The following is a 72,089-nucleotide window of genomic DNA, read 5'->3' on the forward strand; positions in this document are numbered from 1 at the left end:
CATTCTCGCTCTCTGTAGTATGTTGCATGTTGAACTGTAGGTTTGGACCACTCGGATTGTCCCCCAGAGAAATCTTGTATCATAGGGACTAGTTTACCAATGAACGCATCCACTTCAATGATATGGATCTTATAGAAGAGCAGCATTGTAGGCATAAGGCCAACTATGTTTACAGTGAGTGGTCTAAAGCTCCCAACTGCTCACATAGGCCTTATATAGATGTGAATGCCAGAGACATTATGTATCTTCACAATGACCTATCAAAAAATAAAGGACATGAGCAATACTTAGTTTCATCCAAGCAAGATGAGTGGATGTACATTTGAAAGTTTGCCGGCTCCCAGTTAAGTGTTTGTACATACAAGGTCCACAAAGATGATTGCTTCAAGGTCCCTTCTCATCCAGGTAACGGCCCGAGGATTAGTCTTGAACATCCAGATGACAGTGATGAGGAAGATAGCGACTTGCCCTTGTATACCAAGCCTGCCATCCCTGAGACGATTAGCAGTGTAGCCAGCAACAATGGATTACTACTAAGCAGTCAACTAACCAACCAACCCTCTATTGTGACTGAGGAGAAGATTCCAGTCAATTCCTCCCACGAAACAAACACAACACACCCCATCTCATTGACGGTCAATAGCTAAAGACATGCTCATCTCCCCAGACATAGGTCGAAACGATCTTACCTGAAAGACTATGTTACTAACCATTTGTGACAGGCTCTGTGAGCTCTTATCTCGACATAAGGGAAAAGAAGAAGAAAAAAAAGGCGTCAGGCCAGTATTGAATTATGATCGCATATCGGTCAAGGGAGATAACTCAGCAGGACAGTATTATTTGAGTTGTCACCTGCCCCTTCCATTTTGTGTTTACGTTTTCAGTTTTCTTTTGATTTACGTTCTATACGCTTGAGAATAAAGTCTCTTCGTCTCTTCAAACGGTTTCATATGATATAACTTTATTTACTGGTGTTTACATCAGCGTTTTACATAATAACAGCAATGTGTGTTTATTATTTCCTGTCAAGGCTCTGACAAACTGCAAGCACTCATACCCCTAGACGTAAATACCCCTGACAAACCCGACAAGCAGCTAAATCTCACCCCTTCACAGTAGAGATCCCTAGATGTAAGAGAGTCTTCTACTCCAGTAGTTTCTTCCCCAGAACCGCTAGACTTTGGAATTCTCTTCCGGGTTCCTGCTTCCCCAACTGTACTGACATGCAGAAGTTCAAGTGTAACCTGAAGCGACATCTTGCTTCCCAACTCCCCACATATTACCCCTGTAGATTATGTCCCTGATAAGGATTCTGCTAACGTCAGAAATACCAGAATTAAATTGGATAGCTTTTGAAAGAAATAACCTAAAAGCTAAAATTGTAGATATTATCTTCAATATGGTTGAAGTTCTGTGACTTGCTTCTTTGGTAATTTCTTTAACTGGATAATTTTTTGAACAAGTCCCCATTGGTAAATTGTTAAGGTAGGAATCTTATAGTATCCCAAATTATCGTATGAAAAAAATGAACGAATCTCTTATTAAAAAATTCCAGTTTGTGCGAATCATTCATTTTTAGATCAAGCCTGCAGATTTGACAATGACAATACCAGCCTACAGATGACAAGGAAAGGGCAGCTTCTGGGTGGCCGGGGAATGGGGGCGACTTCAGATACCAATGCAGAGGAGACACTTGACAACTAGATGCCCTTCGTGGCAGATAGGAGTTGATTGCGACAACGGTTTTTAGAGTTGAGTGCGAAACAAATAGAGACAGACGAACGGAACATCGATAGAACGGGAAGAAGACACACACACTAGTCCAACCATCAAATATCGATGTGAAACATTGGCGTTTGTGTTTTTCGTGTTTGTTTTATTTTAATATTTCTACTTTGTGAAAAACCATGTGTCTTCCCATCGACAGTCGCCAGCGAGAAATTACGATCCAGCTATAAGAAGAATAGTTGAACGAAAAATCCACAACACACGACATTGAGAGTCGGTGATCTGTCGGGGGCCACACATGTCATCATTCGTTGACATCTATGCTGATGACACGACCATCTATGGCAACACATCAAAGGCCGTAAATGACAAAGTTCTCTCTGATTCTCTCTCCTCTGATCTTGAGCGCATGGTACAGTCGGGGAAGAGGTGGCTGGTTACTTTTAATGCATCCAAAACCAAGCTTCTATCTTTACATCATCAATTGAAATGGATGGCTCTCGTTTAGGGGAGGCTCCATGTTTTGACAAGCTTCTAGGTTTGACCTTTACTCCTGATCTGAAATGGAACACGTACATCAAATCTGTTGCCAGGGACGCTGGGAAAATGGTGGGATCCTTCTACCACTCCAAAAGATATCTCACTACTGATGCAATTCTCTATCTGTATAAAAGCTAAGTACGTCCAAGGATGGAGTACTGCTGCCACATCTGGACAGGAGCTGCTAAAAACAGCCTATCCTGCCTTGACAGAGTACAAAATAGACTTTGTGGTTCAGTGGGGGATGCCCTTTTCTCTTCCCTGCAACCTCTCTCCCACAGAAGAGACGTTGCGAGCCTGTCTTTGTTTTATTGTTATTTCTATGGAAAGTGCTTGTCTGAGCTCCAACCTCGCCAATCTTTCACGATAAACACCCGTCTAGCTGAAACTACTCTCAATAATTTTCCCCACTCTTTATCTGTGCCTAAATCCAAATGTAGATTCCATGAGCAGAGCTTCTTTCTTAGAAGTGCACCAGTGCACCACTGTGGAACTCTGTTCCGTTTGCCTGTTTGCTACCTGACTACAACTTGGATGTCTTCAAGTCCAACATAAACAAATTCCTGACAAAGCACTCAAGACACCCTATCAAACCTCCAATACTAATGATTACTACGATTCTATCTCATAGATTACTGTACATGCAATAACCCTTATCCCCAAGTGGCTTCTGGGCCTTGATAAGTGGTGACCTTCATGTAAAAAAAAAAAAAAAAAAGAAAAAGTCTGGTCACAGAATGCTGTCATTTGAACAAACTTTTGCAATAAGCCTATTAAATAATTAATTAATAATATTAAATAATTAATTAATAATATTAAATAATTAATTAATAATATTAAATCCAATGTTAGATGTTACAGAATGTCTCAGATAATGGATCTCTTGTTACCTGTGATCATTAGTATTCCAAACTTTCTTTTTGGCAATATTGATTCTATAGTAGTTTGGGGTTTCACTAAATGCTCGTAGTTGCTGCCACTTGTTCCTGGAATGTCTGTCTCTAAATATTCACTGTGTTTCTATTTATCTGCAACTTTTGAACGAACATTTCTAAGATGGTTTAACATATTAATCATTGTAAAAGTGTTTGCTGATTTGCCACCTTTTCATGTGATGATTTGACAAAACTTGCAAGCAGCTGTATTCTTATTCTTGGGATTGACATCCAAATATTTCCAGCAGAAACTGGTTGCCATAATGGTTGAAGATTGTTGTTTTTAATATTTAGTTCATTTTTTACATATTGAAATTACATATGTCTGATATCTAATTAGTAATTTATCTCAATACACATTATCTAAACCAGAAAAATAAAAATAAAAATATGCAATGGTAGCAATAATCTGAAAATGAGGAACAAGAGTATGACTGATGAAGAATACTTTATTTCCGGTTTGCACATCGTCTCAATTTACTGTACAATTCCTCAACATTAAAACTGAAAATAATTTTCTTTGATAAATTTTCACTGGCAAGCAAAACTTGTCTTTGTAAAAAAAAAAAAAAAATAGCACAGTAACTTCTCTGTATAAGTACCTTCAGTCAACGTCAAGATTCTTTCCAACTCCAAAAAATCTTTACAATGACGATTTTTAAAGGTTTTCAGAAGTGCTGAAAACGAATATAACATTTAAAAGTGGCGCTGAGAAATAATTTGCATGATATGAATTTTTACAGAAAGTGGGGATCACTTTTCTGTATTAATTTAACGTAAAATGAGCACCCACTTCCTGACCACTTAGTGAAAAATTTGTTTTTTAGGCTGCCTAAAAGCTTTTTTAATAAATTTTTACTTTACATCTTAACAAATCACCTTTAAAGTATATTTTTGACACATGTACAGAAATGGCTACCACTGATAACATAAGGAATTAGATGGCTTAATACCTGGAAAAACAACTGGTTTGTGGCAAATTTAAATGTCATCATTTTAAAGATGATTGTTAAGATGAAAAGTAAGTAAAAATTTACCAAAAAAGCTTTCAGGCAGCCCAAAAAACAAAAAAAATCACTAAGTGGCCAGAAAGTGGGTGCTCATTTTACATTAAATGTATATAGAAAAGTGATCTCCACTTTTTGAAAACGTCAGTTATTCATATCATAAACACTATTTCTCTGCACCACTTTTAAATGTTATATTTGTTTTCAGCACTTCCGAAAACTTATAAAAGTTGTCATCTTAAGGGTGTTTTGGAGTTGGAAAGACATTAACCGCACCGTCTTTTGTTCCACAAAAGGTGAGATACAACCCCCCCCCCCCAATGATTTTCTGGGATACCTAACCTATATATATCGACCTGCCACTACCCCCCCCTCCTTAAAAAAAAAAAAAAACTTAAGGCAACCAGGATTTATTTAATTTTCTATTTTTTTTAGCAATTATCTAAGCTTTAAAGATCTGACCTTATGTCGACTATGTTTTTCGTATAGATAAACGCTTTAAAATAAGTTAAAAAACCAAAAACTTATCCAACTAGGTAGAAAAGTAACTTTTCTTGTATTTGATAACATTTATTTTTTGACAACTTTTTCATTCTGTTGAGTATTTTAATTTTCTAATTTTTTGTCAATTATCTTCGCTTAAAATGTAGAAATATTTGAGATGAAACTATAAAGCATTTTAAACTGCTTAAAAACATCAAATCAAAGCTGCCAATAGTTCACAAAGTAACTTTTATTGGTAACATTTGTTGTTGCATTCGCAAATCACTATTTTTTTGTTATTGGAAACAACACGTGCTCGTCAGCAGAAACAGATACAAAACCCAACACGCCTGGAAATATGCCATGATCATGTATGCGAGAAATAACAATGACCATTTTCAAACAAGAAAGAAAACAAAAAATTCATCTTTCATAAACCAAACAAAAAGAAAGGACTATTTTGAATCTAAATTAAAATACAGTTAATAAGCATCAAAGACATTTTTAACTGTAAGTAATATGGTGAGAATTTAGTTATCGTAATTCGTTCTTTAGCCACACCATCACTGTCAGTGGAGGATGTGTCACCAACAGCTCTCGCTAAAGCTAGTGGCTTTCACAGAAAACTTTCAGTTCAACTCAGGAACTAGGAGTACCTCCATCTCTATTTGACTCTCGTCAAATCAGCATTGTTGCCATACTGACCAGAGGTGGGAGTATGCGAGGCACACTCCATTCTAGTGCTCCCTGCCTCTCTCCTTCCCAGTCTGCCACTCCAGTTTCTGAATTCCTGAACCTGCTTCAACTCCTGCAGCTCCCGACTCCAGCTTACTCCTGCGTTGCCTATTGCACACTCTAGTGGCTCCCCGGATGTCCAGCTACCAGTTCCTACCTAAAAGACCGTGAATCTCAACCTTGTAAATCACCCGTTCTCACTCGGGCTTATCCTAAATCCATAGCTGTACATTTTACCTATTTTTTTTTTGTAAAAATAAAACAATACACATCGTTTTTAACCAATCTTCTTTCTTTGCTATTACCGTGACTGTTTTGTCTTGTGTTGTCAGAAATTGCATGACTTGAAACGCAAACTTTCATTGGTTGATCAGAATTTGATGTCGTGTTTTATTGCAGCCTTTTGATTGGTTAAATCAAATTTAAATCAACCAGCTTGTACGGGATGTTCAAACTGAAAAACTGTAGTTCGTGCATATGTTTCCTAGAGTATGGACCGGGTTTTGGGTCTCTCCTTCAAGTATTCATGGACTCATTAATTTAAGGGCGAATGGAGCCCTCTCTCTCCTCTCTTCAATGAAACTCTTCTACCCAACTAATTAGGTTTTATTCCTTGACGTGATATTGTCTTTATATCAGCTAAAAATGTTGATATTGAAATTAACTATTCAGCAGAACTATCCGCCTCCTTACTATTGGAATCATAAGTGGATCCATTTATCAAGAACATTCAAACTCTACTCAGTAGTGATTCAACTAACATTGCTTACAAAGCAACACCTACCAGACTTAGCCGAGATACAAAATGATGTAATGATTTTGCAACCCAGAAAAAGACGACAACTGGTTTTCCTCATACTGGATAAGCTTGCATTTCATTATTCGTGTCAATTTCTGTCTGCCAGTAGTTCTAAACTATGTGAGATTTAAATTTTTCACATTATTAATTGTACGTTTGATTGGGACTTTTCACACCATATTTCACCTCTCTACAACAGTATATTTGATTTAGACCACGTTTTTTGAATCATTGGATTGTAAAACAAACCTCTCCCTTCACTTAAAAATTCACTAATATTCAGGAAATCAACAAATTTCAATGAAATTTTCAGTATTTATTAAGAATAAAAAGGAATACATTAATTTTAAGTCTTAGTAAAAATGTATTTTCTGGAAACAAAAACACCTTTGCTAAAATTATAATTTTAAGTACTAAGGAAAAAAAAAAAAAATGCATTAATTTTTTTTTTAATGAAAATAAAACCTAGATGTTAACAAACAATTAAAAAAAAAATTTCAGGAAACTTATGAATAAAACCCTAAAATCAGTGTTAATGAAATCAATAAAACTCCAAGAAAAATTAATTTCTTGAATTAAGCATGATTTATTCACTATTTTCAACAAAATAATTGCAAAAAATATTTCAGGCGATTTCAATAACAATTCTCACGAAAATTGAAAATGTAATATATTTTTCTTGAACGCAAGATATAAACATCAGTGTAAGAAATTTTTCCTTTAATCTTGAAAATAAAAAAGATTGCGATCCAGGATTACTAAGAAAAAAAATAGATTATTTCTACTCACCATTAATTTTGAGATTTGAAGAGGGGCAACATTGTGCAAGAAAAAAAACAAACAAAAAAACAAACAGGATGTACATCCCATCAAGCACATTCTATTTAATTATTAATAAATAATTGTTTTAACTTATTTTTTCAATGACTAAATTGTCAGTGTAAATCAATGATTTTAATTTACTCCCCCCCTCCCTCCCCACACTAAAACGGTTCACTTCTTGTAAAAACAAAAACAAAAAAAAAAAATACTCGATCAAATTAAGTGAAATTTATTTTCGGAGATCTTCAATCCAAAATGGATCCGTACAATATAACCTTTTTCGATATTTTCATTTTTTTAATGTCTTGATTAAACTGTACAAGTACATTGTTTTTAATTAAAAATCTACTTCATAATTTTCCATATACATATTTAATGTAACGCAAATGTATCAAGATTTTATTCATTTATTTTTTTTTTTAACTGCTATAACAGAATATTAAAATCAGAAAAGTTTGCAACTAAAGTTATCTCAACTTTTGCCTACTCAAGCATTTTATTTTTCAATATTTATTTTCTCGCACAGCATTCTTTGAAAATAAAGAAAAGTAAATTCATAAAAACTTTCTTTGCCAAGAAAAAAAAAAAAGAAAAAAAAAGGACATTTCTTTCCATGGATTAACATTTATTTCAAAATAATTTATTAAAACAAATGAATTTTAGAACAAATTTTAATTGCAAATAAGGATTTATTCAAAAATAATTTTATTTCAAAATTAAAAAAAACAAAGGAAAAACCAAAAAAAAAAGTGATGAATTTTGTCTAAAAATATCTACAGCAATTCTGTCCAATTTGTAGTCATTCTTTATTTGTAAAAAAACAAAAACAAAAAAAAAAAAAAAACAATAAGATTAATCATAAGTGTTTTTCTTCATTCTTAGGCACAAGTGATGAGAACAGTTCCAAATTCCAGGAAGGTTTCATTCTTTGATCATTTAAGAAATGTAAAAAAAAAGAAAATCTTATTCACAACCTTTGTTTACACTTAGAAAGTTAGCTAAGCAAAATAAAAAAATAAAAAAAAAAGTATTTTATCACGAGCATGTCCGAGAAAAAAAAAAAAAAAGTTTAGAAAGACCATCTGCAAAAGAGAAGTCGATTTTTTGCTCGTTTTACAATAAGCTAGTATTACAAAGAAAACGTAAAAATCCAGTGGAAGCACGATTAAGTGGTCATCAATAAAGAACATCTTAATATTTTATCATAAATAAATTATAACAATCTTCGCAACCATTAAAAAGAAAAAAAAAAAAAAAAAAAAAAAAAAATCAACTTGAAATACTTTTCCAGTTATTTACAAACTATTAGTAAATTTTGTAAATTGATCAACACAATATTTAAATTTTTATTAATATTCATAATTTATATTTAGTTTTCAGCAAGGAACTCAGAAATTATATTCGGGTTATATTTTCATGTCATGGATGCAATGAGGATCAATAATAACAACAACAACAAAAAAAAAAATCTACATTTCTTAAATCAAACAATCATGCCTTCCTTCATTAATTCTGAAAATTTATTTTTCAATATATAGGGATGATCCGTAAAGTCTAGACACATTAGTTAAGAAAAAAAAAGAAAAAATCAATTGAGATTTATTTACAAAATGTGACTAGGTGCAAAAATAGGAAAGAATGGACCTGTCAACATTCCTGTAGCACTACCCCTGTACCTGTATCTAGTTGGCTTCCTTGGCACTAATTTCTAGGAAACGTTAAATTCATGATCCCTAGCAATCAAACCAACCTCAACTTCCAAAGTAGCAAGTAATTAGTAGTAGTAGTAATAGTAGTAGTAGAAAGTAAGTAAGTAGTAAGTCGAGCTAAGTCATATTTAATTCCAACAAAAATGGGGAGGGTGTCTGGTGGTTCAAGCCGGATCAAAGGTTTCCAAAATTGTTCCAAGGCTGATAAGCAAACTGGCAAATATCCAGTTATTTTATATTTATGTGTGTTCAGACTTTACGGTCAGACTATATATAGATTTTTGTCCTCCATGGACTTTTCCATATGAATACAAAGCAAATGCTGTTTTAGAACAGATAAACAAAAAAAATGTAAGCTTTTTTTTTTTCTTCAAGAGAAAGAAAATCAGGGTTAAAATTTCACCCATGATCACCGATAATCAATTTCATCTTCATTAAACCAAAAAGATTTTTTTCTTTTTTTCACTTTTAATTTGGACCCTTTGAAAACAATCGTTTTAAATTAGTTTTCAAAATTAGAATTTTCTTCCCACCCATTTTTCTTTTGATAAAAAAAAAAAAAAAATCTGTCAATGTTTGAAAATGGATCATAAAAAAATGTGTCTTCCATGTAAAGATTTCTCAAGGCATATATTGTCGTCTCGTTGCTAATGGACGTCAATCACTTGAAATAAAAGCTGATCTATGAACTATGCGGATAAAGATTTAACAGCTTTTTGGGCAGCGTCATCCAAATCCACAGCAGACACAATAGGTAAATTACTTTCTTTCAGAATCCGTTTTGCTTCCTCAACATTTGTACCTAGAAATAAATGAAAAGTAAACCATAAAATAAATTCTTTTAATTTTGTGAGCAGTTTTCTTATTTCTTTTGTGTATATAAAGTTAAAAACATTTTTATTAAGGGGAAGTAACTCGTCTGATAAAAGTACTGTGGAATGAAGTATTTGGTAAATGGTCTTTTGGCAGAAATCAAAGCATTTTTCAGTGAAATTTTTAGAAGGATAACCTAAGGCAAATGTGGTATTATGGTGATTGATGATTATAGTTAAAAGTAGCAGACATTTTTTAGTTCCCAGATGACCAACGACACTCATTTTTGCACAATTTTGAATGGCCTTGTGCCAAATTTGTTGTTAATGTGAATTTCTTTATATTTATGCAAATATTTAATTGCTGGTGGCCTTGAGGTAGAACACTAACCTCCGAAGTTAAAGGTACCTTTGTGACTAGGTTCAAATCTCTCGACCAGCAGTAATTATCATTTCCTACACTGATGATTGCATAAGCATGAAACACTAGTGTCTGAAAGTATAGAAATATTTTTTTAAAATTATTTTATATAAAACAATATTATAATACATTCCAATGACCAAAATTTTCATCCTACAAATGATTAAAAAAAAAAAAAAAAAAAAAAAAAGAAAAATAGAATATCGTTTATTTATATTTATTTTTTTCTGTTATATGTTAACAATTATCAATATAAAGAATAGAAATATATATAAAAATATTTTATATATATATTTGTAGTCATCGACATACAGTACCGTTTCATTGTATCACAACTTATTAGTGCCTCGAGACTAGTACCTCTCCCGAGTCTAGGATTGAACCTAGAACCATCGCGTTGACAGTTCTACCCATTGACCCACGGGAGTGGTGACTGCAAATAACCTCAACAAATGTCCATTTTTAGACAAATATTCATCCACCACTTTTATAGTGCTCAAACCACTTATTCATAAACAAACACCAAGCCGCCTCGCATTTCTCAGCCAATTAAGTAGCAGGTGAGATTATTTATGTCAATGCTCAACCCAAAGAGGGGGGGGGGCTTAAAATATATTTGTAGTCATTGACATACAGTACTGTTTTGTTGTATAACAACTCATCAGTGCTGCTTACACACACACATTTTATTTGTTTTTACATAAGTAATACGTTGCTACACAGTCATAAGCATGTTTCGGTCAGCTAGTTACCAGTAAATAGAGACCTCTTTAGGCAATATAGCTTACGAAAGCAAAGTCTGCTTTCGTATAAGCTGAAGAGATCTCTAGTAACTGGTAACTAGCTGACCGAAATATGCTCATGACTGTGTAGCAACATATTACTGCTGATGTAAAAACAAATAAAGAGTATACCCAGCTCTGCTTCAGAATTGAGCACTCTTATTAACCTCGTTAAACTTTATTGGTTACTTGACCTCTGGAAAACAACCTCAGATTATATATATATATATATATATATATAACATACAAGGTTCTTATAGTTGAGCACTGTCTGGGAAATAAAGGTCGGTTAGCCTTGTGTGATTTTTGGTTGTTAACATTGTGTCTGTATTTGGCATTTAGAGTTCTTAAAATCCCTTGATTCTCGTGGTGGTTGATGGTGGCCTAAAGGTAAGGTTTTTTGCAGATGCAGTCAAAAATGGCTGTGCAGCTGGGTTTGAATCTCCCAACCGGTAACACTTGTCATTTCCTGCACTGATGATTGAGAAAGTATGAAACAATGTGTCTGTAGACATAATAATTATTTATAAATATATATGTCTATATACGAGGTGCTTTCAATAAGTTTCCAGACTTTTTTCATATGGGCAATTTTATTGATACATGAAACTTCAGTCCCCTTCGAAATGGGCATATTTGCCGATGACACCACCCTCTATAACAGGCATGAGGGAAAAACAAATGAACACATATCTAAGGAAATGGCAGAATCACTAGAGGATGACCTCCAATCTGTAGTGGAATGGGGACAAAAATGGATGGTCACGTTCAACGCTTCCTTCAATAATTACAAGAAACCTTTTCTACCACCAATAGCAATGGTTAAGAATACACTGCCTGAAAGTACTTCCTTTAAACTCCTCGGCCTAACATTTACAGGGAACATGAACTGGAATTTATACATTGAGAGCATTGCCAAGGCTGCTGCAAAGAAGGTGGGCTCTCTACCATGCTAGAAAATTACTTACGCCTGAAAGTATTCTGTACCTCTATAAGGCCACCATTCGCCCATGTATGGAGTATTGCTGCCACATTTGGGCTGATGCATCTGCTGCTTGTCTCTCACTCCTGGACAAGGTTCAAAAGAGAGTCGCCAACCTGATAGGTCCTGAACTGTCATCTAAGATTCAGCCTCTGTCCCATTGACGAAATGTTGCATCCCTCTGCCTGTTCTACAAATACTTTAATGGTGGCTGCTCTGACGAACTGCAAGCACTTGTACCTCCTCGATGTGACTACCCCCAACACACCCGACAAGCAACTAAGTCCCACCCCTTTACAGTAGAGATCCCTAGGTGTAAGAAAGCCTTTTACTCCAATAGTTTCTTCCCCAGAACTGCAAGTCTTTGGAACTCCCTTCCGGGATACTGCTTTCCCAACTGTACTGATATGCAGAAGTTCAAGTGTAATGTGAACAAACATCTTTCTACTCATCTCCCTTCATAATGCCCCTGCAAATTGTCCCCGATAGTAGCTCCCTACTTCAAAGTGGCACTGTGCCTTGTTTGGGATGAAGATTGAATTAAAAAAAAAAAAAAAAAAATCTCTGGCTGCAATGCACTTGTACTGTTCCAACAACATCTTGTGTGTGTCACAGTCTCTTTCATCGCCTCAATCACAACATCCTTTCTAAGGTTTTCCTTGAACTTAGGGAATACCCAAAAAGTCACAGGGAGAGAAGTCTGGACTATAGGGAGGGTGAGGAACGGTCTTGGTCAAATAGGATGAAGTTGTGAACTGGTGCATTGTCCCCATGGAAATGTCACTGACCCAATTTTAAGAATGCTGGCCTCTTCTGACAGAATCTCTTCCTGAACTCCCTTAATGCCTCAACATGCCTTGTTGACTGTCTATCCAGTATGAATCCAGTGCATGTAGATCATGTCTGTGCTATAAAAAAAAGGATCATCATAAGTCTCTGGGTGGATTTGCTGTCTGGCTTCTTGGATCTGGGAAAACTAGCATGCTTCCACTGGGGACCGTCTTTTGGTCTCGGGGTCAAAGCAGTAGATTCAGCTTTCATCGCAGGTCACCAACGGATTCCCAAATTGCACAACAAGGTAAAAGATTATTTCATATTCCGAGTGAGGTCAGCTCATTTTAGAGTCAAAACTCGGGTGATCGGCGGTCATGCATGTTTGACATGTGGTTAAAAAAGTTCAGGTCTCTTCAGATTGTGTATATCAGGAAGAAAAAGTTAATCTCAATAAAATGCAGTTGACAATGATGACAAATGTCTGGCTAGCGACCATAGAAAATCTCTAAAATGAGTCGCATGTCTTATGCTAAAAAAAAATTTAACAAAGGTTGTCATTTCAGTAGCAAAAGAATTGTGAATGCATGCCAGTGTCAAAATCACACAGGAAGTTTTTGACATAAGAAACAACTTGGATGACGTTGTGGTGGGGGTGGAGTGGAGGTGAGGTGTGTGTAAAAATTGGTTTAATTGATAACACGATTTTCCTTGTTAAGAAAAAGCAATAAAAAAAAAAAAAAAGAATAGAGGAGGAAATGCTAATCTCAGAGAGGTGGGGGGCAGAATTAGAGTTTTCATAAAACAATTGTTTTAGCAGATAGAAAAACTTTGCTTGCTAGCCTCAAACAGAGTGCATGTCAGCTTTTAGGCTGACAATCCCAAAAGAGCAAAGTGGAAAAAAAAAAAAAACCCTTTTCCCCATGACTGACCAAGTAGACCGACCTGCAATGAAAATCAAATTAAGCACCAAAAAATAGAAAATCCGAATTTAACTAATCCTTTTTGTATGAACTATACATGCAATTGTTTTGCATAATAATTATTTTTGTTTATAAGAAAATGATCTCAAGAGTTATCATTAGGGCTATGTCAATAGCATATTCTTTTCATTGTTGACTCGAGTATATATCCGACACAGACAACCAAGAACCACATCACGCTATATAAAAGTATATAAGATATCAACAAATACACACTCAAGAGTCAAAACAATGAAAAGAATATGCTGTTGTCCTAACCCTAATTATCACTGATTATTGATTGCCTGCTGATTTAAGAGTGACACAGTTGATTTCAGATCTACTCTGAACCCGACACCAAGCAGCAGTGGAGAGAAGCAACATACCAGTCATTCATCATAGCATTGATGAACGAAGAACTACCACATCATCTGACAACGAACAACCAACGAATTAAAAGTTACGCAGATTTAGGGTCATGCACATTTTGTGTGCTCAGAGCAATATTTTCCATTAATCAGTGAGTGTCTCGTTACGTTTTGAAAATCCATAACTAGACAAAGTAAAAGCATAGCCACTGGGACTTAAGGTCTTAATCAAGGATTAATATATTGATTGAAAAGTTGTGAGAATAACATCCAAGATGAGAATGTTAGTTGAAATAATCCAAACCAATGTTAGTACAATCATGTGCAATGGATAAACTGTTGCAGAGGTATGGATGATCTTGAATTGCTAAGAAAACTTGGAAGTGATTCGGCAAAACCAGCTGAGAGTTTTCTCTCGGCTCCAAAACCACCAGACTCTCAGCAATTGTTGAGGTGGCCTTTTATCTATTAGCCAAGATTTGGAATTGTGCAGTTTTAGGAGGACCACCCGCACAGGCTTTGCTTTCTCACTTTTTAAGTAGAGGTCAGCCTACTGCTAATTGCCTGAGGCATCCTACCACGAAATACTGACAGTTGTTCAGGTATTTTTTTGTTACTGATCAGAAAGTTGTTCCTCTAGGGCGTTGACTTTTCAAATCCCACTTTCTCGACCTTGTATCACATCTTCCGCCGTGGGAAGATGATAAGCTGAACTGTGTAAACAAGAGCAAAATATAAAAAAATGTCTGAATGCTAAACAAAAAAATATAAAAAAATGTCTGAATGCTAAACAAAAAAATATAAAAAAATGTCTGAATGCTAAACAAAAAAATATAAAAAAATGTCTGAATGCTAAACAAAAAAATATAAAAAAATGTCTGAATGCTAAACAAAAAAATATAAAAAAATGTCTGAATGCTAAACAAAAAAATATAAAAAAATGTCTGAATGCTAAACAAAAAAATATAAAAAAATGTCTGAATGCTAAACAAAAAAATATAAAAAAATGTCTGAATGCTAAACAAAAAAATATAAAAAAATGTCTGAATGCTAAACAAAAAAATATAAAAAAATGTCTGAATGCTAAACAAAAAAATATAAAAAAATGTCTGAATGCTAAACAAAAAAATATTAAAAAAATGTCTGAATGCTAAACAAAAAAATATAAAAAAAATGTCTGAATGCTAAACAAACAAAAAAATGACATTAATAGATGATAGAGATTTGCTAGTTTTGTAATCAAAGTTTTTGTCTTTTTGACCTACATTTGGTTGTGTTAATTCTACCAGAACTATCTTGGTTTGGTTTGTTGTGCAGCATCTCAACCATCTATGAATTAATGCCAAGTTGTCAAATATAATTCTATAGACAGAATAATTATTTATATTCCTAGAATATGGTGTTCTTAGATAGTAGAATCATCATAGAGCTTGTCTTTGACAAATATTATTTTTGGGTAATTATTACACTAGCTTGAAAGGTGTGCAGATACATCTGATCTTTCTGTTTGAGTATAGCCGAATGTTTAGTTGTTGATTTTAAGCAGACATATTTTGCCCATCTCCGAAAAATTTCTGGGCAGAATTAATAGATTCAGTCTTCATCCAGTTTCATATGATTCTGACAAACTCTTCAAGTGTATCTTCTGTTAACAAGAGTTGACCTACAGGAACTGTGGACATGTTCCGATATTTGAAATTTATCCTTATAAAAGGTGTGATACTATAGTCTCACTCCTCCCAAGTGTGGGAGAAGAGAAAAAGAAATATAACAAAAGGGAAAATAGGTTTATCAAGGATTGTTAACCAAGATGTGGTAGTTAATAAAATGACAAAGGACTGAACAATAGAGATATATTTAGGATTGTCAAGTTTTAGGAATACAATTGATAACAGTACATTTGAAGGCAGATCATGGCTTGGACCAGATTGAGATGAGCTTGAAGTGATAGAGATGAGCTGATGGCAACTAATGGACACGGTCTTGAAAGAACATACATGTTAACGGTTCATGACTTGAACCACTAACATCCCAGAGTGCAACAAATATAGACAGTATAGGAGTCTGTGTTTTACTTTGGAGTTTTGGAGGGTTTTATATTTTATTTTTATACTTGTGAACCCATATGTATCCCTCGATAACCAAACTAAGTACAGACAAAGTGACACAAAGTTTGGGAAATAAATCAGTTCCCATGAAAGATAACAGGAGATGATCTGTAAGGTTAGGTCTGATATTAAATCGGTCAAAGTAAAAACAAAGAGGCGTCAATGGATATGACGCATGACGTGACATATCAAATGTTGACAAAGAAATTGTCAGTTTTTCTATGGAATGTTGTCTGCTGGAATTACTGAAAGGAAAACTTTGATAATAACCAAGAACAAAATGTTCCCTTAAGATCTTTTTTGTTGTGTGTCCACCTGTTTATCGTTAATAACTAATCAGTTAAAACAATACTCCCTCCCCATGTTAAAAATTTCTCTTGAAAATAAATTTAAAACTCCCAACGAATATCAAAGTTGCCTTTTCTGTACACATTTAAAAGTTGCATTTGTTTAGCTCCACTAATGGCGAACTACAGCCATGTAGACGAAGATGAATGAATTAATATACAACCACTGAATGAAACTGACGTTGACAATGAAGAATTGTGCAGCATCATTCAGTAGTGAATGAGGAAAAAAAAAAGTGAAAAAATGTAATTCACACATTATAAATATCAGAGACACTTAAGATTAAAAAAAGGAAATTGAGAACAAAGGAAGTAAAAGACGCGTTTAAAATAAGTGACCAAAGATACGCGTGTATAAAGAATTTCAACTAATGAACATTACAAAACTAGTTTGAGAAAAATTTTGCTCAGAATATTGAAATATTCTTAGATCTAAAAATTTGCAGCAGCTTCCTGCAATATCAAGTTGACAACAATCAATATTTAATCCCTGAGAGATGGAGGAACTGGGAGAGAAAAAGAGAGAAAATAAAATAGTTTTTACCTTCCAAGCGGACAACAAGTGGTAAGTCAAGGTTGATAATTTTGCAAGCCTTTGTTATACCATTTGCGATTGTCGCACAATTTACAATTCCTCCGAAAATATTTACAAGAATTGCTTTCACCTGGAATGAAAAAAAAATTAATTTTCAGAGCAACATTAGATTTGTATTAGGAAAAAAAAGAAGAAAATCTTAATTTACAACACTACCCCACCTTATAAAGACAAAACAAAAAAAAATACACCATTTTTTAACAACACTACTCCTCTCCTGCCTGGAGACAAATACAAAAAAGAGAGAGAAAAAAAAAAAAAAAAAAAAAAAAAAAAAAAAAAAAAAAAAAGCATCCCAATTTTTACATCCCCCTCCCCAAAGACAAACAAAAAAGAGAGAAAAAAAAAAAAGAAAAAAAAGCATCCCAATTTTTACATCCCCCTACCCAAAGACAAACAAAAAAGAGAAAAAAAAAAAAAAAAAAAAAAAAAAAAAAAAGCATCCCAATTTTTACATCCCCCTCCCCAAAGACAAACAAAAAAGAGAGAAAAAAAAAAGAAAAAAAGCATCCCAATTTTTACATCCCCCTCCCCAAAGACAAACAAAAAAGAGAGAGAAAAAAAAAAAAAAAAAAGCATCCCAATTTTTACATCCCCCTCCCCAAAGACAAACAAAAAAGAGAGAGAAAAAAAAAAAAGAAAAAAAGCATCCCAATTTTTACATCCCCCTACCCAAAGACAAACAAAAAAGAGAGAGAAAAAAAAAAAAAAAAAAAAAGAAAGAAAAAAAAAGCATCCCAATTTTTACATCCCCCTCCCCAAAGACAAACAAGAGAAAAAAAAAGAGAGAAAAAAAAAAGAAAGAAAAAAAGCATCCCAATTTTTACATCCCCCTACCCAAAGACAAACAAAAAAGAGAGAGAAAAAAAAAAAAAAAAAAAAAGAACGAAAGAAAAAAAAAGCATCCCAATTTTTACATCCCCCTCCCCAAAGACAAACAAAAAAAGAGAGAGAAAAAAAAAAAAAAAAAAAAAAAAACATCCCAATTTTTACATCCCCCTCCCCAAAGACAAACAAAAAAGAGAAAAAAAAAAAGAAAAAAAAGCATCCCAATTTTTACATCCCCCTACCCAAAGACAAACAAAAAAGAGAGAGAAAAAAAAAAAAAAAAAAAAGCATCCCAATTTTTACATCCCCCTCCCCAAAGACAAACAAAAAAGAGAGAGAAAAAAAAAAAAGAAAAAAAGCATCCCAATTTTTACATCCCCCTACCCAAAGACAAACAAAGAGAAAAAAAAAAAAGAAAAAAAGCATCCCAATTTTTACATCCCCCTACCCAAAGACAAACAAAAAAGAGAGAAAAAAAAAAAAAAAAAAAAAAAGAAAGAAAGAAAAAAAAAGCATCCCAATTTTTACATCCCCCTCCCCAAAGACAAACAAAAAAGAGAGAGAAAAAAAAAAGAAAAAAAAAAAAGCATCCCAATTTTTACACCCCCCTCCCCAAAGACAAACAAAAAAGAGAAAAAAAAAAAAAAGCATCCCAATTTTTACATCCCCCTCCCCAAAGACAAAAAAAAAGAGAAAAAAAAAGAGAGAAAAAAAAAAGAAAAAAAGCATCCCAATTTTTACATCCCCCTACCCAAAGACAAACAAAAAAGAGAGAGAAAAAAAAAAAGAAAAAAAGCATCCCAATTTTTACATCCCCCTCCCCAAAGACAAACAAAAAAGAGAAAAAAAAAAGAAAAAAAAAAAGCATCCCAATTTTTACATCCCCCTCCCCAAAGACAAACAAAAAAGAGAAAAAAAAAAAAAAAGCATCCCAATTTTTACATCCCCCTCCCCAAAGACAAACAAAAAAGAGAGAGAAAAAAAAGAAAAGAAAAAAAGCATCCCAATTTTTACATCCCCCTCCCCAAAGACAAACAAAAAAGAGAGAGAAAAAAAAAAAGAAAAAAAAAAGAAAAAAAAAAAGAAAAAAAAAAAGCATCCCAATTTTTACATCCCCCTCCCCAAAGACAAACAAAAAAGAGAAAAAAAAAAAAAAAGCATCCCAATTTTTACATCCCCCTCCCCAAAGACAAAAAAAAGAGAAAAAAAAAGAGAGAAAAAAAAAAGAAAGAAAAAAAGCATCCCAATTTTTACATCCCCCTACCCAAAGACAAACAAAAAAGAGAGAGAGAAAAAAAAAAAAGAAAAAAAGCATCCCAATTTTTACATCCCCCTACCCAAAGACAAACAAAAAAGAGAGAGAAAAAAAAAAAAAAAAAAAAAAAGAAAGAAAGAAAAAAAAAGCATCCCAATTTTTACATCCCCCTCCCCAAAGACAAACAAAAAAGAGAGAGAAAAAAAAAAAGAAAAAGAAAAAAAAAAAGCATCCCAATTTTTACATCCCCCTCCCCAAAGACAAACAAAAAAGAGAAAAAAAAAAAAAAGCATCCCAATTTTTATATCCCCCTCCCCAAAGACAAAAAAAAAGAGAAAAAAAAAGAGAGAAAAAAAAAAAAAAAGCATCCCAATTTTTACATCCCCCTACCCAAAGACAAACAAAAAAGAGAGAGAAAAAAAAAAAAAGAGAGAGAAAAAAAAAAAAGAAAAAAAGCATCCCAATTTTTACATCCCCCTACCCAAAGACAAACAAAAAAGAGAGAGAAAAAAAAAAAAAAGAAAGAAAGAAAAAAAAAAAGCATCCCAATTTTTACATCCCCCTCCCCAAAGACAAACAAAAAAGAGAAAAAAAAAAAAAAAAGCATCCCAATTTTTACATCCCCCTACCCAAAGACAAACAAAAAAGAGAGAGAAAAAAAAAAAAGAGAGAGAAAAAAAAAAAAGAAAAAAAGCATCCCAATTTTTACATCCCCCTACCCAAAGACAAACAAAAAAGAGAGAGAAAAAAAAAAAAAGAAAGAAAGATAAAAAAAAAGCATCCCAATTTTTACATCCCCCTCCCCAAAGACAAACAAAAAAGAGAAAAAAAAAAAGAAAAAAAAAAAGCATCCCAATTTTTACATCCCCCTCCCCAAAGACAAACAAAAAAGAGAAAAAAAAAAAAAAAAGCATCCCAATTTTTACATCCCCTCCCCAAAGACAAACAAAAAAGAGAAAAAAAAAAAAAAAAGCATCCCAATTTTTACATCCCCCTCCCCAAAGACAAACAAAAAAGAGAGAGAAAAAAAAGAAAAGAAAAAAAGCATCCCAATTTTTACATCCCCCTCCCCAAAGACAAACAAAAAAGAGAGAGAAAAAAAAAAAGAAAAAAAAAAAAGAAAAAAAAAAGCATCCCAATTTTTACATCCCCCTCCCCAAAGACAAACAAAAAAGAGAAAAAAAAAAAAAAGCATCCCAATTTTTACATCCCCCTCCCCAAAGACAAAAAAAAGAGAAAAAAAAAGAGAGAAAAAAAAAGAAAAAAAAAAAGCATCCCAATTTTTACATCCCCCTCCCCAAAGACAAACAAAAAAGAGAAAAAAAAAAAAAAAGCATCCCAATTTTTACATCCCCCTCCCCAAAGACAAACAAAAAAGAGAGAGAAAAAAAAAGAAAAAAAAAAGCATCCCAATTTTTACATCCCCCTCCCCAAAGACAAACAAAAAAGAGAAAAAAAAAAAAAAAGCATCCCAATTTTTACATCCCCCTACCCAAAGACAAACAAAAAAGAGAGAGAAAAAAAAAAAAAGAAAAAAAAAAAGAAAGAAAGAAAAAAAAAGCATCCCAATTTTTACATCCCCCTCCTCAAAGACAAACAAAAAAGAGAGAAAAAAAAAAAAAAAAAGCATCCCAATTTTTACATCCCCCTCCCCAAAGACAAACAAAAAAGAGAGAGAAAAAAAAAAAGAAAAAAAGCATCCCAATTTTTACATCCTCCTCCCCAAAGACAAAAAAAAAGAGAAAAAAAAAGAAAAAAAAAAGAAAAAAAAAAAAAGCATCCCAATTTTTACATCTCCCTTCCCAAAGACAAACAAAAAAGAGAGAGAAAAAAAAAAAAAAAGAAAAAAAAAAAAAAAAAAAAAAAAAAAAGCATCCCAATTTTTACATCCCCCTCCCCAAAGACAAACAAACGTCGTACTTGTGAATCTTCAGTTAAGAGCTTAAAAGCATGAAAGACTTGAGTTTCTGTAACAGTTCCACCACAATCAAGGAAATTTGCTGGTTCACCTCCGTACAATTTGATAATATCCATTGTAGCCATCGCCAAACCAGCACCATTCACTGCAGAAGGAGACAAATATTCAAGTTTCAATCATAAAATTAAGTTAAAAACATTCACATATTTCAGAAATTAGATTTTTATCAAAACTAAGAGATTAGACAAACTTTAGCGATTAAAAAATTTTCAATAAGATTTTTTATTATATATAAGAAAATATATTATGATGAAAAGAACATGTTGTCATAGCCGTAGCTATCAACATTCTTTTCCTCGTTTTGACTCTTTAATATGTATCCGGTACAGACACAGTTAACCGACCGAGAACCACATCACTAGATAAAAGCATATGAGATATCAACAGATACGCACTCGAGAGACAAAACAATGAAAAGAATATGCTGTTGTCACAGCCCTAGTGGTAACTGGTAAGGTTGTATATCTAAAAACAAAAATAGGTTTAAGGCTCCCAAAATTCATACTAGAATTGTCTACAAAGACCCATGTCATAACGGATAAAGTGCTTGGTAAAATTCAGCTGTATCTCCTGGAACTTCAGTGCGGACAACACACAAAAATACAATTGCGATTTTTAACCAGTCATGGATGATGGAACAAAAGCATGCTAGATTAAATAAAGGTTTCTGTTCGAAATTCTGCGCAGATTTCAGAGTTTGACAAGATACACCCGAAGAAGGATGGAAGAATAGCCATTGGAGAGTCCTGTCTGTGCAAGGAAAAAAATTTTTTTTTTTTTTTTTTTAGAGAGAGAAAGGGGGAGGGTAATTTTATTTATGGCAGTTGCTATTACTCCTCCACTCTTGAAAAAAAAAAAAAAAAAAAAAAAAAAAAAAAAAAACAATTATAAAATTAAATTATAAATGAGAACAAAAATAGACGATTTCAATCTTTATCATGAAACTACCTGATAAAGGGACATAACTCTTGTATCCACAACAATAATACGATGCAATTTCAGAACAACGTATATCGATTTTATTTGAAAAATATTTTAATGGTATTTTTATTAATACTTAAAAAATAATTTAATGGTATTTTTATTAATACTTAAAAAATAATTTAATGGTATTTTTATTAATACTTAAAAAATAATTTAATAGCATTTCTATTTTATTTTTAATATTTCAACAAATTTTTATTGCACATAAAAAATATAATTTTCAAGGCATTTTTAAGAAATTTTTCAAGGAAATAATTGAAATAAGGCAAAATTCAAAACTTTTCAAGTCTGTACGAACCCTGTAGTCATCTTTACCGATTATTTTATTGCAACACATACAGAGTAACAAAAGTATGCCACCTACCCACTGAATTCTTTCTCCAATCCAACCACATTTGGTAAAAATAAACTTCACTCTATTCCTGACTTATCCTAGGCTTACATTCGCAAACATAAATTGGAACAAATACATTGAGGTAATTACTGCTGCGAGGAAGGTGGAATCTACTGCGTTAGAAGGTTATTCACACCTGGAAGTATCCTGCATCTCTACAAGGCCACTATTCGCCCATGCATAGAATATTGTCGTCATATCTGGGCTGGTGCATCGGCCATTAGTCTCACCCAGATAGGGTTAAAAAAGTTGCCCACCTAATAGGTCCCACACTGTCGCCCAAACTCCAACCTCTATCCTATCACTGAAATGGACCTGTTTTACAAGCAATTTAATGGTAAGTGCTTGGACAAAATCAAAGCACTAGTACCCCCTCAACGTAAATACCCCTAACAAGCCGCAAAATCCCACCCCTTCACTGTTGAGATTCTTAGATGCTGTAAAGCCTTCTACTCAAATAGCTTCTCCCCTTTAACTGCTGCTAGATTTTAGAATTTCCTCTCAGGTACCTACTTTCGTGACTGTACCGACATGCAGAAGTTCAAATGTAATATGAACATACGTCTCATTGTCTAACTCCGTACATAGTATCCCTGCAAATCTGTCCCACATAGTAACCCTTTACGACTTCAGTTCAGAAATCGGATTGTTTTGCAGGTTTAATGTCAGGTGAGCATGACAACTATTCAAGATCACATCTACTGAGAAGACGATCGTCAAAATGACCTCACAACCATTTCAATCAGTTGATTGAAATGGTTGTGAGTTGCCTTATCATATTGAAGCCCCCGTACAACCATGCACACGTGCAGACTTGGAGCATATCATAAACAGACTATTGAACAACTTGGACAAAGACTAAAGTTTATTTGTACCAAATATGGTTGGATTGCATGAACATCATGGATTTTATTAACCCTGTGTTAGTCAACTGGGTGTTCCAAACATGGTTAGTCCCATGAGGTGTTTATACACCCCAATACAAAAACATTATTTTGTAAAATATAATTATCCTGCTGGTTCAAGATATATCTACAGTTCCTGTTGAACAGTTTGAATTATTTGTATTTTGTTAATATTAATATAAAATAATACAATAAAAAAAATTATAAAACTAACAAAAAACGTTTACGGGATGACAAAAAAAAAAAAAAAAAAAAAAAAAAAAAAAAAAAAAAAAAAAAAAAAACTCACCCAAACAAGCAATGTTACCATCCATTCCAATGTAATTCAAATTGAATTTAGCAGCTTCCACTTCTCTTGGATCTTGTTCACTCGTGTCTTCCATAGCAAATATTGACTTTTGGCGAAATTCAGCATTATCATCAAAATTTATTTTTGCATCAAAACAAACAACTGAAATTCAATTAGAAAGAAAATCCTTAAAACTAAAAATAATTTTTAGACAAATTTTGTTAAAAAATTACAATTTATATAAAAACTAGCAGATGCTATTCTCTATCGATTATTATATTGTACCTGCCCCTGTCATCCCGCATTGCCTGGGCATAAAATACGCTTAAATTAAAATATGCTGGATTATTATATTGTACCCAGTATATAGTTGTGATTTCAAAAGTTTAGAAAAAAAATATTTGGGTGTTACCTGCTAAAATCGACAATAAAACATTTAACTGTTTAGATGTATTTGATACCGATGGCAGCTGCCTTCTCCTGGATTCGGTTCAGCACCGTCTGTATGTCTCTGTAGCTCTCCCCGAGAACCGCAATATCGTCCGCGTAGTCCAAATCGGTGAGATGAAAGTTACGCCCTACCACGACGAATCAACGCCAGCAAGACGAAGATTTTATCGGCTGGCATCCCCCAAGCAGAAAGGTCCTCCGTCACTCAACGGGGAAACCCTCGAGGAGACGGATAGCTTCAAATACCTGGGCTGCACGTTCATTGGTACCGGTCAAGGCATGAATGAGATTGAAACGCGCATTAATGCCGCACGAACTGCCTTTTGTCAACTCCAAAGGCGATTATGGTCACGGCCTGAAATACGTCTGAGGACAAAAATACGAATCTACCAGGCCCTCGTCCGCTCAATACTTTTGTATGGATGTGAGACCTGGCCCATACGGAAAGCGGATCTGCGACGCGTAGAAGTTTTCGACCACTACAATCTCCGCCGCATTCTCCATGTCCATCCCCTGGATTTCGTCGCCAACAAAGAAGTCCGGCGTCGCTGCCATCTCCAGGCAATTACTGACCTACTGCGGGCCTGACGCCTTCGATGGTTCGGCCATGCCTCTCGCTGTGATGCAGGGGTCTTTATCCACGAGGCTATCTCCCCACGTCCTCTACCCGGCTGGAAAAAACGTGTCAGTGGCCAGCTAAGAACGTGGCTCGGAACTATCAAAGCCGACGCTGAGCTTATTTCGGGCCCGCTCATCTATGGCCTGTCTCGTTGGAGACGTGACTGGCTGTTGCTCACTCGGGATCTTGCCTCCGATCGCCGGGCTTGGGCCGCAGCGATACGAGATGTGCATCTTCATGAAGCCGACTCAACTCCTCCAGGGTGAATATCGTTTCAAGTACAAGTACGTATTTGATATTTTCTAACCTAAGAAAACTTACACATCAAAACTTTACAAATTAACTCATTGAAACCTAGAAATGTATATTTATGCATGTTTAGTTCCAATTTTCTTTTTTATTTTTGGCCCCATAGTTTTATTTTTGGCTAAAAACCAAATTGAATTCATTCCACAGGTCTGAATATCCCATATATCAAGTTTTAAGTTTGTAGACCAGAAATTGACTAGTTTGGTAGAGACACATATACACACACACACACACACACACGTTTATAATATACATATACATTTCCTCTGTGCATCTGTTGAGAACGGAGACAAAATTTTTATATTTAATTATTTTATTTATTTTTAATTTTTATAAAAACATTGGGTACGCATCCTTGCACTGAGTTGCATTCAAGAAGGGCATTAGCCCTTCTTGAATGCAACTCAGTGCAAGGATGCGTACCCAATGTTTTTATTAGGACACAATCTCTAGGTAATTATTCACTGCTATATAAATCTGACTCCTAACTGTTTGGGGTGAATATGATGTAATAAGAACAGAAAGAAAAAAAAAGAAAAATATGTCAATGGAGAATAAAAATGTGATTTTTTTTTTTAGTAAATCTTATTTAATTTAGTTTTACTTGTACTAAACTAATGCATAAATGTGTAACGTTCCATAATATATTTGACTACTTTATCAAATGGTGGATATTTCGATTCTGAAACTAGGCTTACATCTTCAGCATTTATCTTGTTATCCTGCTTAAGTGAGATCCACACCAGATTTTTCCATCCAATGTTGTTTTATTGCGAGTTTGAAAAATTGTCTATGGTTTTTCGTGGCCTAACGACATTTTAGTCACAAATTATTTTGAGTTGAAAACAAAACACATACTTGGATTGAATTTTTTTTTCTTTCTTTCTCCTACAACGAAACGGTCACTTATTCATTTAAGTAGCACCAGTCATTTTCTCCCCCCCCCCCAACTTACAATAAATTCACTTACGAACAAAGAATCTTGCAAGTTTGAATTATTACTGAGTTACCCCCCACCCAAATGGCAGACAATGCAGTCATTCTTTGATTTTCTTATCTAAAAATATAACTACTTGATCAATTTACATGATTTTTAGAATATCATTTGTTTAATCATGCAGATTTTTCTTGATTTTGTTTTTTTTTAATATAAGGAGAAATTCTGGACAATCACCAATTAAAAGTCACACAGTGTGACCTTTTAAGCTCACGTTTGTAGATATGCTCACCTTTTCCATCTGTTGTTTCTCCAAAAGGATTAACTTCGATTTGTGTGGCATCTACACTTTGAAAGAGTTTGTACAGTTGACAAATTTGGTTGGCAGCCTGGAACAAAAATAGTTATTTTATGAGGTTTCAAAAGTCTTAAAATAAACTATTTGCAACAATTTGTAAAAATAAATCAGTTTCAGTAAATCTGTATAATTTTAATTTACACCAAATCTATATATACCTAACTTCCTCAAATCCAACTTCTATCAGCAAATAATATCTGAAGAAAGCAAAAACAGTGCTTTAAACGGGTTACAAACAGTTAAGATAAGGAATAAAAAAAAAGAAAAAAAAAAAAAAAAAAGAAGAAAATATTAAATAAATATAAAAAAAAAAACAAAAAAAAACAAATGTTGGTGACTTCACTCTTTTGAATATACATTTTTCTCTTCATGGAATCACTCTACTCCTCTCTCTCTATCTATACAAATAAATAAATAAATAAAATAAATAGATGATGAAAAAGATAGTGAAAAGTGAAATGGTTAAAACATCGATTGAGAGAAACTTTTCAATATGAAAATATGATGCAGTTATTCAATTTTGCTAAATCGATATTTTAACTTATTTAGGTTAGCAGATTCATACTTTTTTTTAATCATACATTTTTACTTCGTCCAAAGCAAAATCAAAAAGATTTGTTAGATGCAATATTTCGGGTTTAATTTTGTGAAGATCATGTACATGTATGGTCACGTTGAGTTAACAATAACAATATCATCACATTCAGTTTAACTGAAATTTTACATGTTGACATGTGTGGGATGGCTTTTAGAAATTAACCAATTTCTGTCTTGGTTTTTATCTTTTTATAAAGTTCATCGTTATCACTCCTGACGTCTTTTTTTTGGCCTATGCCTGCCAACGTATCCAGCTACCTCAACTGTTCTATATCTAAAACAAATTATAACTACCCAACAAAAGGAAAGGGGAGATAAATTATAACTACCCAACAAAAGGAAAGGGGAGATAAATTATAACTACCCAACAAAAGGAAAGGGGAGATAAATTATAACTACCCAACAAAAGGAAAGGGGAGATAAATTATAACTACCCAACAAAAGGAAAGGGGAGATAAATTATAACTACCCAACAAAAGGAAAGGGGAGATAAATTATAACGGCATAACGAAAAGGGGAGATAAATTATAACGGCATAACGAAAAGGGGAGATAAATTATAACGGCATAACGAAAAGGGGAGATAAATTATAACGGCATAACGAAAAGGGGAGATAAATTATAACGGCATAAGAAAAATGGGAGACAAATTATAACGGCATAAGAAAAATGGGAGACAAATTATAACGGCATAAGAAAAATGGGAGACAAATTATAACGGCATAAGAAAAATGGCAGACAAATTATAACATTACAATTGGCTAATAAAAAAAATAAAAATGATAACTAATGTATCTCTTCTTACCTCGTCTATTAAATTTCCTTTGAAGCCCAGGAAAGACGCCATCTTTTTTGCTTGCTCTGGGTTAACACCGGTAAAAATGTCGATAGGATCCTGGAAAGTTGAAATGTTACTAAGTTCTTATTTTTAATTTTGGATTTCTAAACACATTTGGAGGAATTTATAGTACAGTAGAACCCCGGGATACGGTGGCCATAGGATACGTTTTTTTTTCAGTTACGATGTGGAATACAATGTTTTTCATGCCCCGGATTACGGTATTATGTTATTTGATTATATACTGTACTGTATTTTGTTACTAAGTTTTAATATCGTATCCCAGGATTGTACTGAATTGAAATTTTTAAAAAAAATTTGTAAAAATTATAAAACTAAAATAAAGAAATCAGTGTTAAAAAAGAAACTTTAATGAATTTTAACATTTAATATTCATTGTTTGTGACAATTTGAGGATATCAAATGTTTTTACAAAAATAACATGGCCACCTTTCTGTGTTGCTTAGTTTGTTTAGATGAACTTGAAATATTATTTATTGTACAGTCAGACTTTAATTTCATAATAAATTGAGGTTCTTATGCAATTTAGTAAAAATATTAAAGATACGAAGATAAAGTAGAAATCTCTATGGTGTATGCGCTCGTTATGGAATGAAGTTCTCATAAAAGAAAAATTGCCGGCAACAATATTTAACATGTTCCACCAATGCTTAATGTAGTACTAATGATTGTTGTTGTAGAGTAAATATCGATGTAAGTGTTAGGACGATTAGTTGGAATCGTGGAGAAAAAAAAAAAAAAAAAAAAAAAAAAAAAAATCGCAATTCTTGGAAGTATCAGAAAAATTTCTGACTATTTTGCAATGGCCAAAATGATTCTATTTATTTTTACTTCTGTTTAAAAACGAAATTTTCCATGGCTTGTATTAATGCTGAAATGAGAAATATTTATATATTTATTGATTTTAGACTGTCAGTAAAACTAAAATCTATAGGTCACACCCATAAATGTATTATTTGCATTTGTGAAAAATATAAGTACACATTACGTGTGATAATCTGACCTTCTCCCGCAACGCACACAAAAATATAAAATAAAACTATATTTAGAAATTTAAAAAGAATGATTTAGTAATTGTAAATCGGTAAATGTAAATTTATTTGAATAGTTTACCGTTTTAGAAAACTATGAAGTTATTTAAAAATTAGTTTATTCAAACCGTATAGATAATGGAAACGGTAAGAGACTTGATAAAAATGAAACTTTAAAATGATGGAATACAAGAAAGTGGATGATGGGTTTATTTTCAGCAGCCTCGTTATCAACTTGCTCTCCTATTTTGTCCTTTAATCCTCACATTCCATAAACAATATTTCTGACAAAAGGGAAAGAAATGTTTTTTTGGTTAAGCTTTTGAGTGGATGGTATGTGCAGATTTTCAATCCTCTGATAGTATTTATCATCATTCAACTGCCAATTAATCCAACTCATTATGTTGTATATCTAGATTTTGTTTGTCGAGAAATAATTTTAACAAAAGCATGCACCTGTTGCTAAATGCAAGAAAATAAAATAATTATCAAATGTACCAAAAGATCATTTGAATAAAAATTATGAACTCCACATGAAGCAACAAACTCAATCATTAAAAAAAAGTTAAGTATGATATTTGAAAGATCATTTTTGGCAAATGATTACACAGGTGTAACCAAAATCAGGTCAATTCAGTAAAACAACAATGGCTGAATAAAACGGCCTTAGGGTGTGGCTAAAGTAACAATGCAGTTCTAAGATGGCATTTCAGGTGGTCACAAATGGTTAAATAATAACCAAAAAGGATATTGTTGTTGTTGTTGTTTGATGATTTTGAGAAATATCAACTGTTGCATTTCTGTGCCCACATTTCCCTAATAACAAACCACCCATAACCATCACCGACAATAAAGATTGTTATATTTTCACATATCCCATTCTTTTAACACAACCCTTATCCTCGAGTGGTTTTTAATCTTAAGTTGTGCCTCATTAAATAAAGATAGAAGTTCAAAATAGTTAAGAGTCGAAAACTCTTAAACAAAAAAGAAAACATACTTTATAGCAAACGGAGCAGAATTATTTTTTTCTACAGAACTATAAACTTTTAGTATATGGAAACTGTTAAGATTTTTTTTATTTTAAAATTTTATTTCAATATTCATATGCCTTTTGACAAACAAAAAACATGTCGGCAAGTTCAAAAGACAGTTAATAAAAAGAATTGTTAGCAACTACTAACCCCTAGGTCTGAACGCCCCATCCCCACAGAACACATTTCAGCACTTAAATTTAGCCAAGTTAAGCCATCACCTCAGTCGCCATGTTTTTTATTTGGGTGATTGTTCAGAATTCCCTTATATTGAAAAAAAAATAAATAAATAAAATAAAAATCTGTATGATGTATGTACCTGTTATGGAATGAAAATATCACCTTCCAAAAATCATGTAAATTGATACAGATTTATTTTTAAATTAGAAAATGAAGTTTTATGAGTAATCGAGAAGTGACTATTTTGCCTGCTTTTTTGAAAATAATCTCAAGAAACGAAGGCAGATAATTCTCATAATAATTCAAACTTGCAAGATTTTTGTTGCAATACCTACGAATTCCCATTAATCGCTTAAAAATAATTTTCTTCATAAAATAAAACTACTTGATCAATTTATGAGATTTTTGGAATATGATATTTTTGTTTCATCATCACAGATACATACATCATACAGATTTTTCTTTATTTTTGTTTTTTAATATAAGGTGTATTCTGGTCTTAACCTTTGTTGATAAGGCATATGAATATTGAAATAAAATTCTGAAATAAATTAAAAAAAATATTTAATTCTCCTGCATTTTCTAGAAATTATTTGTTTTTATTTTTGTTTGAGTTCTCGACTTAACTATTCTGGACTTTTATCACATAATAAAATTACTTTAAATGAAAATATTAAAAAAAAAATTATATATACAAAAAATAAAAAAAAATATATATAAAAAGCTTATAGTATAAAAAAAACGTATATACAAAAAATAAAAAAAATACATATAAAAAGCTTACAGTATAAATGGCTTCTGGATTTGTAGCAGCCACTTCTTCAATGTCCATTCCCCCAGACGCACTGCCTACCATTACAGGGCCATTGTGTAACCGATCCATTAATATAGCAAAGTATGTTTCTCGTGAAATATCCAAGGCTTCAGCAATCATAACCTGAAAAAAATCATATATATTATATATATATTATATACACACACATACACAAATCATTACAATTATATTCATCTCAATTTTTTAAATTTTTATACATTATCATCTTGAGTGTTATTTTCACATTAAACTCAAATCTTTCTGTCAAACTCGAGATTTGCGTGGAATTTCGAACAGAACCCTTTATTTAATCCACAAGGGTAGTATGCTCTCGTTCTGTCAGCCATGATTGGATAGAAGTCCTAAGTAATTTGCAATTGTATTTTTGGATTACCTGCACTGAGGATTGAAACTAACCTCCAAAAAAGTTTAAGTTTTACAAATAAATTTACAAAGTACTTTATGCACTGCACGATAGGTCCATGCAGATTTCAGAGTTTGACAAGATACACCTGAAGAACGTCAGACGTTACACTGACCAAGCCGTTGTGAAAATAACCCTTAAGATGAGAACAGTAGTCTGAAGAATCCAAATAATAAATCCTCACCTAAAAAAATTTAGAAATGTAAAGATTTATTGAAGGAAAAAAAAAAAAAAAAATTTAATATTTAATTTAAACATTATATAAAATAAACAAAATAACTTTAAATTAAAACTGAGTTCTATCTTCAATTAAAAAATGCAAACAAAATTCAATTCGACATTTTTTTTTTTCTAAAAATTTCTTGTAACAAATTCAAATAAAATGAGCATATCTTACCTTGTTGACCGCAACTCCTTCCTTAGGGGTTTGTTTAGTTATAAGACGATTGCCTAACATGTTAGCTACCAATTCTTCCACCTTATTGGAACTAAAAGAGAAAAATAAAACGTTACATAAAAAAAATATCTTTAAGCTCGAGTATTTGATGCAAGTGTTAAATTTGAGAAACATTTTACTTTTATTGGAATGAGAAATCAATATTTAGACAACTTGTTTCATTGTTGGTGCTACGAGGTAAGCTGACACACACACACGTGTGATGGACTTACCCAGAGACTATAAATATAATTATACTAGCAGTTCAGCTCGGCTTTGCTCGGGCCCTATGTACTGTTCATAACTTTATGTGCATATGTATATGTTAAAAAGTGTGAATATGTACGGTAATGCCTTTCTATATAATAGGCTTCCTTAACTACCATAGTGAAAAGTTGGTAAAGCTCGCAGAGGTTGAATTTTTTTAAACTTTGACTCCAATTTTGACTCCTTAACATTTATTGAATTGGGCTCAAATCAAACTAAAATGTTTAACCCATGTCTAAGTAATCTACATCTAAAATTTCAAGTGTTAGACCAAAAATTGGCAGAGGAGTTTGGTAGAGTCTGCAAAGGTCAACTCTTTCAACTGACCTCTTGGCAGCCAAATTTTTACCCAAAACCTAATTAAAAAGCTTGGTGTATGTCTATGTAAAATTTCAAATGTTTAGACCCAAAATTGACTGAATAGTTTGCTAGAGACCGCAAAGGTAAAATCTTTTGAACTTTGACCCCCCTTGGAAACCAAATTTTCAGAAAAAAAAAAAAAATTAAAAAGCTTGCCCTATGTCTGAATACACTTTATGTAAAATTTCAAATGTTTAGACCAAAAATTGGCTGAGTAATTTGGTAGAGACTGCAGAGGTTAATTTAAAAAAAAACTTTGACCCCAATTTCATCCCCTTAACATTTATTGTTTTGGGCTCAAATCAAATTATAAACTTAGATCCATGTCCAAATAACCTATATCTAAAATTTCAAGTGTTTAGACCTAAAATTGGCAGAGGAGTTTGGTAGAGTTTTCAAAAGGTGAAATCGTTAAACTTTGACCCCTTAACAGCTACATTTCTGGCCGAAAACCGATTAAAATTTTTTCCCCAAATCTCAATACCTGTTATGTTAAATCTTGGGCCTGTAGACCGAAAATTGACAGAGTTATTTGGTAGGGAAATGTAGACAGACACACAGAGACATTTTCACTTTTATAGATTTAACACGTTATTAAATAGTGAGACATAGCAGATATGACCTTAGAATCATGATGTATACTTTTGCTGATTCATTTCTTGTTAACTATATCACAGGGTTTGTCTTAATTATTACCTAAGGCTACAACAGCTGGGCAGTGAATAGAATTGTTTTGGAAGAGAAAATATTTGATCTGAAAGGCATAAAACTAATGTAATACAAGACGAGTTTCTTTTTTTGAACGCATAATCACTATCAACTGGATCATTAAGAGGTTGAAAAGTCCCCTTGTTCTTGACCAGTTGAAATGGCAGATCCATGATTAGATAGATCTGGAATGTTAAAGCCTCCTCCCGCTTTTCGCCAAAATATTTGAGTCCTTAGTTAATCAAGCCCTAGTCCAGCACCTAACAGCTGCTAAACTCCTGACTGACAAACAATATGGATTCAGGCAAGCCCGTTCAACAGCAGATATCTTAACTGTAGTTTCTGAACGTATATACCGTTCATTGGATAAAACAGGGGCGGGTAGAGCGGTGGCCCTCGATATATCTAAGGCTTTTGACAGGGTATGGCACGATGGTCTTCTAAGGAAAATTAGATCATATGGAATCACTGGAAGAATTCATAATGTAATTAAATCCTTATTAAGTAATAGAAAAATCAAAGTTGTCCTCGACGGTCGTACATCCAAACAATACGACATAAATGCGGGAGTACCTCAGGGGTCTATCCTTGGACCTCTATTATTCCTGATATTCATAAACGACCTCCCTGATAAAATTGTTTCGGAGATGGGTATATTTGCCGATGACACCACTCTCTATAACAGATATGAGGGGAAAACAAATGAACACATATCCAAGGAAATGGCAGAAACACTAGAGGATGACCTCCAATCCGTAGTGGAATGGGGACAAAATGGTTGGTCACATTCAATGCTGCTAAGACTAGGCTTGTTTCCTTCAATAACTACAAGAAACCTTCTCTACCACCAATAGCAATGGCCAAGAACACATTACCTGAAAGTACTTCTTTTAAACTCCTCAGCCTAACGTTTACAGGGAATATGAACTGGAATAGATAAATTGAGAGCATTGCCAAGGCTGCTGCAAGGAAGGTTGGCTTCCTCTACCGTGCTAGAAAACTACTTACGCCTGACAGTATCCTATACCTCTAGAAGGCAACCATTCGCCCATGTATGGAGTACTGTTGTCACATCTGGGCTGGTGCATCTGCTTCTTGTCTCTCGCTCCTGGACAGGGTTCAAAAGAGAGTCGCCAACCTGATAGGTCCTGAACTGTCATCTAGGCTTCAGCCTCTGTCCCATCGACGAGATGTTGCATCCCTCTGCCTGTTCTACAAATACTTCAATGGTGAATGCTCTGACGAACTGCAAACACTTGTACCTCCCCGACGTAACTACCCCCGACAAACCTGACAAGCTACTAAGTCTCATCCCTTTACAGTAGAGATCCCTAGGTGCAAGAAAACCTTTTACTCCAATAGTTTCTTCCCCAGAACTGCGGGTCTTTGTAATTCCCTTCCGGGATTCTGCTTTTCCAACTGCAACGATATGCAGAAGTTCAAGTGTAATGTCAACAAACATCTTTCTACTAATCTCCCTTCATAATGACCCCGCTAATTAAGTCCCTGATAGTAGCCCCTTGCTTCAAAGTGGCACTGTGCCTTGTTTGGGGTGAAAAAAAAAAAATTTGAGTAAACCCAACATATCAGGTTAGAGGATTTACATTTGCTCAACATGGAGGTCAGCCTAACAATGATTTGGTTTTGCTGTCATTTTGAGCACTTATCCAACTCGATAAACGGTTGCCGTAACATGGAGGTCTTCAATTGCAGGAAGGTTGGCTAAAGAAAACTTGAAGATATGAAAACTTTAAAGAAAACCTGAATTGCAAGAAGGTTTGTTGGTCAAAGAAAACTTGAAGCAATGAAACAGCACAGGGAGGAATTTGGAGATTGAACTGCGAGACGTGGACGGTGAGTTTGCATTATTTTAAGAAACATCTGAACACTAAACGAGGGAAAAATGATACTAAATGAATAGAAAAAAGACTGAGGTATAATAGTAAGTAATGCAAACTAGCTTCAAATTTGCTATTAGCTATTGAGTTACTTTTCATAATATTCTTGAGAAAGGTATGATTCTATCTCTGATCACCTTAGCTTTAGGTGTGTAATAATAATGGAGGCTCAACTCTGAAATGTTGGAAGGGAAATTAATTTAGAAGAACCCCCCCCCAAAAAAAAAACAAAAAAAAACTTTGAAAACACATCAACCTGACTCGCTAAAATTTGTAAAATGATTTTACCCCAAAATTTAAATTTAAAAATAAAGTTGATGTAAGCATTGTTTAAATTTAAACTGAAATTTGTAAGTTTAGAAAGCAAATATAATGCAGATTTTGTCAAAAGTAAACAAACATTTGTTTAAAATGAAATTTTTGGCGATACGATTCCTTCATTAGGATCAGAATCAGTTTGTTCTTTCTTTTTTTTCTGCACAACGTGATTTCACTGGAAAATTTAAAATCTGAAAGCCACACATTCCTCTTGATTTTGAACATTTTAAAATATTAAATGGAGAAAAATCACAAGATTTTTAATTTTTTTAGTGACATCATGCCATGAGGAAAGAAAAAACAAACTGATTCTAATCCTGATGAAGTCGTCATGTTGCTGAAATTTTATTTTCAAACAATTTTTTTTTAAAATCTGTGCTGTACTAGCTTTCTAAACAAATTAAATAAATAAATAAAAAAATAAAAAAAAATGATCCAAATATTTTAAATATAACAATATCCAAATGATTTCATGGTTATCAAGAACACAGAACATCATTTGTTAAAAAAAAAAAAAAAAAAATTCTGCTAGAATAAGGTTATTTTTGATTTTAGAAAAGTATTGCATCATATGTTGCATTTTTTAAAATATTTTCTGAAATTAGTGACCACTTGATAAAAAAATAAAATAATAAGCCATAAAAATTAGTGTTGAGACGATTCCTAATTTTTATACGATTCCGATTCCAGGAAAATATTGATTAACGATTCCGATACCAAGTACGATTCCGATTCCTAGGGAATTTATTGTTTTGAAATATACCAGGTAGTTTTATACTTATGGTCGGTAGTTCCCAAATATGTTCCCTAACTTTGGAAGAGATATTTTATGTCTACACCGTCGTGTTTTGGTTTAAATAAAATTATTATATAGTAAACTAAACGGAAAAATTAGCAAAATTTATTTTAGAAAATTTATTTTACTTAATTGGAATACAGAAAAGAAACTCAAAGAAAATAGAATTTATCCTTCAGAGAAAAAACAAATAAAATAGAATTTATATAACAGAACAAAAACAAGAAAATTTGAGAATAAATACACACGATTCATTATTTTGGTCCTCATAATTAACAGATTTAATGAATTAAATAAAAAAAATATAGCGGAAGAGAAAGAAAATATATACTAATTAAATATAAAAAAGATAAATATTTGATTTAATTTATAAATGAACGTGCGTAATGAAAAAAAAAAAAAAACAATATACCACGTGACATGGCGCCGTAGATACAAAATAACCTTTCCAAAGTTAACGACCATATATGAGAAATACCATTAATCGAAAGTTTTTGTGTTTTATACCAAAAGGTAGGTATAGCGAAAAGTTACAATTAAAGGAATTTCAAAAACGATTTTTTGTTTAGCTATTGATAGTTGTATTTATGACGGCAGTTCTTCAGACCTCCATAATTCATAAGGAGTAGTTAACACCTATTATTTTTTCTTACTTTTTCATTGCTTTTACACGTTGTTTCTAACGTGAAGAATAAGTTTAGCCAAACTAATTTTGAAATAGGGTATATCAAAGAACACATATAAAAATGATACCACTATAAAAAACAAATGAAATACTAGATAAAATTGAGCAAACATAATTGCCAAAATTACAGAAAAAGATTTTAAAAAAAAAAATGGTGAAGTTTGTTGAGTGAAATGAATTATTGAAAGAAAATTAATTGAACTAATAGAAATGTTAAATAAAAAAATGTCAAATTTCAATATTTTTTTAATAATTAAATTCTCAGGGTTGTCGAAATTAAAAATTAAGTGATTTTTTTTTTTATTAGACTTCTTTCGAAGCTTGTTACCTTGAAAAATACATTTAAAACCCTGTTTTTTTAAAATAAATTGAAAAATAAATGCAATTAAAAAAATTTAATTGATAATTGAAACTTTAAAAACATATTAAACATTGAAAAATCACTTATCTCATAAATTAACGTCCAATAAAGTAGATCCAGTCTTCATACAGGAATTTGGTTATAATAAATATATCTTTCCCAAACTTAAAAATTAAATCTTTTTTTTTTTTTTTTTTTGAGAGAGAGAGAGAGAGAGAGAGAGAGAGAGAGAGAGAGCTTTAAAATCGCCGGGGAGTGCCGCCTAAAATTTTAAAGAAGTAAATTTTAGGAGTTTAGTGCCTTTCAAAGACGGTTATCATAATTTATTATCATCATTTAATTTCCTTTTTTTTCCTCCCCCCCACACCTTTCCACGTGGTTCAGTAGTTAACCAGTGCTCCTGTTGCTGTCAGTCAGCTATCTTTACCTAAGTTTTAATTTCTAGTTAAAAGAATTTTTCATGAATGGAATCAGCATTTTTAAAAATTATTTTTTTAGTTGTATATATTGTATTTACTCTTTGAAGTTAAGGAGGGTTTAAAAAAATGGTGACACCTAGATGGTGACGTAGGCAAAAAAAAAAAAAAAAAAAGAAAAAAAAAAAGACACTGCGATTTCGACCCTCGCTAATAAAACTGCTCTGAGTGACTAGTTGGTAATTTTTTGTTCCTTTTCTTTTTTATTTTGCTCCTCCAATTTATTTGAATGCTTCATAGTTAAATGTTTTAACATGTTGGTTGTGGTCATGTTAGATGGTTTTATTCCTCGTGATATTTTAATTTGACAGACTTTGCAAATGGCTTTCAACTCATCATCTTCAAAAAGACTTTTTTTGGACTTTGGGCCATATTAGAAAATTCAGTTTATCTGTAAACAAATAATTTACTATTAAATTTTGGGGTTTGTATTACTGTACACATAGATTCGAAAAAGTTGTCAAAAAACAAATATATAACAAACAAATATTATCAAAGGCAAGATAAGTTACTTTTCTACCAAACTGGGTAATTTATTTTGTTTTTATTCAATGTAACATGTTTATTCAGCTCGAAAAACATGCAGTGTTTACCGATGTATTGGAAAATTCAAAATGGCGCCTGACACTCTTTAACATGGTAAGTTTGGGAAAAGGTGTTATAAATAATAAACTAGACAAAATACTATTAAAAAAACACCGAATATATGTCAAAATATGTCACGGTAACATATATTGAGCGAGTTTCTAGCAATATTTTGTATAGTTTATTATTTATAACATCTTTTCCTGAACTTACCGTGTTAAAGAGAGTGTCGGGCGCCATTTTGAATTTTCCAATACATCGGTAAACACTGTATGCTTTTCGAGCTGAATAAACATGTTACATTGAATAAAAACCCGAAAAATATATCCAGTTAGGTAGAAAAATAACTTATCTTGCCTTTGATAACATTTATTTGTTATATATTTGTTTTTTGACAACTTTTTCGAATCTATGTGTACAGTAATACAAACCCGCATTTTCTTTTGAATTTTTTTTTTGGTTGACTGTGTTCAATTCACACATGGTTGATGCGGTTCAATATTGCTAAACTATAAGTCCTTAGTAAAATTCTATTTATAAATACTTTTTAAAATGAAATTATTTAATTAATCGTAAATATTATTTAGACATAAAAATTGATTACAAAACCTTTTAAAAATATATATATTAATTTCTTTTTCGTTCGGCAAAAAACTGCGCAAAACACTTTTAATTTTCAATTTAAAATTCTAGAAAAAAGATTATATTATTCTGCTTTTAATATAATCAAATTCAGGGTTTTATCTTTCTGGAGAAAAAAAAAAATTATGGATTTTATTTCAATTAAATTAAAAAAAAAAAACTTGACTGAATTGAATTAATTACCCTTAAATTAACGAAGGGGTTATTTAATAACTTTAGGTTTGGAAGAGATAGGTATGGGGTCGATTTTTTTGAAACTTCAAAAGAAACCGACTACTGTCAAAACTTTGCGAAATAATACGTGATCAATTTCATTTTAGAGATATTTCTTTCAAAAGCCTTTTAAAAAAAAAAAAAAAAGTATATTGTTCTATCAAACCTTTTACTGTTTAAATAATTTGACTTTGCTCGTTTTATTTTAAGAAAATATGTTGAAAAAGCATTTTCATTCACTATTAGAAGATTTGTCAGTTTTTTTTTATTTTTACTCGCAATGCAGAGCCCTGCATACTTCTTTTCAAGTTAACTCTTTTGTAGTTTTGATTACAATAGATTTGAATGAATGAACCTTGTAAGGGAGGGGCACTAAGCATTGCCCTGTTAATAATGAATTTCTTTGGTTTCTTTTTATTTCTCTCTTGCGGTTAGAAATATCAGGAATTTTTTTTCTTTTTTTCAACATCACACTAAAAGAATCGTAATGAAGGAATCGGAAAATTAAGGTATTTTTGAACGATGCGATTCCGATACCTCCCAAAATACACGATTCTTACGATTAACGATTCCGATTAATCGTCCCACCACTAATAAAAATACTAAGTGATATTAATGAACTTCATTGGAAACAATCTACACAATACGAATCAAACAGTTTTCTTTTGAAATTTTTACCATAACCTAACCTTAAAGTAACTTTTTTTTGTTTAGTTTGTTTTTTTTTGTGTAGAAGCATTAGAACTTAATTCATCTTTCTTTGGAAATTTCTGGATACATATTTCCAAAAATCATACAAAAAAAAAAAAAAAAAAAAAAAAAAATCCACACAAACAAAATAAAAAATAAAAATAAAAAAAATGAGTAAAGGACAGAAAAAAAAAAATTAATTCTAAAACATTTCATTTCATTGTGAACCCCTTCCTCCCACAAAAATATAAACTTAGTTAACACACAAACCCCTCATCTCATTTTATGTTAAATTTATATAGAGTATTAATCTCCCCACTATGAAAGCTAAAATATTTCATTCATTTTTTTTTTTTTAATTACTCTTTTGCAAATATTTATTTTATAGTTAAATCATTTTATATTCTCCAGGGCAACACCGGGACATAGGTCTTGCTAATATATAGATATATACGTATAGTAGTTAAAGTTTAGAATGCATTTGTAGGATAAAAATTCAGAGAATTTCTACCAGAATTATAAAATAGTGCTCAATATTAATATTTATTCATAAAAGACATGGAACAGGCAAAAAAAAAAAAAAAAAAAAAAAAGCCGATCTTTTCATATTGAAATAAACTAATAATCTTCTTACTCTTTAGTTAAATGAACGCCTCCTTTAAACCCATTTGGTTGAAAAACTCCTTTGCCACGACCACCGGCTAAAATCTGTGCTTTTACAACATATTCTTCACAATCTGCCAAAACAAAACAAGAATGTTAATTAAAACCCGAGTAATAAAAAAATAAAAAAAAAATACTAAGACTGCATAATTATTTTTATTTCTTTTAAAACCAAAATCAAACTAAAAAAGGGTAGAATGACCTGGAAATAAGTGGGGAGAACATTTTACATTAAATCTTATTATTTAGGGAAGTTCTTGCGGAATTTTAATTTCAAATAAGTTTTTTTTTGTATTACCTTTACTTCATATACCATTTTAAAGAGCGTTTTTTGCTCTATCTAATCATTTTAATTACAATCGTTTTATAAAACAATTATGTCTTCTTTTCAGAACATTGAATACAAGATGGGGGGAAAAAAAAAAAAAAAAAAAAAGCAAATTTGCACAATTTTCTTATTTCAATTCAAGCTAGGTTGAAAAGCTACTGAAACAGCTTGCGTTATCAATGATTTGGGCCCAGGAACCATTACTGAACGCACAGCACAATGGTGGTTTAAGAAATTTTGTGGCAACAACAATAGTCTTGAAGATGAGGAGTGTAATGGTCAGCCATCAGATGTTGACAATGATTGATTAAGAGCTTTAGTTGAAGCCAATCCATGCACAACTGTTCGAGAACTTGCTTCTGAATTAGACGTAATGTATACAACAATTTCCAACCACTTGAGAGAGATTGGAAAGACAAAAAATTGATAAATGGGTGCCTCACAAATTGAACGACAACAAAAAAAAAAAACGCCATTATGAAGTGCCATCTTCCCTTCTTTTACGCAACAAGAGCAACCCGTTTCTTGACCGGGTTGTGATTTGTGCTGAAAAGTGGGTTCTTTATGATAACCGGTGACACTCAATTAAATTGTTAGACGCTGACAAAGTTCCACGACACTTCCAAAAGCCAGAGTTCCGCCCACTGTTTGGTGGTCTGCAACTGGTCTCATCCATTAGTTTTTTGAATGCAGGTGAAATTAATATGAGAGAAAAGTACTATCAACAAATGGATGAAATGCATCAGAAACTTCGACAACAACACCCAGCATTAGTCAACAGAAAAGGCCCAATTCTCCTTCCTGATATTACCCAAGAGCACATTATTGAACTGACCCTGCAGAATTGAATGAATTGGGCTATGAAACTGCCTCATCCGCCATACTTTCCAGACCTTTCACCTACTGACTTTCACCTTTTCAAATATCTCGACAACTTTCTGAATGGGAAATGTTTGGAGGTGTAGAGTTTTTAAAAAAAATTTTTTTGAGACAATTATGTGTAGCTTTAAGACAGTTTGTACAATGGAGGTTTGCCACTTGAACAGTGGTAGAGTTATGAAAAGTTTTTTATTTTGAAATGAGTGCCATTCAGACTTAGAGTTAGGGGTAGGGTTAAAAGAGATTTTTTTATTTGAGGTGGGACTTGTTCAAATTTAAGGCTAATGGTATAACAGCTTCAAGGGAAGCACTTTTAAGAAGTGCGTTTATCACGTGGATCTAGATTCAGTGGTAGTGTAAATATATATAACTCTTCAAAATGAAAAAATATTAAGAAGACTGCTCTAAAAAGCAAGAATAGCTGGGAAATGAGGGTTCATTTTACATTAAATTTATATGCAAAACTGATCCCACTCTAATCTAAATATTTTTTGTAGTTTTTTTTCCACTGAAGATTGGAGGTTACATTGATCGAAACTTTATGCAAATAACATTCAAAATGAGAACAATAGCTGAGAGAATCCGAATATACATTGGCCTTCATTATAGTGGAGCATTATTTCTTTTTAAAGATTTGTTGTAAAAAACAGTGGCATGTGTTGGTTACATAGATGATATTGGATGAATCAAACTAGCATGGTTATCTCTGGAGGATATGTGCAACATCTTTCTTTTAAGAATTACATTTATTTATCCTTCTTTTTATCTCTAACCTCCCTCGCCGCAAATGGATAAAATCACTGACAAATTACTACATAAAAAAAAAAAAAGGAAACTGTCCATATTGTGTCCAATGCAATGCTGAAAAAGGATATCTCAACTTTGTGGGTGTGTCTTGTATAGTTTTCGACTTAATCGGAAAGACAACTTTTCTTTAAATAAAGAAGACTGAAAATGATGTTTGCACAAGTTTTTACTTTTGTTACTTTTATTTCACACTAAACAAAACGCACATAAGAACGTTCTCTTCGATCAGAAAATATAAATCATAAGTTTTAAATGTCACATATATGAAATGTTACACGAAACTGGTATCATTTGATTATTTAACCTTCATTCAGACAACTTCTATGGCATCCGAGATAATATTGAAAAAAATTTTTGCTTTCATATTTTTTTTTTTTTTTTTTTTAATAGTGAACTATGTTCACTACCGAGATATCACATACAAAGAACGGAGTTTATATACTTTGTTTAAAAAAAAAAAAAAGAAAAAAAATGATTCACTATATATATATATATATATATATATATATATATATATATATATATATACACACACCTTTTAATAGTATAGAACATATACTTTTAATGTATATATGCAACTAATTGGCAGCCCGACATTGTCCGGTCATACAATACACATATTTTAATTTATGCAGATTGCATATGCTTTTTTTTTTATTTTTTTTTTTTTTAAATCAATCATCTATTGATTATTATATATCATGAGGAATAATTTGCCCGGTGAACTAATTAGCAAAAAAAAAAAAAATAAAATAAATAATAATGATAATCTCATTCATCAAATTCCGTCTGTGTTTGTTTACAATATCACATCAGCTGATATTTGGGCTTGACGTTGAATGCCCTGGAAAAGCCACTTCTGATTAATGTTTAATTTTAAAACATGTAAACGAAATAATTTGCAGAGATTTTACAGGGTATCTTTTTTTATTATAAATTGAACTTATTAATAAGAAAAAAATGAAAATAAAATGGTGAGTTACACCCAGGCTTGAACAGGGGATCATTCGATCTGTAGTCGAATGCTCTACCATATTGTTCTCTGATACATATTATTATACAGGTTGCATTGTTTCAACCCCTGCTCTATAGCACCAAACACCCACACACCATCTCTTATTCGGCCTCTAAAAAATTCTTTTAACTGGAGAGCTAATTAACGTTTTTTAATTTTAAATAAAAGTAAAATAGTTCACTATAAGTCAGCGATCGAATTGTTACTTAAATGACTTTAACTCTTTTAAAAATGCTTCCACATTATTTCGATCCTATTATTAAATACTTATTAAATTCTTTTACAATAATTTAAATTCTTAAATTCTATCTTAACTTAAAATTTTTTTAAAAAATTCTAAAAAATACTATTAATTATTAAATACTTAGTTATTAAATTCTTTTTCAACAATTTCAATTTTTAAATTTTATCAATATTTCATAGTAATGACGTCATAATTTCTCTATCCAATCAGATTGCATTCTTTCAACCGGTGTCAAACAACTGCTGTTCCTTTTCTATCTTCCTAATTTCCATTTGCCTAAAGTGCAAGAGGGCCACTAATTTAAGTTATTTATGGATCGTTCCAGGAAGAAACCACTCCAGAGAAGCACAGATATCACGAGGGTGAAATTTATATATATGAAATTTCTGCCTGTAAGAGAGTCCACCAAATGTGAAATACATCATATCAATACACAGGTTTATACTACAAACATTAAATTAGTATATAGATACTGCGAACACTAAATTGGTGTATGTTAAATAAATTATAAATTATGTTAAATTTTTAATAGGATATTCCAATTACCAAACACACAATATAAAAAATTACATATAAAAAAAAAAAAAAAATGATGTCGCTTTTGGATCCTACGTGAAACTAAAATATCTTCTTGGTCTTCTGGTTTGGATCCAAATGTAGTATCTGTTCTACCTAAGGATGGTATAATGATATCATGGGGTTTCCATTCACACCAGGCATCCATACAATGGAAATATATCACAGACTCCTATAAGGATATTGGGTATAAACCGTAATAACCAGATTACTTAGATAAATACTTTTACAGTTTTAACAAAAGGGCTACAATAATATCGCTGGGTCTCCATTCACGCTAAACGTCTCTAAAATACCCAGCAGCAATATATTACATATGAAAGCTGCTGCTGTGGAATTTCCACAGGTTCCGCTAGTTATAAATAATTACTTTTTTTTTTTTTTAATTTTTATAATGAAACATGCACATTAAATATATCTGATATTTTTCTAAAATTTCCTTTACACATTGGAATTCTGAAGACAAAAAAGTATGAAAGAAAACACATACTCAGGTTCTTAGCAATGGAACTCGAATTAAGAGCAGTATCAACCACATTGTTCTTTTGTACATTGATGCCGTGGTTGGCCATCAGCATTTTGCTCTGATATTCCTGGAGGTTTAGCCATCGCACACAATTGTTCACAAGTGGCCGCTAAAAATCAAAAGAATACGCATGAAATATTACTGAAAAGCATTTTTCCTTTGGCAAACAAAACGGTACCATTCGAAAACAATGAAGCATTTCTATTATATATTTTAATATTGACTATATATATATATATATATATATTAGTGATGAGATGATTCCAATATTTTTCCCAATTCCGATACAATTACCGATTCCAATTCTGATTCTTTATAAATCTCTAAATATTTAACTATAAAAGTGTTATTTTGTTCTGATTTCCATAAAAATACGTTTTAAATGTGCCTATATTTTCTCAAACGTAACAAACACTTGTGAGGAGGTGATCTAGAAATTTTAGTTTTATTGGAAGTTTTAATCAATAAATCAATTATTTTATTACTACCAGCAGTGGAAGATGTTTCTTAAACCATAATCAAAAAAAAAGGTAATTTATGGAATCGATTTTGGCATCGGAAAATAGGCTCAAAGTTTTGATTCCGATACCGATACCCCAGGAAGCTTCGATTTTCCCAGATTCCGATTAATCGTCCCAACACACACACACACACACATATATATATATATATATATATAAGGAACCAAAAAGAATTATAGAAATTCTTTAAAAGGAGACTTATCAGAATAATAAAAAGCTCAACATTTGAGGTGAAGCTTATATACAGAAGGAAAAAAGGGGTGGAAAAAAATAATATAAAAGATATGCATATTAATTTAATCATTAATAAGGAGATTACATCATTAAGAATATGGGATATATATGCTCTTTATATCTAGGTATTTCGAAGCCTAATGCTTCTCATCAGAAGAAAGGAAGTGCTAAGTAACAAATTAGAAATGTAACATCTAGCAATAAGTACATTAAGAATGAAATAATGAGGTGCTATATGGAATTTTCTGCATTTCATCCTCATGAGTATTTGAGCCTGACAACTCCTCATGCCATATATATTTTCAAAACTTATGAACAAGAAATAAAAGTGTTATTTTGTTCTGATTTCCATAAAAATACGTTTTAAATGTGCCTATATTTTCTCAAACGTAACAAACACTTGTGAGGAGGTGATCTAGAAATTTTAGTTTTATTGGAAGTTTTAATCAATAAATCAATTATTTTATTACTACCAGCAGTGGAAGATGTTTCTTAAACCATAATCAAAAAAAAAGGTAATTTATGGAATCGATTTTGGCATCGGAAAATAGGCTCAAAGTTTTGATTCCGATACCGATACCCCAAGAAGCTTCGATTTTCCCAGATTCCGATTAATCGTCCCAACACACACACACACACACATATATATATATATGATGATGAAAATAAATTATGTTTATTAATCAAATACTCAAACAAGGAATTAAACTAAATAAAAATTTTTAATCCTTAATCCATGAACTTTCAAAGTTAAGAGCTTTTCAGAGGATAAACATCAGTAAAAATGAATTATTGGTTGGCATGAATTTGAAAATATACAAAAAGTGTAAACAAAAACAAATTAAAAAGAAACAAATTAGTCAAAGTAACATATCAAACAATAAATGAAGGAATACTCTGTAAGGTCAAAATGGAAGAATATTCAATCCAAAGTGTGAATAGATTAGAATGTCTGAAAATGTAAAAAAAAAAAATAAAATAAATGGATGATCCAAATTTTTTAAATCTTCATAGCAAGCAGAAAAAAAATGAAAAGAGCCATTAAAAAAAAAAAAATAAAAATAAAAATGAAATGCTCTATCTATAATATTGAGCTTTCTATCATCTTGGATTTTAATGTAAAGATTTTTTTTATATTTGTAATTTTGGTATGAAAAGAAATCAATAAAATGCTCGATTGTAAGAATGCAAGAGTTAGAAAAGAAATTTATTTAAAAACTACATTAGATAATCAAAAGAATTGCCACGGTTTCATTGACATGAATAAACTTTTCCTGTTTAGAACAATTATTTTTATACCTACAGACACTAGTGTTTTATGCTTACACAATCACCAGTGTGGGAATTGATAATTACTGCTGTTTTTTAATTATTACCATATTTTTTTATCCTTCTTCTGACCATGTGCTATTCATGAAAATGCCACACACAAAATGGCATCTACAAAAAATCTCCATCGCAAATGCGGGTTACGTTCTCGCCACACAATCGTGGATTGGAAAATTTTCCTGCGTGATATATGCAGGGACTATTTTCTTAGGAATCCCTGGCAGATTGGAGGCCCAGGCCGTACGGTAGAAATCGACGAGTCCGTTTTTAACCGCAGAAAACACAATGTCGGCAGACTTCTGACACCGATCTCTGGGTCTTTAGTGGATACGACCCTGCTGAAAAGGAGGGTTTCTTGGTCACTGTACCAAATAGGAAGGCCGAAACCCTCCTTCCACTAATAAATAAAAAAAAAAATCCTTGTTTCTGGCAAAAAAAGTTCTTGTTTCTGGCGAAAAAAAATGTACAAATAATACTTGTTCCTGCCCCCCCCCCCAATGCTTTTTATTGCCCCTTTTTTAGGCTTTTTCCATTTATTTGACAAAAAGAGTTGCAAAAAAAAAAAAAAAAAAAAAAAAAAAAAAAAAAAAAAAAAACAGTTCAGACAAAAAAAAAATTTCCTATTAACAAAAAAAAAAAAAAAAAAAAAAAAAAAACTTGTTTTATATGTATTTATTTGGAAAACAGAAAACAATTTCAAACAATAATAATAAAAAAAATCATAAATGAACGGTAGGTTTTTGCTTTTTACTTATTTAATTTTTTTATGTTTCTACATTTTACAATTTCATTGTACAGTTATTTTGTTGTAGCGTTGTTTTTATTTTATCGCCAACACTCGGTTTTATCTGGCTGTTGACGTGATGCGCCGGACAAAGCCGAGCAAATGCCGAGTTATGTTTGGTCCGTTAAATGCACAAGTACCTAGTTTTCATCCAACTCATTTCTTCATATTTGTGTCTTACCACTCACAAAACACTACTTCATTTCAACTACATATTTTACTTCATTCTAATAAAAACCACATTAAGTCTATTATATAATAAACTAGCAGGCCATCCAGTGTTGTCTGGTTGTAAATTACGCTTAAATATAATTTATGCAGAATATTTATTATAGAGCAAATTCTCCATTGAATATTATATTGTACCTAATATATATATATTAGTTATTATTTGAGAAGTTAAAAGCCACAGTCATTACTTAGCACTTTACTGTCTAAGCTTTCACCAGATCAATAAAAAAAAAAAAGACTAAAAATGTACACATGCTCAGAAGTTAGTCAATTTACTTCCGTCAAGGTCAACTATTTTTTAATTTTAATGCTTTAGCAACTATTTTTACAAGCTAAAAACCAAATCAAAAACGTTTCAGAGGTTCAAATACCCTATATATCAAATTCAAGTCTGTAGACCAAATATTCAGAGAGGAGTTTGGTAGAGACGTTTTGCACACAGACAGACAAGATCACTTTAAAAACATCCTAAATGCTACACAATTATGCACAATGTAGAAACTATGCATAAATAGAATTGAGTAATAGTTAAATGAAACGAATCATCTAATAAGAAACCATAGAAATGAATAATTAATAAACACTCGTTTTTCAAACAAATATGCAAATTGCTTAACCTTCATGAAGTCGCTTGCATATCCATGACTGAGTATATTGTTTGTTTTAATTTTTAAATAGAAAAAAAATGTCAAACAAACAAAAAACCTCAACCTTATAGATATACAGATCAGTATTGTTGATGTACGCAGAATCGTTTTCAGCTAATTTATTTCTTCATATTTGTATTCTAACATTCACAAAAAAATAATTTATTTCATACTGGAAACAAAATTGATTAGCGATTAAAAATGGAGAATTGCATGACCAGATTAAGTTTAAACATTTTTTTTATTATTATTCAATTTATTAATTTTTTTTCTTTTCAGTTTATTTCTTGCTTCCTCACGTGTTTCTTTCCAAGAACTTGTATCAGTAGAACGCATTACAGCAGAAACGTTCTTAAATAATCTAATGATATCTTATAAGAAGAAAATTGACAGCATTCATACAACTTAATTTCCTTTGCTGGCAAAAACTCAAATATCTCTTCTGCTGAATTTGTTCTTAATGCAGCTAATTCATTCCTATGAAAATTTATGCATTTTAAACCACAATAAATAACATGGACATTTTCAAATCTAATACGATCAAATATATTCAGTTGTCCTGTGAATTAATCATAGCCCCCCCCCCAAAAAAAAAAAAGAAAGAAAAAAAAAGAACCCTTCTCAGCAAAAAGACATCTTTCTACCACCACTGCAAAGGACTTTCTTTTTCTGTGTACTTAAAATCAAATAGAATTTCCATGAACAAAGTTTCTTTCCAAAGACTTTATCTGTGGAACACGTTACCATGGAAATGTTTCCTTACAAACTACAACATGGTTGTTTTCAAGTCTAACATTAACAAATGTCTGTCAGGTTGTCTTGTGAATTAATCATAATTCTTAATCTTTACATAGTACTATTCCATCATCCAATTGAAAATTTCACTAACCTTTATCCTTGAGTGGCTTATGGCCTTGGTAAGTGATTAACCATTAATATAAATAAACATAAGTACAATCAAAGGTTGGATGTATGCGAAATTGCAGGTGTACCATGAAAGAAATGCATATCTTACCAATGCCGGGTAGTTGTGCTAGTTAATATATTTTTTTTTTTTTTTTAAAACAAATCATGTGTCATCTTAGATAGGAATATTTATTCACCTTGATTAAGTGTTAAAAGTGATATTTAGTTTGACATGAAAAAGTTGTTTTGTGAGGCATAACTATTTAGGTCAAGTCGAAAACAGAGATAATAAAAAAAAAAAAAAAAAAATCGACAACCAAAGATAAGATTTAAAGGACAATATCACAATTTAATTTTAAGAGAAAAAAAAACAAAAAAACTTGAGACAATGCGAGTTAATTTGATGAAAATATGAGTGTTCCTACTTACCTGCCTCCCCACGAGGGCAGAGTTAGACACAAGGTCGGTTTTTAATGCGGAGAAAATCCAGCCCCCCCCCCAAAAAAAAAGACCGAGGACAGAAAAAAATGGAGTGTAGCATCAGACCAGATACTACAGTGATCTAACCCGAAGGCCATGATCTAATTTTATAAATAAGCAACATTAAGTAAAAATTTGAAACAGAAGTTGCCCCCCCCTCCCAACCTTCAAAACCTTTCGTCTAAATTTGAGTTTCATGACATTTTGTTTTTATGATGACAAATCGGCTTTTAACCTCATATCTAAAAATATATAGGCTAGAGTAAAAATTTTTCAGCAGAAAATTGGCTCAAAAAAAAAAACTTTGTAAGAGAAGTCGACTATAGTGAAAAACAAACAAAAATAAACAAATACTGTTCAGAAATGGCCACATCCCACGTTAAGGTTGACCTTATACCACATTCAGTTTTTGCAGGGCGGCAAGTGAATTCATGATCAAAGTGTAGCATCTGTTCCATCCACTATTAGAAAAAGAGAAATCCTTCTAACCTGTTCCCATCCACAGTGTTTTAAAAAATTTTTTGGTGGTAAGGGTGTGATCAAAACCTACCTTCTGTATAAATTGAGTTTCATGACTTTTTTTTTAGAGGCCACTCGAGGATAAAAGTTAATGAATGTAAGTCAGTAGTTTAGCAATTGTTAATGGTGTAAATTGAGTAGAATTTGATTATTTATGGAGACGGTTCAACAAGAACTTGTTTATGTTGGATTTGAAGGCTATCACCTTGTAGTCAACCAGGAAACAGGCCAGTGGAATAGTGTTTTTTGTCTTTATGATGACAAATTGATTGCGTTTTACCTTCATATTTAAAAATATATAACCTGGAGTAAAATATTTTTCAACAACAAAAAAAAAAAAAGTGGCTCCAGAATAAATTAAAAAAAAAAAAAAAAAAAAAAAAAAAAAAAAAAGAGCAGCTTTTTATAAAATTTTCTCTGCATAAAAAAAGTGCTCGTTTTTTTTTTTGTTTTGTTTTTTTAAACTAGCCACTCCTTTCCCAAGATCACTCCATTTACCCTTGATCCTCCGTTTATAACGCTGAGTGTTTAACAAAAGGCCATAAAGTACCATTTTTTAAAAGTCTTGTATGACTTGACAAAGGATTGAATCCTAGTCTCACAGCCCAATTGCTGTGTGATACACTGAACAACTAACTCAGGATCGAGGGAGGCAATACTTCTCTGCTACAAAAAAAAAAAAAAAAAGGGGGCCGTCACGATTGCCACAATTACAGAGAGTTTGATTGATGTCACCTCTAAAATTGTCTCAATCATCCTTCTGTGTTGTTTCCAGAGTATTCGAAACTACCAAACCCGACCAAACCAAGCAGGACTTCATAGAGGCAGAGGATGTACGGATCAAATTTTTCCCCCTCATGCGAATTCTAGAACAGCAGTGGGCCAATCAGCAATTTACCGCCATCTGCTTCATTGATTTCACTGCAGCTTTTGACTTGGATGGCAGAAGCCTTTGGGACATAATGTGCCATGATGGCTTCCCGGCCAAACCTCTCAACCTCATCAAGACGTACTATGCGCACACCCGAACTAGGGAGATGCTAGAATCCAATTCTTTTGTCATTCAAACAGGTGTCCGTCAAGGATGTGTGCTCTTCCCATCCTGTGCAGCTACATCATCGATTGGATCCTAGAGAAAAATTTGGTTGGCTTCGCTGGTGTCAGAGTAGGCCACGACTCTTCCATCACGACTTTGCCGATGATGTTATGATCCTTGGAGAGTCCTATGCAGGGGTCCAGCATACACTCTACGAGGTCAGTCGCATGTCCAAAATGGTTAGAATGAGAATAAACGCTTCTATCTGATAATTTTCCTCTACCTGACAGAGTGGCTATAATCCTTAATGGTGAAGCTGCAGAAGAGGTCGAAAGCTTCAAATACTTTGGCGGCAATTTTACAGCCATGAAAAATGAAATCATCACTCGTATCCACCTGGCTAGAACAGCCTTTGTCGGTCTTCAAAAACCATCATGATCTCGCCAGGAGATAACACATCCCACAAAGTTGTGAATCTATGAGGCCATAGTCAGAACAATTCTCTGTGGGTGTGAGGCTTGGCCATTGTGCAGAGAGGACTTTATAAACTTGAAGTCTTTGATCACTACTGACTCCGCCGTATCCTGTGCGTTCGCTTCTCCAATCGGATCCCTAACTCGACCATATGTGCTAGATGTAACATCTTTGACCGGGAGGAAACTCTGCTGAAAAGGAGACTTCAGTGGTTTGATCACACGCTGCGCCGGCCGGAGAATTAGTTTGTGTGTCAATTGGTGGCACCCAATGCACCCGCTTGTTGGAAGAAGTGCCAAAGTGATTAACTTAAAACTTGGCTTGCAACGGTCAAAGCAGATATGAAGATCGTGTCTGGTCCTCACATTTTTGGTGTCCATTGCTGGAACCATGAATGGTTGGATCATGGCGTCGACTCTGCTGCCGATCGATGAGGGTGGATGGCTTTGACGCGAGATGCAGTGAACATCATTGGCACTGGCTCAACCCATCCCAGGTGAATGCTGCTACAAGCAAGCAAATCCGTTAGATGGTGTTATGGCTGGAGGTCAAATATTGACATTGTGAGGTCACACCGATGATGTGCATGTTGAAATAAGGGCATATAGTGATTTTTTTTTATTTAAATCTCTTTAGACAAGGCATGAAGCTACTTCATGTAAGAAGCTAAAAAATGAAATACTAAAAACCGACCAACACTAAACGCTAGATCGATAGACTCCAATCCAGAAAACAGCAATTCTTCCCTCTTTGTCAGAAACATCACTCATGGAATGTGAGGATTAAAGGACAAAAATAAGTTATGAGGTTGATGAAAATAACCTCAAGATCACTTTGTACTCCCTTATTTTTTGAAGCGTTGCAAATATTTGAATTATCTTTTGAATGTTGAAAACAATGTGATTTTTTTAAATAAATTATTTTTAGAAATTAGTTTATTATTTGGATTACTGTTCTTCATCTTCAAAATTATTCTCAAAATGTTTTCGATCACTGATCTTCTTCAAGTCAAACTCTGGAACCTACACAGAATTTCAAACTGAACATTTTAGTTAATGCACAGTGGCAGATTATTTTCGTTTAGTCAGCCATGACCAAATACAAGTCTTGGGTAAATTTTATTATATTCTTAGTTAATATTACCTGCAGTGATGACTGAACCTTCAATCTCCTGAAAACTGTCAATTAGAACTGTAACTCAACACTTTTATCCGTTGCATCACAAGTCTTCAATAAACAAGTTCTTATTGAGCCATCCCTTAAATAATTAAATTCCAAACTTCCACCACTACTGATCACTATGCTGTTTTCTCAGTAATCACACTCATTAACCCTTATCCTTGAGTTGCCTTTCTTTAAGTTGGCCATAAAGTGGATGCTAATTATACGTTAAATTATAGAAAAATGATCCCACTTTAAACTAACATTTCTTCATATCTTGGAAACTACTCGTTTGCCGTAATTTTAAACGTTATTTTCGTTTTTAGTGCCTCCGAAAACCCGTAGAAGTAATTTTAAAGGAGTTTTTGAGGGTGGAAAGATTCTTCGGGTTTGTATTACTGTACACAGATTCGAAAAAAATTGTCAAAAAAAAAAAAAAAAAAAACAAATATATAAATAAATGTTATCAAAAAGTTACTTTTCTACCTAACTGGACAAGTTTTTATTTAATGTAACATGCTTATTTAGCTCGAAAAGCGTACAGGGTTTACCGATGTATTGGAAAATTAAAACTGGCGCCCGACTCTTTGACACAGTTAGTTTGGGAAAAGGAGTTAAAAATAAAAAAAACTAGACAAAATACTGTTAGAAACTCGCTCAATATATGTTACCGTGGGCCGTGGGCTGACATATTCGGTGGGGTTTTAACAGTATTTTTGTAATACTATTAGACTTTTCAACCCTTTCTAAAGAATAGACCGCTCGCCCCTTTCCGGTTTGTTTAGAACCAAAAACAAGCCTTGGGTATTAATCTTAGTCTGAAGGCCGGGCAGCGCCGGCAGCGGTTATATAAACATTGACAGAGGACACGACAATAATCACGGATGGGAATTTTTTTTAAATAATTAAAGTTCGAATGGAAGTTTAAATGGTCAATGGCACCGGTTATAAAAAAAGGTGTCAGAGTTTTTATTTTATTTATTTTAATAAAATAAATCAATAAGATGTGAAAATTTTTTTTTTTAAGAAAGGACGTTAAGTATCGATTTAATGCCGGGCCAGAATTGAAATAAGTGTTCAAGTTATTCAGGATTTAATTTTATTAAAAAATATTTACAAGGGTCGATTGATGCTTGTATTGTGTTGAAGATTTATATAAAAAAGAAACGAAAAGACATTAAACAAAAAAACAACAAAAAAGTCATTCATAAATAAACGAATACCGGTGTAAAAACACCGGAGTGAAAAAAAGCGAAGGTGAAGGTCTTTTATAATAAATAATACAAATCCAACGGATAGGAAAGAAATAAAAATGGAAAATTTACTTCAAGCAAAGACAATTACACAAATGAGATTTTTCTATAAAATTATTTTTCATTATTTTTATATTAAAAAAACAAAAACAAAAGTTTATAACAATCCGCCCACCTGTTGTATTGACTATATTGTCATAAGTGACGACATTTAGTTTAGACATTTTTCGAAATCCTACCAAGCTTTAAAGGAACTATAAAACTAAAACGAGAAAATAACAGAAATGAATATGACTAAAAATAAAACATACGGTACTTGTGCATTTTTGGTATCGTGCTGAAATAACACTATTTTGAAAGCCATTCTTAATATGGGGAGGAGAGAGGAGGTTGTTTACCGTTTTTTTAAATAACTATTCTGTGCTCCCACCTAACAATTATATATATATATATATATATATATATATATATATATATATATATATATATATATCGTGAAACTTGAAATTAACGTGAAAAAAAAAATAGCGCGGTATAAAAAATGCATAAGCAAGAAATATACTTCGAAACAAAAATACATGACTAAATAAACAATTCACAGGACAAAAGGGTCATCGCAACTTGTGTCTGTGTCGTGTCCCTATTGTCGTATCGATGACGTAAGCCACATGGATAGTATACTCAAATTTACAGAATCTTTGAACTCTGCTACTTCACAGGGTTTCTTTCAATGGATTAAAGGTAACATTTTACATTTTAGCTCACCTGTTTTTTTAATAAATGCGATGAACGGGAGCACGCATGCCGTAAGCAAAACATAGAAGGCGCCATTTTGAGTCACGTGGTTCAATGAAAATGTTCGAATCGAAATGAACCTTAGAAGAATAGCTTAGTATCGGAGGGAATACAACTTATACAATGCCAGCCAATCGTTCAACTACTTTAAACCTTCTCGGGATTTTGAATACTTTTTTTCTTTTTTTTTTTTTTTATCCTGCATAAGATTAGGTTAGTTCAAAGTTCACACAATCGCATATATTTTTTACATAAAAAAGCAAAATTTTAAACAATACAAAATCAAACTTTTTTAATTGATTTTTTAAAATTCAATATTTCCAGATAAAAATAAATTATTATTATTAAATAATATTTATTTATTATTTAATTTGACCCCGTTTGGCTAGGATCAAAGTGTAGTATATAACGTTGCCATTACATACAACCAGGAGAAACAAATAAATAAAAATCTGATTCGGCATTTTTCCCTTTTTGAGATAAGTTTTTATTACTGTACTCTCCCGTCTTGACACCACTTAAAAATTTCTCACCATCGTCCATCTCGCCTTTTCTTCTTCGACCTCACGCCGGCCGAAGCCACCCATTTCTAGCCTTCGACTTTACACGTTAATTTTCTTCGACATTGACTTTATTTTTCCTCCGTCCTTTTTCTCTTTTTTACCCCTTTTTCTTCTCGTGTACACTTCCTAATTTGCATGTGTGCATTTTTGGCTGCTGCTGCTAATCTCTTCCCAAGCTGATATTTTCCCACGCGCTTATATGCACTATGTAAAAGTATATGCGTCTCCTTGATTGCAGCTACTACACATTGATCCAAGCCAAACGGTGTCAAATAAAATAAAAATGACCAACGACACCCATTTCCCCACAATTTTGAATGGCCTTGAGCCTAACTTGTTGTAAATGTAATAAAAAAAAAATTCTGCAAATAAATACTACTTCTTTATAAATGATTTAAACCTAAACAATTATGATTTGGTTCATATTTTTATAGTGTGATGCACACATTTTTTTTTTATTGCAAATCTAACCGTTACATGATTGATATCTATTTTTTTTTATTTATATGTAATCGCTTGTGTAATGATTAGTATGTGGTTCGATTGGCTAATAGGTCTGGAACTGGGAGCATGCTCTTTCCACAAGTTCTGGCAGAAACTCGGCGAATACTCGGCGGATGGTGGCGATCAGGTTAACTTTGGTGTTGTGGGAGGTCATGTTGGTGATGTTCTCGACGTATGACCAAATGAAGGGTTTAGGTCGGGGAGGAGGGGGCAGTGAGAGAAGGGTTTAAAGTCGTAGCACTCTTTTTGAAGCCAAGCCTGGGACTCTTTGGACGTTGGCTGGCACTGAGTCCTGCTACTACACCCAGGGTCTGCCAGCGGCCACCTGATTGTACCAGGGGATAACTGCACTTTTCAGCACATCCAGGTACACTTTGGTGTTGACTTTCAAGCTGACTTTGAAGATGTGAGGTGGCATGATGTAGCCCTTACTTGAAATTATATCAAAGACCATAATTGTGACCGGAAACTTTTTTTCATCATCCTAGGCACATCCCTGTTATTTGTGACAATCCAGCAATGCATTTTGATGAGTGCTGGCAATGGTCCTATTGTCATAACTTGGATTGCTAGAGAGCATGAGTTGTGCAGTGGCGCATCTCCAATCTTGCTTGTTGAACATTGTGTCACTTTCAGACATGATAGAAGGCTCCTATCGCTCTTGAGGTTTGTACACAACTGCCCAACTAGTAGATTGTCTGCAATAAAAAAGAAAACTGGTTTTCATCAAACGGAAATGGAATCATGTCGCCTTTTCTAGGGGGACAATTTTATCGTTTCACCTTAAAAAAAAAATTCTACACCAAGATAAATAAAAGTTTGTAGAGTGAACGGAGATCGACCGGCTCCAGAATTCATGATGAAGTCGAGAGCATGGGTCGAAACTCCTTTCTTTTCATGGATCGAAAATAATTTAAAAAAAAAAGGAATAAAACAAAATGACACCTCCTTCTCGTTTAAAATGCACCGCATTTATTTTTCAATAAACAAGCAAAGATCCAATCGGTAACAGTTCTTGAGAAAACCATTATGATTAGAATGTTAGATGAAAGTCCTTTGTTGAATTAATAAGGTTAGAAGGTGAAAGTCTTGTGTGAAAACAATGTCCTCATTTAAAGTCTTTTATTTCAAGTGTTTTAACTGGCGAAGTTCGCCTTATTCAAAAGTCCCACGAGGAAAGTAATCCGTTACTATTAATTCTTGTAGAAAATGTACAGAATGGGTGCGTGTGTGCATAAGTGTGATTTTTGAGTGCCTGCGTGACGTGTGTAATTATGGTTTCGACAGCTTTGAAAGCGATGATGAAATGAAAACAAGAGGCATGTTCTCGTGTCATGTCGGAGCGAGAAGAGAAGAAGAAAGGGAAGAAAGAATGTTTGATGCGTTTAAATACTTTTTGGATCGACTCCAAAACAAGATTGCTACTGCTGATATTTTGGTTTTTGGAAAAGCGTTAAAAAAGACAATCTTCTAAATTTTCTCATTGGTCGCTTGTGTTACGTGATACTGTCTTCAACTACGTCCGCCAGAAAATATGTTCATTTTACTTTTGTTGTTGTGAGAAAAGCGTGTGGGTGTATTTGAAACTATGTCATTGCTAAAAGAACTTATTTTTGTGTAAAATGCGCTGGGAAATTGAAATGAATAAACGTTCGTGAGCGTGTGTGTGTGAGTGAGTTTTTTTGTTTTTGTTTTTGTTTACCCTTATACATCCAAAATAAGGTAGACTGCCACTTGAACATAAGGGGCTGCTATTTGGGACCTTATTTACTGGGACACTATGTAGGGAGTTGAGCAGCGAGATGCCTGTTTATATTACATTTAAATTCCTAAATGTTAGTACAGTCATGGATGCAGGAAATAGGGAGGAAATTCAAAAGTCTAACAGTTGGAGGGAAGAAACAATTAGAGTAAAAGACTTTCCAACATCTATGGTTTCAACAGTGAAGGGGTGAGATTTTGTTTCTGATCAGGTTAGTTGGGTGTATTTATGTCAAAGGTTACAAATGCTACAAGTTTGTCAGAGCACATTGCATTAAAGTATTTGTAAAACAGACACAGGGATGCAACATTTCGGTGATGGAACAGAGTTTGGAGGTTGTTTGATAGTGCGGGACCTATTAGATTGGAGATTCTTTTTTAGACCCTGGTGCATCTGCTACTTGTCTCTCGCTCCTGGACCGGGTTCAAAGAGAGTCGTCAACCTGAACTGTTATCAAGGCTTCAACCTCTGTCTCATTGAAGAAATGTTGCATCCCTCTACCTGTTTTGTAAGTTTTTTCATGTTGGATGCTCTGACGAACTACAAGCCCTTGTAACCCCTCAACGTTAATACCCTTGTCAAACCTGACAAGCAGCAAAATCCCAGATGCAGCAAAATCCCACCCCTACACAGTAGAGATCCCTAGATGCAGGAAAGCCTTCTACTCCAATAGTTTCTTCCACAGAACCGCTAGACTTTGAAACTCCCTTCCGGGAGTCTGCTTTCCCAACTGTACTGACATGCAGAAGTTCAAGTATAATGTGAACAGACATCTTGCTGCTGAACTCCCTACATAGTATCCCTGCAACTTATGTCCCCGATACTACATCAAAGTGGCACTGTGTCTTGTTTGGAGTGAAAATAGAAATAAAAAAAGATGTTGCAATAATGTGAATGGTGGCTTTGTAGAGATATAGGATACTGTCATGTGTAAGTAGTTTTCTAGCACAGTAGAGGGAGCCCACCTACTTTGCAATAGCCTTGGCAATGTCTTCAATGTATTTTTTTCCAATTTATGTTACCATGTGAATATCAAACTGAAGAGTTTCAATGATGAGCTGGGTTAAGGAGATATTATAGCATTGTGTATATGTTCTTAATCATTATAATTTGTCAATGTGTGTGTAGATACTGCCTTTTGTAAATGTGTGTGCATATTTGTATTTCTTCCCATTAGTATATGCATGCATAGCAGTTATAAACATTAACATTTCTTTCTCCTTGTGGAGAACAGCCCTTATAAGGTGATTTGGTCGCATGAAGACCAACATGGGTTGAGGGTACTGGATTGACAGTTACTGGCCGCTGTTTCCGACTGGTAGTACAAGAGCCCTAACTCTTTGGTAGCGCTTAGAGTGGCTGCTCCATCAACAGTTGTATAATATCGGGATGTTTGTAGTGCTATGTTGCGCATGGAAAGGGACCCTGCACTCATCCCTGGTGGGCTTTCCTGAGGCCACAGTCCTAGTTGAAGAAAGGTCAGCTGATGGTCTACTTGTGATGCATGTTTGATACTCTGCATAACCTCCTGTTCAGCCCCCCCCTTACCTAACTGAAACTCGTTAAAAAAATATGATGACAGTACAATCTAAAAATAAGCTTAAACCAGGCTTAGGGTCAAACAAATCCAACGCCTCCTCCCTTGAGGCTTGCATTCACAAATATCCATGGGCTTAGAACTAATTTAGCTGATGTTGAAGCATTTCTCCTAACAAATACCCCGGATATCTTAGCACTAAGTGGGACTAACCTACACTCCTCCATCCCCTCTAACTACTTTAACATGCCTGGATATCTCCCACTCTGCCGTAAGGACTCTGACAGACACATGCACGGACTTGGAGTTTACATTTGTAATACCCTTCCCTTGACTAGAGAAACAAACCTAGAATCGGATGATGAAGCCTTTATGTGCTTTAGACTAATCATGCAACACAACATTAGCTACTTTTACTTTCTCTACCGCTCTCCCTCGACCCAAGACTGCACCATAATAAATAAAATATAAATAAACAAAGTCTCTGACAGCATAGACACAGCACTCTCCCTCAACACTAGCACACAAGTACATGTATTTGGTGACTTTAATGTCCATCACAAAAACTGGCTTGGATTCTCTACTTACACAGATGCAGCAGGCAGTACAACTCATAGCTTCTCTATATCTGACTCCTTATCACAAATTGTTACTTTTCCAACCTGTTTCCCTGATCAGGAAGAACAACACGCATCACTTTTAGATATGTTTTTGACCACAGTTCCTGATGATTGTATAACGAAAGCCGACAGCCCACTTGGGAACGCTGATCATGCAGTGATAATGGTTGAAATCGCCCTAAACTCTAGAGCCAAAACTGAAGAGCCAGTGCTCAAAACAATGAGATATTATAAAAAGGCTGACTGGGAAGCCATTAGAGATATTATCAGAGATGTCCCATGGGGAAATATTTTTTCTCTTCCTGCTGAACAGTGCGCAAACGAGACCACTGAATGGTTCAAAACTGCAATCGAAGCGCATGTTCCCATGCAGAAATTTTATAGCAAGCCCCACTCTCCCCAATGGTTTACTTCGACTTGTACACCTGCCATTGCTCAAAGGCAGCATGCATACCGCAGATGTAACTGACATAAGTCCAGTTCAAACAGACAGAAGTATATAGAAGCTAGAAGTAACGTTAAGAAAGAAATAACGACAGCTAAGAGAGAATTTACGGAAACCATTAAAAAACGCATCGAAGCACAAAAATTAGGAACCCGCGACTTCTGGAAAATCTACAACATCGTAGTAAATAATGGGCAATCAACAATTCCCCCACTAACCAACAATCACGAGGTTGTTTGCTCAGCAACCGAAAAGGCTAACATGCTTGCCAGTCAGTTTGCCTCAAACTCCACACTGGACCCTTCTAATCACCCCCTATCTCAATTTCCTATGCGGACAGACGCCACGCTAGACGATCTGAAAATCACCCCTGCTCAGGTGCATGCTATCATAAAAAACCTTGACGCTTCAAAGGCATGTGGACCTGATCTCATCCCAGCTGTGCTATTAAAAAAGTGCTCAGCCAAAGTAGCTCTAGTTCTCTCCAAACTCTACAACAAATGCCTTAATGAATCTTGCTTTCCGGGCTGTTGGAAAACTGCTTCTGTTGTACCAGTATTCAAGAATTCTGGCGAAAGAACTGACCCATTAAATTATCGCCCTATTAACCTCCTCCCACTTTTTGCCAAAATATTTGAGACCTTAATTAACAATGCTCTAGTCCATCACCTTACAGATGCTAAACTTCTGACTGACCAACAATATGGATTTAGACAAGCCCGTTCCACAGCAGACATCCTAACTGAGAGAAAAATCCAGGTTGTCCTCGACGGTCGTAGATCTAAACAATATGATATAAATGCGGGAGTGCCCCAGGGTTCTATCCTTGGACCTCTACTGTTCCTGATATTCATAAATGACCTCCTCGACAAAATTTCCTCTGAGATGGGTATATATGCTGATGACATCACACTCTATAACAGGCATGACAGGAAAACAAATGAACACATATCTAAAGAAATGGCAGGAACACTAAAGGATGACCTCCAATCTGTAGTGGAATGGGGACAAAAATGGATGGTCACGTTCAATACCGCCAAGACTAAACTAGTTTCATTCAATAATTACAAGAAACCTTCTTTACCACCTATAGCAATGGCCAACGACTCTTTATCTGAGAGTACGTCTTTCAAGCTCCTTGGCCTAACGTTCACAGGAAACATGAGTTGGAACAATTACATCGAGGGCATTGCCAGGGCCGCTGCGAGGAAGGTGGACTCTCTCTACCGTGCTAGAAAGCTACTAACACCCGAAAGTATTCTGTACCTCTATAAGGCAACCATTCGCCCATGTATGGAGTATTGCTGTCATATTTGGGCTGGTTCATCGGCTACTAGTCTCTCGCTCCTTGACAAGGTTCAAAAGAGAGTCGCAAATCTGATAGGCCCTGAACTGGCATCTAAGCTTCAGCCTCTGTCCCATCGACGAAACGTTGCATCCCTCTGCCTGTTCCACAAGTATTTTAATGGTGAATGCTCTAACGAACTGCAAGCACTTGTGCCCCCACAATGTGAACACCCTCGACAGACCCGACAGGCTGTAAAATCCCACCCCCACACTGTAGAGATCCCTTGATGTAAAAGATCTTTCTACTCCAGTAGTTTCTTCCCCAGAACCGCTAGACTTTGGAATTCCATTCCAGGTCCCTGCTTCCCCAACTGTACTGACGTGCAGAAGTTCAAGCGCAACGTGAACCAACATCTTGCTGCCCAAATCCCTACATAGTGCCCCAGTAGTTGCTGCCCCTGATAGTAGCCCCCTACACCAAAGTGGCAATGTGCCTTGTTTGGGGTGAAAATGTAATTAAAAAAAAAAGAAAAGAAAAAAAGACTCCTCGGCATATTAATTTCAACTGGAACTTGGAAAGATTACTACTGACCCTTGAGATGTAGACAGCAGTCTGAGAGAGCTTTTTGGCACATACAAAGAAAAGCATCTATCACCCATATATCGAGCAAAGCTATCTTCACTTAAAAATACACATATACACACACACACACACGTATATATCTATATATATATATATATATATATATATATATATATATATATATATATATATAGTATGTTTATTATACAACTATTATTGGTTACATATGTGCATACATATTTCAGTGGAATTTCAATTTTGAAAGACCCACCTCATCAGACTAAAAATAATGTTGCCTCTCTAAATTGAGATTCCACTGAAATATGTATGCACATATGTAACTAATGTTTGTATAATAAACAGACTATATACCTGCTCTGCCCTCCATTGAGTACTCTTTAATAATCACACAAGTTTCAGTGGATCTACATTTAGGAAATCAAACTATATAACCATTGTATCTATCTATCTATCTATCTATCTATCTATCTATATATATATATATATATATATATATATATATATATATATATATATATATAGACATTCACCTTAGACATGTTGAACCGGCTGTTCCCAAAGGAAAAAGTTTCATGGGATTGTCAAGTTCACAAGTGGTCCCCAGTTAATCAAGGGAGATGACAATGTTAGGTTTTTGCAGTTTTTGCAGTGAGGTGTCATGCCTTCTAAAGAAAGCATCAAACCTTTTGTCTTCATCAAAACATAGGTAAAGGTCTCCATAGTGTTCTGTGAAAATGCTGTGTTGCTCTCAGTCGGTCGTTTATTGTTCAGGTTTCTAAGAAGTAATTCTTGCTTTTTCTGTAGTCATTATTTCAGTTTTTGTTGTTCTTGTCACGTCGTCGGCATACTTTACCGGGGTAGAGCCACCTGGCAAAGTAATCCCACGAAGGACCGGATTCACCGGAGGCTGGCGCAAATATGGCTCAAGCGCCAGCACATACAACATTGGGGATAACGGACAACCTTGACGGATAGATCTTGTTAAAGTGAAGGGTTTCGACCTCACCCCATTCACTTCCACCATAGCACTGGGGTTGGCATACAAGAGGCAAATCCAAGAGTGAAACTGGGGACCAAACCCAGCCGAGCTAAGAACAGCCGCTAGGTAATGATGGTCTACTCTGTCGAATCCTTTGGACTGATCTAAATTGATCAGCGCGGCTTCTGTGTCGACTTTTTCTATGATCAAGCATATCGTGTGCAAATTATCTTGAATCGTCCGGCCCTTAACAGAACAAGTCTGTTCGGGACTTATTAGATGGTGTAAAACATTCTGCAGACGATTTGCTAAGATCTTGGCCAAAATCTTTAACTCTGTGTTTAACATCGTTAAGGGCCGGAAATTGCCTATCCCATCCCCCCCATTTTTATCTTTGCGTAACAATTTAATGATCCCCCTGGTAAAGTACTGAGGTATGCACCCGTTCCTAAACCAGGAGTTAAAATGTATGGTCAGCAAAGGAATAAAAATGGCCGACAGCCCCAAATACACTTCATAGGGCAGACCATCTATCCCAGGGGTCCTGTCTAGCCCGACCTGTTTCAAGGCCTCAATGACTTCTTCCTCTTTTATGCTACCTTCACACCTAGCCGCTTTGGTCGCCTCGAGGCGAGAAAAGTCAGCTAAATAGGTGTCAAACTGTTCAATAATCAGACCAGGCTCCCTGGTAAAAAGTTGCTGAAAATGAGTTCGAAAACCCTCCAAAATTCCGTCATTCGAAGTTACGGTTCGTCCGGCCGGCAATGTGACACTGGTGATGTGTCGATCAGCAGAACGTCGAAACTACTCCGCACACAGTGACGTGGCCATATTTGTTGCCTCATTTAGCGCTCTTTTAAATCTAGCCCTAACTAGTAATCCCTAGTTCTCCCTGTTATCCAAGGAGTCCAGTTCAGCCTTAACTATAGTATAGCTAGCACTATCCCCCTCCTCCACCGCCCTTTCTAATCTATCTTCTAGTGCCGCTTTCTCTGCTCTAGAACTAAAGTTGAGCCGGCGACTAAAATCAGCAGCGAAGGACCTAATGACTTTTTTTAGGTTACCCCACCACTTATTCCCAATGATAGCCCCCGTCAATTCCCCCTGTATTATTAGTAGAAGCTGTTCCCGGAAGTTCTTCACATCGAACAAAGACGTATTGAACTTCCAGTAACTAGCCATCCTAGGTTTAACGCTATCTAAGTTTACTCGAACCCAGACAAGCCTATGATCTGAATAAACTATACTATGAAAACTTGGACAGTCTAAAAGCCCTAGGTTGACTCTCCTAACTAAGAACCGATCGATGTTACTCGAAAATTACACTAGATCGGAGCCGCGTCTACCTGTCCAAGTCCATGCTAAATCCCCGGGTTTTTCATTTCGAAATTTATCGACAAGATCAAACTTGTCGACAAAGTCTCGAAATGCTTTAGCATCCCGGTTCTGGTTAGTACCGCTTGTGGTATTAACTCCGTGATCTAACTTGGGATCCAGGATCGCGTTCCAGTTTCCCGCTAAAACTAACCGCCGAAAAAAGAAAACGCCACATCCTTTACGGTAACATCCAGAATGAGTAACCTTCTCTCTGAATCTGCATAAATATGGTCACATGACGCATCAAGAGTGCGCTTAACTAGCCAGGTAACCCCTCTTGCGTGGGTATCATAATGTGCTGAGTAGAGCTGAAAGTCTCTAAGGAGCACATCCTGATAGTCACTTGGAATAAAGTGAGTCTCCTGTAAGCAACATATATCCACACCGAGGCGTTCAAGGTCGCGTGCAACTCAAAGTTTACGAGAGGCATCCCTCAACCTTCGGACATTCAATGTAACTAATCTCAAGGCCATCTTGGTTTGGTTAGGAATCCTGACCAAACATAGACGGTGTCAAGACACCGACAGCTGTCCCCATGGATCCAGTGGTCATCTCAGTAGTGATTGACCTGTCAGGGGACAGACCGCCGATGTCAACAGGGAATGTTAGTTTAATTGCCCTATATAGTGTTGGGTGCATCTTGATAGGGACCCGATCAACGCATGATTTTTTTAATTTCTGCTATTTCTCTGTCATTGAAAAAAGCGACAGGGGGATAGAGGTTGAAGGCGTTATTTGCCTCTTTCATCATTGTCCAAACCCCGTTTGCTTCCCATCTAGGTCTAACTACTGTTAAAATCCTATTGGCTTTGGAGAAGTTTTCGGGGGTTGAGGTATCTTTCTTTTGAATTAATTTAAAAGCCAATAGGATTTTTTAGTCTTTAGATTTGTGAGACTTCATTATGGTTATTTGGCATACGGCATTGCCAGAAAAAAAGGGGGGTGGGTTCTTGATTTGGATTCGGTGGATGGGCTTCTGCCTCTTTTTGTCAGAGGGGATGGGAGGGGACATGTCAGTTTTCATGGGTGAAGGGGTGTTTTGGGGTGTGTTGGCAGAGGTGGAAAAAGGGGAGGGTCTTCTTTTTTTTTTTTGAGGGGCGCCTAATGAAGTCATTTTTTTTCCCTGGTGGGGAGTGAGGTGTTAACTGGGGCTGGGACTTTTTTAGGTGAATGAACAAGATTCTTCTTCTTCTTCTTCTTCTTCTTCTTCTTCTTCTTCTTCTTCTTCTTCTTCTTATTATTATTATTATTATTATTCTTATTATCATTATCATAGTTGAATTAGGTTTGCTTTTAAGAAAAAAATGCAATTCAAGGAGAAATATGGTTAAATGATGTTTTAAGAATTGAACTTGACTAAATTCTATAAACAATAACAGGAATTTTAAATAAATAAAAACAAATAGATTTTCATAACTAGCACAAACAATAATTTAAAAATAGATCTGACCTCTACAGTTTGATGTAGTCTGACGTAGAGGTCACTTAAAATGACGTGGATCTTAGGAGAGAGCTTGAAAATAACACATCAGTTAATCAAGAGTTGGGAGTAGTATTCAAGAGAGAGCAGATTGAGTTGATAGCTAGAGAAAGAAAGATGGTCCACGGACAGTAATGGCTCCAAGTTTTCAAGGATTCTTCAAATCAAGATCAACCCAAGATGAATCAGGGTTGTTTTCCCATTGATTGATGTAAAATCCCAAATAAGTGTTTATTTGTTTGTTTGTTTTTTTTTACATAGGAGTCACCACTTATCAAAGCCCGGAGGCCACTCGAGGATAAGGGTTATTGAGTGTACAGTAGTCAATGGGAAAATGTTGTAGTAATCGTTAGCAGTGGAAATTTGGTAAATTGTATTACTTAAGGGGAACGGCTCATCAAGACCTTATTTATGTTGGACTTGAAGATGACCATATTGTAGTTAGTTGGAAAGCAGGAAAGCAGATTAGAATTTCACAGGTGCACAGTTCTAAGAAAGGAGTTTTGTTCATGGAATCTACTTTTAGGTTTAGGTACAGATAAAGAGTGGGGGAAATTATTGGTAGTGGTTTGAATTAGATGAGTGTTTTTTATGAAAGTTAGGACAGGGAGACCATAGATTGGAACTCAGACGAGCACTTGCCATGAAAATAACGATAATGCAGAGAGGCTTGCAGCATCTCTTCTGTGGAGAAGAGGTTGCAGAAAAGAGAAAAGGGCATCCCTACTAAGCTACAAAGTTTATTTTGAACTCTGTCGAGGTAGGATAAGCTGTTTCTAGCAGGTCCTGCACAGATGTGGCAGCAGTACTTCATCCTTTGACGTACCTGGCTCTTGTACAGGTAAAGAACTGCATCAGCAGTGAGATATCTACTGGAGCAATAGAATGATCCCACCATTTTTCCAGCAACCTTGGCAACGGATTTGATGTATGTGTTTCATCTCAGATCAGGAGTAAAGGTCAGACCCAGAAGCTTGTCAAAACATGGAGCCTCCTCAAGACAAGAGCCATTAATTTCAATTGATGCCAGATGAGGATTAGAGCGTTGATGATGTAAAGATAGAAACTTGGTTTTAGATGCATTAAAATTAACCAGCCACCTCTTTCCCCATTGCACCACGTGATCAAGATCAGAGGAGAGAGAATTAGAGAGAACTTGGCGTCCTTTGTGTTGTAAAGGTATCTATGTATATTCTTGTCCCGTCATAAACTGCACATACACACACAATGAATTCTAGATTAGACGATCACAACATTATAGATGAACACACGTATATACACATGTCATATAGATGACTGTGACACATATATAGAAACGTACATACACTCTGTATACACACATTCATTAGAAGACAGGTACACATCATATATATACCCACTGCTATATAACACAGAGACTACGTGACAGAGCTAAGAAGCATGTGTGAAGATTGTTGCTTTGGAACGTTTTTAGGCGAAAGACTACTGTTACAGAGAGAGAGAGAGAGAGAGAGAGAGAGAGAGAGAGAGAGAGAGAGAAAAAGAGAGGTGAGTAAAAGTGGAGTGTAGACACGTTTACCAGAACCGAAGGTCAGCTGACCAGATTACGTATGAGTGACGTGGTCAGGTTGGCTAGATCTGGGAGATTTGATTTGGGCTTTGAAGAAGACGGACGGTTCCCGTTGTCCCCCCTCTTCAATGGGGAGGGGGGAGACGAACGCTGACGTGTGTAGAAGAAGAACCCACACAGGCCGATTTCACTTCCACCTTCTGCAGGACCTCTGGAGAAAGTGAAATAAAAACTATAAAACCCATTCATCGTCTTGGAGTGATAAATCTTCGTCAAACAGGTATCAAGTCTCCCTCCAGGATGAGAAATTTTCAGATGGTCCAACATCGAAGAAGCAGAGGTAGGTTCTGAAAATTACATGTCACACACACGATTCCCTTTATGATAATCAAACACACAACCATTTATATTAGAGACAATCATACGCACACGGAATCATTTTTATGTTATACACAAAACGTAAATGGTGTCCCCTCAATGATAAACTTTTATCTAACACTACGAGACAAAATCATAGAAGGAGTAAACAATGAGAGAGAGGCAATCATCTTTACCGAAGCCTCAAACATAATGGATGAAGAGTGTGCCAATTGTGGAGCAACACACAGAGTGCCCTTTTAGATATGCCATGTGTCACTAGTATAAGGACAATTAAATTAAACGTGCAAAAAGAAACCTGCTGATATTCTAAAAGATAAAAAGAATTTGGTGAGGCAAATAGAAGTGGGAGGTGCGGACTCAGATAATTCCGATGAAGTTTACATCCTAAATAGAATCAGAGTGACACTAGAAAAAGTGGACCCCTATTATGTAGATATCAACATTTGTGACAAAATGGTGTCTTTGGAGATAGATACAGGAGCATCTGTGACGATAATGAGACTAAAAATGTGGAAAAAATAAACAATAAGAAGTTACTGGAGCTCACAAAAGTATGTTGTAAGTCTTATACAGGAAATTACATCAAATGAAAGTTCCAGTGTAGTCGGACAGTCGTCGGTTGGAATTACTGTTAATTGTGATGGAGGGGGATTCACCCACAGTCCTGGGCAGAAACTGGCTGCAACACATGAAGTTGCCAAGGAAGGAGATTTTCAAGGTGCAGACAGTGAAAGAGGTGGACCAAGACAAACTGAAAGAAATATTAGCAAAGTATGAGGTTGTACTCGATTGGAAGTTAAGTCGAGTAAAAATGACCTATGCGACATTTGTATGTAGACCCAGAGACAAAACCCATGTATTTTAAACCAAGGTCAGTACCCTATATGCTAAAAAAAGAAATAGAAGATGGATTAGGGAGACTGTAAAAAGAAGAAACAATTTCACCAGTTGAATTTTCTGGATAATAGTGTCCATTTTAAAATGAGATTTGGGGTGACTATAAAGTGACAATCAATCTGGTCACTAAATTGGATAATTATCTGATACCGAAAACAAAAAATGTGTATGCATCATTGGGAGGAGATGAATTCTATACCAAGTTAGATTTAAGCCAAGCTTACCAACAATTATTGCTGGATGAAAAATCAAAGCAATTAATGACCCATCAATATTCATACAATAGGTGGTGCTATGGGTTTAAATCAGCCCTGGGAATATTTAAAATAAGTATGGAAAACATTTTGCAGAGCATTGGAAATATAATTATTAGAATTAATGACATTCTACTGACAGGCAAAAACCAGGAAAAAACTCTTAGAGACCCTGGAGGAAGTTTTGAAGAGGTTGGAAAAATTTGGAATTCGATTAAACCAGGAAAAATGCAAATTTTTATTTCTCGAGGTATTATATCTAGGCAAAATAGTAAACAGAGAATGCATAAAACCTGCAGAAGAGAAAGTGAACTCTATCAATAAGGTGCCACACCTAACATCAGTAAAAGAGCTACAAGCTTTTCGGGGTATAATAAATTACTATCCCTAGTACATTAAAAACATTTAAAATATTCTGACTCTTTTGCATCAGTTATTGAAGAAGGAAGTAAAATGGGAGTGGACGTCAAAACAAGAAGGAACATGGGAAGAAGCAAAGGAACAATTACATTCCCCAAAAGTGTTGGTGCATTTCGATCCAAATAAAGAAGCGACAGTGGCATGTGACGCTTTTCCATATGGGTGAGAGCTATACTATCTAACTTCATGAAGGATGGATCTGAAATACCAATAGCTTCTGTATCAAGGACATCAATGGGGGAAAAAATTATGGCCAAATTGACAAGGAGGCATTGGCAGCAGTTTTTGGGTTGAAAATATTTCACTAATATCTGTATGGAAGGTCGTTCACATTACATACCAACAATAAACCGCTCTTGGGATATTTTAAAGAAAATAAGAAAATCCCAGACATCAATTTGGCAAGAATTCAACTTTTGGCAGTAATCCTATCCACATATGCATACCAGCTAGAATATCGGGAAGGAAAAAAAAAAAAATGAAAATGCAGACGGGTTGAGTAGGTTGCCCAGGCTTATAAAACTGGAAAAAGTGTCCATACCAGAGGAGCACATCATGCTGCTAGAATACCTGGATCAAACTCCTGTTACGTACCAAAAAATCACCAGGTGGACAAAAGCGACAAACAAAATAGGTGCTGGACTATGTAAAAAATGGATGACCAGACAAATGTCCTACTACAGAAGATTGGCACTCTTACTTCAATATGTTCTGTTGTGGGGGAGATGTATATATTCTTGTGTGTATATTTAATTATGTATGTCTATATAATTATAACATGACCATGATCGCCTGTCTTTGTGTGTGCACATGTGTGTTTGTGTGTTTACAATCATGTGTGTGTGTGTGTGTGTGTTTGTGTGTGTGTGTGTGTGTGTGAGAGACATATAAGGAGATCTTAAGAGACATATCTTTTTCTCCGTTCCTTAGATGGTGCCCCCTCGCAATGTATTCTCCCAAAAACATGATTTGATATTATTGTTTGAAAAAAGTATTTATTCCGTATTTTCGCTTGTTGACAGGGCCTCTGCATCACTGAATCGATTCAGATCTTTTTCTTCTTTTTCTGTTTTCTCATCTTCAATCAAGATTCTCTCGTTCTGACTAAAGAAGTCTTTGACTGTCTGACTGCGATTCTCCTGACTAACTCTAGACTGTGATTTACCTGCCTCATGACCCCTACCAGCATGCAGGTGCATTGTGTTGTAAATGGAAGTCAATGAGTTTGAAGCCTGTCAGTCTTAACCTTTCGACCTCTCTGCACTTAACTTGAACAAAAGCAGTTGGTTCAAGCTAGTACGACATTAACCATGTTACTGACACACAAAAAATAGAAGACATGAATTGGGAACTGTGGAAGAATGCTTACTGTGAGGAAGGCGAGTAGTACTATCCATACAAAGAATTGATAGAACTAATAATGGCGCTCCATGAGAGTCATCCAGGAATTGTAATAATGAAAGGGCTGAGCAGAACCTAATTTTGGTGGCCAGGAAGTAGAATTTAAGGTGAGGAATTGGTATAAGTGTCAACAAACCAATCAACTGCCAGCAACTGCACCTTTATATCCTCGGGAAATTCTGTTAGAGTAGTGGACCAGACTTCATAAAAATTATGCAGGCCGATTTAAAGATCACATGTTTCTGATAATAGTGGATGCTTTCAGCAAATGGCTAGACGTCTATATATTAAACTCAGCCACCACAAACGCCACTCTGGAAAATCTACAAAAATGTTTTGCAACTTACATTATCCATAAATAATCGTTGTAGGTGAAGAATTCCAAGCTTTTATATTGAGACAAGGAATCTAACATATTACAACATTACCAAAACACTCTTATTCAAATAGATTAGCTGAAAAATATGGGCAAATTTTTAAGGAAAGGATGAAGAAAACGAGTCACAAGAAATGCTCCTTAGGTTCAAAACTGAGCTGTTTCTTGTTGTCTTATAATTCATATCACAAACGGTCACCAGCATGTGGAATTATTAATGCACGGGAAAATAAAGACGGATTTGGATTGAATAATTCTGCAGAAGACTACGGTGAGGGAGCACATGCAAAAGTACAAAAAAAAAAAAAATCATGACAACTCTCTGACATTACAAAAATGTAGAGAAGGTGAATTAGTCTTTGCGAAAAAGTTGTCTTTAATAACAAAAGTGTTGGGGTGGGCGGAAAAGAAGATTTTAATCATTAAATAAAAAATAAAATAAAATAATATAATTCGATTTTCTAAATTTCAAATTATTTTATTTCTTTAATATATAATCAATTGATATTTTGTGTGAGTAATTTGTTGGGTTAGAAAATTTGAATGTTTTTGTGTTTATGTGTATATTTATTGTCTGCGCTTATTTGTTTGTTTTATTTTGTTTTTTGTTGTTTCTAAAAATATTTTTAATCTTTTTGGTTTTACTGGGAGAGGACATTT

General features: G+C 34.0%; 1 protein-coding gene across 3 annotated transcripts; it reads right to left on the reverse strand.

Moving 5' to 3' along the window:
* Positions 1-9,206: 9,206 nt before the first annotated feature.
* Positions 9,207-55,128, reverse strand: LOC145294112 (succinate--CoA ligase [GDP-forming] subunit beta, mitochondrial-like). Of its 3 annotated transcripts, none has more exons than XM_080141207.1 (11): positions 54,964-55,128; positions 44,588-44,732; positions 40,220-40,322; positions 31,548-31,638; positions 30,697-30,849; positions 27,614-27,703; positions 26,147-26,243; positions 23,540-23,701; positions 20,910-21,052; positions 16,856-16,976; positions 9,207-9,560 (listed from the first exon to the last, which is right to left on the reverse strand). In XM_080141207.1, the coding sequence occupies exons 1-11, from the start codon at positions 55,027-55,029 to the stop codon at positions 9,448-9,450; spliced, it is 1,284 nt and encodes a 427-aa protein (XP_079997333.1). In that variant the 5' UTR covers positions 55,030-55,128; the 3' UTR covers positions 9,207-9,447. The 3 variants fall into 3 exon arrangements, with proteins under 3 accessions (XP_079997333.1, XP_079997335.1, XP_079997334.1); XM_080141209.1 differs by lacking the exon at positions 54,964-55,128 and adding an exon at positions 50,306-50,482; XM_080141208.1 differs by lacking the exon at positions 54,964-55,128 and adding an exon at positions 49,705-49,842.
* Between the last annotated feature and the right edge of the window lie 16,961 nt (positions 55,129-72,089).

This window comes from Euprymna scolopes, chromosome 15, assembly GCF_053919585.1.
Source record: "Euprymna scolopes isolate OS-2025 chromosome 15, ASM5391958v1, whole genome shotgun sequence".
Lineage (NCBI taxonomy): Eukaryota > Metazoa > Mollusca > Cephalopoda > Sepiida > Sepiolidae > Euprymna > Euprymna scolopes.

Excerpts from the sequence above, each read along its gene's own strand:
- LOC145294112 (XM_080141207.1), bottom strand. The coding sequence starts at position 55,029 with ATGGCGCCTTCTATGTTTTGCTTACGGCATGCGTGCTCCCGTTCATCG. Across the intron at positions 30,850-31,547 it reads AAGGAGTTGCGGTCAACAAG|GTTATGATTGCTGAAGCCTT; the intron begins GTAAGATATGCT and ends GATTTTTTTCAG. Across the intron at positions 16,977-20,909 it reads TCTTAACTGAAGATTCACAA|GTGAAAGCAATTCTTGTAAA; the intron begins GTACGACGTTTG and ends TTTTCATTCCAG.